Source organism: Lathyrus oleraceus, chromosome 7 (assembly GCF_024323335.1).
Source record: "Lathyrus oleraceus cultivar Zhongwan6 chromosome 7, CAAS_Psat_ZW6_1.0, whole genome shotgun sequence".
NCBI lineage: Eukaryota > Viridiplantae > Streptophyta > Magnoliopsida > Fabales > Fabaceae > Lathyrus > Lathyrus oleraceus.
The window spans coordinates 14,198,509-14,270,597 of NC_066585.1; positions in this window are offsets into that span (position 1 = coordinate 14,198,509).

The window sequence follows — 72,089 nt, forward strand, 5'->3', positions numbered from 1 at the left end:
GACCGTTTAAACACCCTTATCTCAAACTCTCGCTCTGTTGACTTAGGTTATATAATTAAATTCGAATGCTTAACTCTCGTCCTCACATTCAATCTTTAAAAATACTTTTTGGAAAAGATCGGAATTTAATTAACTCTAAAACTTGCTCTCGCCCTGATCTAGAATTAATGTCTAATTTACACTGTCCAGTTAAAACCTCAAACTCTCGCTCTATTGATTTTAACTTCTTTATGTCTTTTACTTTCGCAAAAACCTTTGTTATTAAACCTGTAAATTGAGACCGTAAAAAGAGTGATTTTAATTTTAAATTTAATTAAACCGACTTAGTTATGATCCCTTATTCCGCTTACTTTACATACCGATATCTATGCGAATTAGCCAGACATGCTAAACAAACTTAAATACTTATCATGCATAAACAGACTCATCCCAGGCAGATAATATAAATAAATAATAAAACAAAGCATTAAATAATCATTAAAGAACCTGAATAAGTTAAACAGTAGTCTTGAACACTCCACCACAAGCCGGTAGGATTTGTTCTTGGATTCTTCAATTAAACAACAAATTAAAACGAAGGAAATAAAAACTAGATTCTAACGTAAGGTTAGATCCGGTAAAAAGGTACACAATAGTTTCCGGTGTAGAAACTATTGTGCGAAAAGAATTAACTAAATGCTAAAAAGGAAAATAGAAATTGCAAGGGAAATAGTGTAGAACTCGTAAAAATAATAAAGAAACAATGCCTAAGCTGCTGGAAAAGAAAATATGCAAAAGCGAAAACGGCAAAGAAAAATGTGGAAAAGCGTGGAACCCTTTTAGGTTTGGCAAGTGGCTATTTATATTGGTGCCTTGAGTAACTGCTTCCGCTTCCAAAGGTCTTCAACGTGCAAAGTACTTAGGCGTGGACATCGGCTTCAACTCTCCCTCAACGTCTCTGAAGCGTTCCTTGCGCCAAAAATGCAGGGGACTGGTGTGACGTTCGTCACACCATGTGTGACGTTCGTCACAGGAGTGTGCAAGGCGTGACGCTCGTCACAGCCTCTGTGACGTCCGTCACAGGCACAACACCCGTGTTCTTGTACTTTGGGCTGGGCTTTGACATTTGGTTCATTTTCTCTCCTATTTGCACCTCCTTTTCTTCCATTTTTACTTGTGCTTCAAAATAAGCCACCTGAGACAAATAGGAAGAAAATACCGCATAATATCTAATAAAATGAAGTGAACTGAAATAAATAATGATAAAATTTAATTGAATTAAGTCCTAAAATATGATATAATTTCATGTTATCAAAGGGCATTCTTTGTGTTTTTTATAATCTTTTTATTGTAGTGGATTAAGTCCTTGTGTATAAGGCAAATCACCTTGGCGGGTGGACTAAATTATCTTTGAGTTTCAAGCGAACCAGGATAAAAATCTTTGTGTTTTTATCTCTTCATTATTTAACTTGTTAGTGGTGCTTTTTGCTTTTAAAACCCAATTCAAACCTCCCCCCATCCGTCCCCTTTCTTGTGTTTTTCACACCTTCAATATATATATATATATATATATATATATATATATATATATATATATAGAGAGAGAGAGAGAGAGAGAGAGAGAGAGAGTTGTATACAAGTAGCTACTGTAGCTGGGTATTCCTTACCATTGGAGATATTGACTAAATCCAAGGTAAATCATACAAGTCGAGTCGCCACCGCACTTCTATTTATCCAAAGGAATGGTTAGAAAGCGAACAAAAACCTAAAAGTTTTATCGAATCAAAAACTAGTAAAAATGTCAGAGATCTGGGTAAGGGGGTTGGTTATGCAATGGGAAGGTATTAGGCACCCAAAACATCCTAGGTACTCCTAGGGAGCCCTTTTCACATTTGTTGCAAAGGTTGTTGTTTTTTTTTCATGAAAATTTATTTGGGCAAACATGATTGAAGGGATGGGAAAAGTGTGTATGTTTATCTAATGTACTACTTACTAAAAGAAAGGTCAAAAGAAAATGACTCGCACGGATGTTGCATCCACTGCATACGTATATCATCTGAATCTGAGAATCAGAGTCTTCGTAGCTCGGCTACCTATGGGTTAAAGAGGAGGGTGCTCGCTAAGACATTGCGTCTTATGCCTACGTATCTCATCTGGGATGAAAATCAGAGCAAAACGTAGTTCGACCACCTACGGGGTAAGGGTTGTGTTTTGGGGTGAACGACGTTACTACGCAATCTACCGGATGCTCGACCTTTGGAGACGTACTCGCCTGTAGTAGAAGGAGATAACGTGTTCTTAGGAGAAGAAAAATCAATGAGTTTGGGTGTTTAGGGATGCTAATGCAAAAGGGCAGTCCTAGATGAAGGAACCACGCTACCTTAAATGACATGCCACGAGAGGCTATACGAAACCTAAGAAATCGGTAACATGCGGGAAAAGTAAAGGGATCGAGAGATCTACCGTACGGATAAAGATCCGAAGTAACATCAATTAGATAAATAAGAAACCCAAAGACTCTTCCAAGCTAAACACCATCAAAGAAAGTGAGTCAGTACAGGTAACCGGAATAAACCTCCAGGTGGTATCCCACAAATAAAGTGGAACACCAGGCAAGCCATCTCTGCAAGAGTCATATGAGTCCTCACAAAACAAAACTCAACAAACAGGTTAGAGAAACAAGATAGGGTAATCAAGAGTTGCCCCCAAATCAAAATGTAACCACATGAATCATGCCATTAAAATTCACAAAAAGCTCACAAAAAGCAACCAAGGGTAGGAGGCCTAAACCTCTTGTCAAACACATGCATCAAAAGGGTATCAAATTCACCCATAATACCTCATACATTCAGACCATTCAAATTAAAAGCATAAAGTAATGGGAATAAGGCAAACCTTATTGGAGAGACCGATGAAATTGAATGGCACGGTTGGGTTTGCAAAGCACTCTTAGGGTTTATATGAGAGGGAATTGGTTCTTTGCCGATGAGTTCCCTTCAGTCTCTGGAGGTTGCTCTGAACTCTGTTAGCTCTTCTCTCACTATCTTTTTCCTTGCCAGGGTAACAGGAATAGAATTTTGTTTCACTGAAACTCTGAATTTATAACCTGATTTTTGTGGATCTGTGGGCTCAAATGAGAAAGGCCCAAGTCCAAAAATTTTCTGTTATATTTTATTTATTTATTTATTTATTTCGTTTTTCGTTCTTTTTTTTTTCGTTTTTTAATCACGTGGGCTTCGCCTAGCGAGCATGACAGTTCAAGAAATTCCTCTGAGCGTAGGTGATTCTGGTGGCTTTTCTTGGGACTCGCTAAGCGACCGATTCTGCTCACCTAACGAGCATGACAGCTCATGAACAAACTTTTTCTCCTTCAAGATTAACGTTTTGACTGACGAATAGACCCCATTTGAACCTGTTGGAAGTATCTCAAGCCATTCCCTTGTGTTGACTGATCATCTAAATAGAACCCACAAAGTGTCTTGGATGATACTCAAGCTTCAAACAAAAGATGTTAGTGACACATTTTTGTGCTTTTGGTTAGTAAACAAAAGTAAGATAAAAAATGATGTATAATTCAAGCATGCTTGGTGATCTCAAACCACTCACAAGGAGTCCCACCCAAAGGCAGAGGGAACCAAGATGCTCATGATCCTTGAGGCTTTGCAAATGCAATGTTATGATGCCATGAGGGATCTTAGGGACAAAATTGGGGTCTTACAGATGCCCCTATTTAAGGTCATTCTAGCCGGAGAAGTGAAGGTTAAAATCTTCGTCTTGACGGGGTAGAATGGGCTTAAATAATAACAAAGAGACGAATTTTGGTCCCTAAGAGACCTCATGATGCAAATGTAGGTATGAAAAATGGTAGCACTTTGTGGAGATATGTGTCCACAAAAGCAAAGAAATCGGAAGCCACTGATAATCCATATGAGCAATTCACTCCATGGGACCAAGACCCTGGGGACTCTCCTGGGGATAGAAAAGGGATAAAAATGCGCGAGCATGTCATGACTCAAAGTGTGGGGAACAGAATTCCAAAGGGAAAAGATCCAATGGAAAGACTCGACCTGACTCGAAGATGCATGTATTGGGGAATGTGCCAATACAGCAAAAAACTATCCACAGCGGATACTTCGGATAAAATCCGGATGAAAACAATCCACTAAGGGACTTCGCTGGGGATGTCCACAAGGACACTCCTGGGGAAGCAGCGGGACGAGGTATTATCGGTTACTGGGTAATAAGCTCAAAGAGACATGTGATCTGAACGCCAGGTATGAGGGTGAGAGATACAACATGCTCAGGAAGAGATGAATATCCAAGACCGGTATAAGGGTGAGAGATATCAAAACTTCAAAACATCTGAGGAAAACCTAAAAGGTATACTTCAACTCCGGGATTCTGACTCCACAGGGGACAAAAAGTCATAATAGGGAGCAGAGTGGAAGGAACACCAGGGATACCGGTTACTGGGCATATAATAGGTGACCAACCAAGGCGTGAATTGGGGAATATTCCCAAAACACTCATCATCCAAAAGAGGGCTAAAAGCAAACTCGATTACAAGATGGATATTCGACTCCACAAAGGGGATACGAATCTTACTCAACTGGGGAAGAACAAAAGGCTTCAGACCCGATAGTGCATGAGATATACTATCTATTACCGTCAGAACATAGATAATATACTCGCATGGACGATTATCCACAACCGGTTACTGGGTTAATACAGGATAAATCGACCGAAAAGAAAAGGCATCGGGATACCGAAACTAGGTATATAATGATGACCAATTCAGGGGAGAAACAATCGTTACCAACAACAACAAGGTAGACGAGAGATGACCCGTTGGGGATAAATTGCGTAATCAAGGCAATTATCCAAGCAGATGAGGGGATATCATCACCGAATATTGGATGAAGATAACTGTCACCAATTAAAGATGAGCAAAAATAGTTACTCTGCAAAAAGGGAAGAAATAGGGTTTACAACTACTGGTATGAGGGTAGAGAAACACAGACTCCGTCGGGGATAATAATGACTAATTATTGAGCAATTATTCATTTACCACGGGGAAACAGGAAAAGAGTCTCAAGAGACCGATCTAGGATCAAACTAGATAGGCACACCAAATCAAGACTTGTCCCGGTGAGGATATAACTCGATGGGGAAAACCATCCCAGTATATGTGTTGGGAAGGAACAAAAACAATCAACATCCACGAGGATATAACCCGGTGGGGAATATGGAAGAAAGGATAGACGCTTTCTGCCTATGGAGCTGACTCTATATGGAGAGATCAGACACACACGTCTGCTTGGGGAAGTATATCACCAAATAGCAGGAGACAGCAAATAACGATATATGGAAAAGAATGCAACATGAATATCTGAATGTTATAATTATGCATGAATATGTGTGGTTTATGTATGATGTATGTTGACAGACATACATATTTAACACAACCAGGTCCAGGAATCAACCACCCGGTACTACATCTCAAGAGAGAAAGCCAAGTTCACCGGAGAGTATCCAATCTGCTGGGGATCAGAGATACCAGGAAGCACAGAACTCTGCAGGGGATGAATCATCAATCATTCCAGCTGGGGACGAGAGTTATCACAGACAAGGTCCACCATACCAACAACTCTACTGGGGAATCTATCCGAGGAGATAAAGGATTTATCAGGATCAACCACCAAATACCGCTCTTGCCCAAAGAGATCCAAGCGGCCGAGGAAGAAAGATTGCTACTCTGGTGAAGGGAAGAGAGGTGACTCTCAACAAGCAATCCACTTGGTAGGATAAACCACAAGGGGTTCCGGAGGGAGGAGATACAGTCATGCCAGGAATATGGACAAAAATCTTACCCTGTTGGGGATCGTACCACCCTTGGGAGAGCACTGAGGATCTCCTAAGTATCCTTTCGTCATTGTGAATGTTCACTTTGTTTAAAAACAAATTATAAAAAATTTGATCGTTTAAAACAATGATATTTTCTTAATCAAAACATGCAAAACATTTGTTGAATAGAAACAGATAAGAGTGCCAATAATTGGATAAAAGGCTCAAATTTATTTGATTGAATGGTAGTCTGCGAATGGCAAGACTCCATAGATCTTTACAAATTTGAAATTGGTGATATATATTGGAAAAGGGGCTACATTGAACATAATGACCATTTCTCCACCAATTCTGAATCCGATGTATTTGAAGCTTTGGCTGATAATGAGCAAGGATCTCTGACGGACGACAGTTGTAGAACAAAGTCTTGTCAGGATGCAGTTACTTGCCAAATCCCTAATTTTTGCCTAGATTGCCCCAGGATGAGGTACTCAATCTAGCGGGATACCTATATTCATTTTTCATGTCTCTAACTTTTGCCTGGACCGCCCTTTCGGGTTTTCAATCCACCGAGACGCTCATTTTTGCCTAAGCCGCCCTTTCGGGTTTTCAACTTAGCGAGCTATTCAGTTTTTTTATTTTTTTAGGCGAAGTATTTCTTGACTGCATCTGAATTCACAGGACGAGTTAAATCCTCCCCATCCATAGTTGTAAGTATCAAAGCACCGCCTGAAAAGGCTCTCTTAACAACATACAGACCCTCATAGTTTGGAGTCCACTTGCCCCTGGAATCGGGCACGAAAGACAAAACTTTCTTGAGCACAAGGTCACCTTCTCGGAACACACGAGGCTTGACCTTCTTATCAAAAGTTTTCTTCATCCTCTGCTGATATAACTGACTGTGGCACATGGTAGTCAATCTCTTTTCTTCTATCAAGTTCAGCTGGTCATAACGACTCTGAACCCATTCAGCATCAGTCAACTTGGCCTCCATCAAGACTCTCATTGATGGGATCTCCACCTCTACTGGGAGTACAGCCTCCATGCCATAAACAAGAGAGAAATGGGTTGCCCCTGTTGAAGTGCGGACAGATGTACGATAGCCATGCAAAGCGAATGGTAGCATCTCATGCCAATCTTTGTACGTAACAACCATCTTCTGGATGATTTTCTTGATATTCTTGTTAGCAGCTTCAACAGCCCCATTCATCTTGGGTCTGTACGGAGAAGAATTATGATGTGCAATCTTGAATTTACTACACAACTCTTTCATCATCTTGTTATTCAAGTTAGATCCATTATCAGTAATGATCTTATCTGGCACACTATATCGGCATATGAGTTGATTCTTGATAAACTTCACGACCACCTGCCTGGTCACATTTGCATACGACGCCGCTTCAACCCACTTGGTGAAGTAATCAATTGCTACGAGAATAAATCTGTGTCCATTGGACGCTTTCGGCTCTATCATGCCAATCATGTCAATTCCCCACATGGAGAAAGGCCATGGTGATGAGATCATATTCAAAAGTGTCGGGGGAATATGAATCTTATCAGCATAAATCTGACACTTGTGGCATTTCTTCACAAATTTGCAGTAGTCAGACTCCATTGTCAGCCAATAGTAGCCTGCTCTCAACATCTTTCTAGCCATGGCATGTCCATTGGAATGAGTACCAAATGAACCCTCATGGACCTCAGTCATCAACAGGTCTGCTTCGTGTCTATCCACGCATCTGAGCAGAACCATGTCAAAATTTCTTTTGTAAAGCACTTCTCCATTGAGGTAGAAACTGCCTGACAATCTCCTCAAAGTCTTCCTATCTTTTACAGATGCCCCAGGCGGGTAAATCTGGCTCTGAAGGAAACACTTGATATCATAATACCACGGCTTATCATCTTTTACTTCTTCTACTGCAAATACATGAGCTGGCCTGTCCAAGCGCATCACGGTGATATTGGGGACTTCATTCCACAATTTAACCACAATCATCAAAGCAAGTGTAGCAAGAGCATCTGCCATCCGATTCTCATCTCGAGAAATATGATGGAAGTCAACCTCAGTAAAGAACGTTGAAATCCTCCTCGCATAATCTCTGTATGGAATGAGGCCAGGCTGATTCGTTTCTCATTCACCCTTAATCTGATTAACAACGAGGGCCGAATCACCATATACATCAAGATGCTTGATCCTTAGATCAATACATTCCTCCAATCCCATAATACAGGCCTCATACTCAGCCATATTATTCGTGCATTTGAAAGTTAGCCTTGCTGTAAAAGGAATATGTGTGCCCTAAGGAGTAATAATCACGGCCCCAATACCATTTCCATACTGATTTACAGCGCCATCAAACACCATACTCCATCTGGAACCAGGCTCTGGCCCTTCATCAAGTGTAGGCTCATCGCAATCTTTCACTTTCAAATACAGAATTTCCTCATCCGGAAAGTCATACTGAACTGACTGATAATCTTCAATAGGTGATGGGAAAATAGCAAGTGTACTATTTTTCTCACTGTAGAAATAAAAGGGAAATTCCCCGTTTGTCGATCTCAAGGATTGCTTGACGACACAGAGTTTATAGATTGTTTCAATTAGACAAAAGCCTTTGGTTTTTGTGTTGTGATTAATTATACTACCAATTGCAGATAAATAAAACAAGTAAAAAGGTTGAGCGAGATACAAATGAGAGAAGATTGCTAGGGTTTGGTGAATGAAACTTCTTGCAATAGATATAATTTATGAAGGTTTAGACAATATTCCTGTCCAATTAAGTCCGGTCCTCCAGATTATCTATTCCTAATTCCTTAGTGAAAAGACCTTTGATTATGTAACCTAATTACTATGTCCATAAATAATTAAGTTCACACTCAAGCATTCAAATATCAAGAATTACCGGTCGGATAGAAAATCCCTAGTCCTAGGTTATTTTTACTATCCAAAGTTCTTATCCAGATCAATGAATAATCGCTGTCCAGCTTAAACTATTCATATTAATCATCATTCGTTGGTCCGACGAATAAAGCATAAAGAACAGTAATAAGAACAAATCAATGGAAAAGAAGAAATAATCAATGCATTCATAAACATCAAATCTGTCACATTCAGAATCAGGGTCACCCCCTAGCAATGGGGGTTTAGCTACTCATAATCGAAATAAAAACAAAGATTAACATTGTTGTCATTATAGAATTTCGTGAGGAATCAATCTTCAATCGTCGGAAAACTCTTGAACATATGAATCCTTTGATAATCGTAGAGTCTCCAGCTCTCAAAACGCGTCTCTTTTCTCTCCAAATCGTCCGACCCCCGGAAAATCGTGTTCTGCCCTCTTAATAGCTATTCAGTTGGATTTTTCCTGATTTTGTGCTCCATACGCGTACTGAGCTGTCCCATATGCGTACTGCACGTAAGACAGCCTCTGATACGCGTATTGCCCAGGCTGGTACGCGTATTGCCCAGTCTGGTACGCGTACTGCCCAGTCCCATACGCGTATCACCAGAGGCTTGCTATTTTGCTTGATTTTCCATCCCTCTGGTCATATGCGTATGCTACGCGTACTGGGGAGGTCCATACGCGTATCATGTAAGGCCATACGCGTATGGACAGCAGGTTCTCCAAAAATTGATTTTTTCTTCCGTTTTCTTGCTCGGGCTCAATTTCGCATCTGACGTTTGATTCCCTGAGCTTCCAAACTAGTTTTTTTTACCTGCTAACATACCAAAAAGTGTAAAATATCCTCAAGAAACTCATAAGTAACAACACACTTAATATTATAGAATTGAGCTTATATCCAACTAAAAATGCTTCAGTTTACACAGTTTACCTGACTTATTTACGGTTAAATAGTGGAATGTCTAGCATAAATGGTGACTGATCACAACCCCAAACTTAGCTTGTTGCTTGTCCTCAAGTAACATTTTATTACCATCAAAGATCATGTCACCCCAAACTTACTGTAAAACAGTTCTTACCACAATACTGCTGAAATCTTTCGCACTGGACCTCTTGATGTTTTTCAGGTTTTCTGATTCTTCCACATAACCAACGAGCTAGAAACTCTTTCCCTCAGAGATATGACTTTACCTGTCAGCTTATATCACACTCTCACCAAGTCTCTCTGGGTTAAAGTGTTATCACTCTCAAATCACAATATGCAATATCAAATCAGAAGTTTGAATAAATTCTCTCATCCTATCAACATGTACAATCACACACACTTTTTGAGGTCTTTTAGGGTTGTAACGGGGCTTTGGTTTAGGTAGGGTATGAAATTGGAACAAGGGTTTTTTTTTTCTTTTGGGTTGTAACGGAGTTTTGGTTTAGGTAGGCTATGAAATTTGAACAAAGGTTTTTGGGTTCAGAGTACATGAAATCATTCTCTCACTACGTTTCTTTTCTATTATTCCTGTAGGGTTATGCAATCCTCTTTTCCTTTTATATATAGTGAATGTAGCATCTTTCAAAAGCTGTTCTTTTATTGTTTTTCGCTTTTCTCTTTCTTTCTTTTCATGTTGTTGTTGTTTTTTTTTCTTTTTTTTTCTTTTTCTCTTTTTTTTTTCTTTTATACTACATTCACTTACTATTCACGTACTGCAAAGCTACCCCAAACTTAAAGGTTGTTATTCCAACAGCAACCCCAAACTTAGATAGAAACGTAGAGATGAAATCAATCCTCACATACTCTGAACAGGGTAGGATAGGTACAAGGTCATGGCTTTTAGAAAAAAAAACGGGTATATCAGAAATAAATGATTAACAGGCTCAACAGGGTAAAACAATGGATAATAATAATAATAATAAAGGGATGGCTAGAAAGGCTCTAGGTGATAAACAAAAACATGCCTCAGTGTGTGTATTCGTACAGCTAATAATAACAAAAGAACGTACGCAAACCAAGATTGATAAAGACATACCTGATATCTCTCATATGATGATAAGTGTTTGGCTTTTTATGATCTCACCAGGACGGGTTAAGCTGACTTGTTCTATCATACCTCTGAGTTCAAAGCTCATGCTTGTGGTTTTGATGTTAATCTTAACCAGTGCGTCCAATCATAAACAACAGTATCTACAGTCAGGGGACTGAAAGAGAGGACGCCCAAGTATTTGGTGTAAGTGATCAAGAAACCCAATAGCCAGACATAGTCACGTATCTAACGAAATAAACAGGAAAATGGAGATAAACCAAATCAAATTCATTAGATTAAGCCAACCTATAATAGGTGATTACATCCAAGCAAAAGAAAATAAAAACTGAATAAACCAAAAAGAAAAATACACAAAGAAATTTCAAACCTCCCTTGGGTTGCCTCCCAAGCAGCGCTTCGTTTAACGTCGCATGGCTCGACGGGACACCTCATACTCAGATGAGTTTAACAGTTTCAATTGGTCCCCCTTCACCGGGATCATATGGTTTCAACCTCTGACCATTAACCTTGAAGGTGTCGCCATTCTTCTCATTTAAAACACCAATACCACTTTTATGTTTCTTCAGTACCTTTTCATCTTCTAATTCTGGTGAAGCTCTCAGATCCTCCCACCTGCGTGGGTTGTATTTCCTCCAAGGGGTTTGTGTATCCAGCATAGCAAGCACTTCTTTTTCTTTTTCCTCATCCTTCTCTTCCATCTCTCTGACCGACAGACTAAGAACTCTTTCTAACGGTAATTCAGGAAACTTTCTTTGAATTGTGCTAGTTACAATTTGATCAATCACTTCCACAGAGTGGTTTGTACACATATTCTCTTTATGTTTCATAGTATCTCGGACATCAATTCTGAGCTCTTCATCATACACCTTTAGGGTCATGGTACCTTCCTTCATATCTATATTGCATCTCCCTGTTTCTAAGAAAGGTCTGCCCAGAATCAGAGGTATCTCTTCATCTTCTGGCATTTCCAAAATTACAAAATCAACAGGAAAAACAAATTTATCAACTTTGACCAGAACATCCTCAACTACCCCAAAAGGTCTCTTCACTGAGTGGTCAGCAAATTGAAGTGTCATTCTGGTATCTTGAACATTTCCAATTCCTAGCTTCATGTAAATAGACAAAGGCATAAGGCTAACACTAGCCCCCAAATCAATCAGCGCCCTTTTAAAGGACCTATCTCCAATGGTACACAGGATAGTCACAGAACCTCTATCTGGCTTCTTTACTGGAATCTTCATACCCTGCAAAATAGCACTACAAGTTTCAGTTAGTATAACAGGATCAGTGTCAGTGGTGCGCTTCTTGGAGATGATGTCTTTCATGAATTTCACATAGATAGGCATCTGCTCGAGTGCCTCAGAGAATGGAATATTGATTTCTAATTTCTTGAACAACTCCATGAATTTCTGAAATTTTTTCTCATCTTGCTTATTCTTTTTGTTTCTTTGTGGGAATGGAAGCTTAATGATGGGTTTTGGTTCAGGGAGCTTTTCTTGTACCCCCGGCGGTATTACAATTTCTTCCTCAGGTGGTGTCTTGTTTTCTAAGATTTCCAGGTCCACTTAAAGCAACTGATCTTCTTCTTCATCCTTCTTCTTACGCTCTTCAACATATCTTCCGCTTCTTGTTGTTACCGCACTCACATTATGGTGCTCCCTCGGATTTGTCACTGTTGCCCTAGGTAATGCGCCCGGTGTTTGAAAATTTGTTATCTGTTGTGCTATCTGACCCAATTGAATCTCCAGATTTTTAATGGATGCATTGGTTCTCTTCTGATTATTCCTGGTCTCCTCCTGAAATTGCATATTCTGAGTCGCCATCTTCTCTATAGCAATCTCCCAATCCGCTTTCTTCGGTATTTGTTGCTGATAAGGTTGTTGCTGCGGCTGATATTGTGGTTGGTAAGGTGGTTGTTGTTGTGGAGGTCCTTGATTCTGAATATTACCTTGCTGATCTTTCCAAGAGAAATTAGGATGATTTTTCCACCCCGGATTATATGTATTTGAGTAGGGATTATTTTGCCTCAGGTAATTTATAGCTTGCACTTGTTCTGCGGTCGCAACACAATGCATGGTAAAGTGTGGTCCACTACAAATCTCACAAATCATGGTCGGAACCGGTTGCACTTGAGCAACAGTCTGGGTACCTAAATTCATAGCTTTCAATCTTCTTTCAACCTCAGCAGCAACCTGGTCTTCCATTTTCACTACCTGATTTGCTAATTTCAAGTCAATTTTTCCCTCCGGCTGATTCACAGTACGGTCATATAATTCCAAATGCTCATTCGCTGCAATAACTTCGATGATCTTTTTGATACCGGTTGCTGTTGAAAAATTAGATGACCCACCAGCAGCTGTATCAATGAGTTGCTTAGTCTTCATCTTCAGCCCGTTTACAAAATTCTGCATTTGTTCAGTTTCATCTAGATTATGTGTAGGACATGCAACTAAACATCTCTTGAATCTTTTGTATGCATCTCCAAGTGTCTCTCCGTCTTTCTGTTTAAAATTCACAATGTCATACCTCTTACGGATATACACAGAAGCAGGAAAATACTCGTTCAAGAATGCTGTTTCCATTTGTTGCCAAGTAGTAATGCTTCCTGCGGGTAGGGAATAGAACCATTCCTCAGCGTCCTCAGATAACGTGAATGGGAACATGACCAATCTCTTTGCCTCTTCAGAATGCCCATCAATTTTTAATGATGTAGTCATAGTCAGAAACCTCTGCAAATGCTTGTTTGCATCCTCATTGATCTTTCCTGCAAAAGGTTTGCTTTCTAACTGACGGATAGTTGAGGGGTGTAACTGGAAGTGAGCAACATTAACAGGTTGGTTAACAATGGTCAACCGCACTGCTGGGTTATTCTGTCTGCCATAGTCACCTAAAAGTCTTTCCGCTGGGGGTGGGTCTGCAGCCATGTTTACAGTGTCTGCATGTGAATCTGTGTCTGACTCAGATTTTTCGGAGTGAACAGAGACTGGTGTGCCAGGTGTGACCGGTTCTTCGGTGTCAGAGTTTGCCAGTTTCTTTCTTTTAGCTTCTCTGAGCTTTGCACGCAATGTTCTCTCTGGTTCTGCGTCAAAATGAAAATCAGCTGAGGCCTTACCTCGCATACACAGATTAGAAAGAAATTAGTTATAATAACAATAAAAATAAAAATAAAATTAGCAGTAAATAAAATTTTGGATGCAGAGCAACAAAATTCTAATTGAAAATAAGTTAATAAACTCTATTATCTTTGGCAGTCCCCGGCAACGGCGCCAAAAACATGATGGGAAAATAGCAAGTGTACTATTTTTCTCACTGTAGAAATAAAAGGGAAATTCCCCGTTTGTCGATCTCAAGGACTGCTTGACGACACAGAGTTTATAGATTGTTTCAATTAGACAAAAGCCTTTGGTTTTTGTGTTGTGATTAATTATACTACCAATTGCAGATAAATAAAACAAGTAAAAAGGTTGAGCGAGATACAAATGAGAGAAGATTGCTAGGGTTTGGTGAATGAAACTTCTTGCAACAGATATAATTTATGAAGGTTTAGACAATATTCCTGTCCAATTAAGTCCGGTCCTCCAGATTATCTATTTCTAATTCCTTAGTGAAAAGACCTTTGATTATGTAACCTAATTACTATGTCCATAAATAATTAAGTTCACACTCAAGCATTCAAATATCAAGAATTACCGGTCGGATAGAAAATCCCTAGTCCTAGGTTATTTTTACTATCCAAAGTTCTTATCCAGATCAATGAATAATCGCTGTCCAGCTTAAACTATTCATATTAATCATCATTCGTTGGTCCGACGAATAAAGCATAAAGAACAGTAATAAGAACAAATCAATGGAAAAGAAGAAATAATCAATGCATTCATAAACATCAAATCTGTCACATTCAGAATCAGGGTCACCCCCTAGCAATGGGGGTTTAGCTACTCATAATCGAAATAAAAACAAAGATTAACATTGTTGTCATTACAGAATTTCGTGAGGAATCAATCTTCAATCGTCGGAAAACTCTTGAACATATGAATCCTTTGATAATCGTAGAGTCTCCAGCTCTCAAAACGCGTCTCTTTTCTCTCCAAACCGTCCAACCCCCGGAAAATCGTGTTCTGCCCTCTTAATAGCTATTCAGTTGGATTTTTCCTGATTTTGTGCTCCATACGCGTACTGAGCTGTCCCATATGCGTACTGCACGTAAGACAGCCTCTGATACGCGTATTGCCCAGGCTGGTACGCGTATTGCCCAATCTGGTACGCGTACTGCCCAGTCCCATACGTGTATCACCAGAGGCTTGCTATTTTGCTTGATTTTCCATCCCTCTGGTCATATGCGTATGCTACGCGTACTGGGAAGGTCCATACGCGTATCATGTAAGGCCATACGCGTATGGACAGCAGGTTCTCCAAAAATTGATTTTTTCTTCCGTTTTCTTGCTCGGGCTCAATTTCGCATCTGACGTTTGATTCCCTGAGCTTCCAAACTAGTTTTTTTTACCTGCTAACATACCAAAAAGTGTAAAATATCCTCAAGAAACTCATAAGTAACAACACACTTAATATTATAGAATTGAGCTTATATCCAACTAAAAATGCTTCAATTTACACAGTTTACCTGACTTATTTACGGTTAAATAGTGGAATGTCTAGCATAAATGGTGACTGATCAATAGGCTGATGTGCCAAATGGTCAGCCAAGATACTACCTTTAATAGCCTTCTGAACTCGATACTCAATATCATACTCAGATAACAACATCTGCCAACGGGCAATTCTCCCTGTTAAAGCAGGCTTCTCGAAGATGTACTTGATTGGACCCATTCTGGATATCAACCAAGTCGTATGATTTATCATATACTGGCGTAAGCGCTTAGCAGCCCAAGCCAAAGCACAACATGTCTTTTCAAGCATTGAGTATCGAGACTCACAATCAGTGAACTTCTTACTCAGGTAGTAAATAGCATACTCTTTCTTCCCTGATTCGTCTTGCTGACCAAGGACACAACCCATTGAGTCTTCAAGAACAGTCAGATACATAATCAATGGTCTTCCTTCCACGGGCGGAGACAGGATCAGAGGCTCAGACAGATACTCTTTAATACTATCAAATGCTTTTTGGCAATCCTCGGTCCAATCATGGGACTGATCTTTCCGGAGGAGCTTGAATATAGGCGCACATGTGGCAGTCATGTGGGATATGAATCTGGAGATATAATTCAAGCGGCCAAGCAAACCTCGGACTTGCTTCTCAGTTTTGGGCATAGGCATCTCTCGTATTGCTTTGACCTTTGCAGGATCAACCTCAATACCTCTTTCACTAACAATGAAGCCCAATAACTTGCCAGAACGGACTCCAAATGTACACTTGTTGGGATTCAGACGAAGCTTATATTTCCTCAAATGCTGGAAAAGCTTCAACAAATGCTCTACATGTTCAACTTCCGTTCTTGACTTAGCAATCATATCGTCAACATATACCTCAATCTCCTTGTGCATCATATCATGAAACAAGGTGGTCATAGCTCGTTGATACGTGGCTCCGGTGTTCTTCAAACCGAAGGGCATCACTCGATAACAGAATGTTCCCCAAGGTGTGATGAATGTTGTCTTCTCCATATCCTCGGGTGCCATCTTAATCTGATTATATCCGGAAAATCCGTCCATAAACGAGAAGACATTGAATTTAGCTGTATTGTCTACCAACATATCAATATGTGGTAGAGGGAAATCATCTTTCGGACTAGCTTTATTCAAGTCTCTATAGTCCACACACATCCGGACTTTTCCATCTTTCTTAGGCACGGGCACAATATTGGCCACCCATTAAGGATATATAGAAGTCACCAGGAACCCCGCATCAATTTGCTTCTGAACTTCCTCTTTGATCTTCACTGCCATATCAGGATGAGTTCTTCTGAGCTTCTGCTTTACAAGCACACACTCAGGTTTCAAAGGTAGGAAATGTTGCACAATATCAGTATCTAGACCTGGCATGTCTTCATACGACCAAGCAAAGACGTCGACATATTCTCGTAGCAACTTAATCAACCCCTTCTTAACAGATTCTTCCAGAAGTGCCCCAATCTTTACCTCTCGCACACAATCTTCAGACCCCAAGTTGATTGTTTCCAGATTCTCAAGTAGCCGGGTGATCTCATCAGGAATCTCTACAACATCATCTTCTTCTGCCTCAAATACAGGGAATTCAAAGTTGGGAGATGGTGTTGGGTCATTATGTTCAATGGGTCTAGAAATTAACCTGCATAATGATTTTGATATAAAAGAGATTTTAAAATTCAAGCAAGGCAAATCAATATGCAGATGAAAAGGTTGATTCTATTTTTAAGGTTTTATGTGATCACCAATTTCATGCAAAAGCAAAAAGGGAAAATAAATGGAAAAACAAACATTTAACATGAATTTATTGTATGAAAATATCATTGTATTTATGCGCCAACAATGTCATCACTCCTCCTTTTGGCATGGGAGAAGGGTTTTCAAACAAAGTAATTATTACGTTGACTTATGGATAACTGTTGGAATATCCACAGCGACCCAATTGTTGCAGACCCCTCCAGGGATGATGAAATTGCCAGAATCCTCTGTATCTTCTTCTAAAACGGCAGCAGCCTCCTCATCTAGACCAGTGTGGATGAAACCTCCACTCTTGAATAACCCTTGCTTGTTGAAAGTACCAGAAGAAAAACCTATGCCAGCCCGGGACTCGTTATCTTCTAACTCAATCATTTTTCCTAAACCAGTGGTTGCACCACGCTCAATGGCCAACTTTGCATCTTTGTAGGAAGCAAATGAAGGAGTTCTCTTCTCAATAGGCTCAGCAATAGATAAAGCTTGGAAAGGAGTTCCAACTTCAACCTCAGCATCTATATAAGAGAAGGAAGACAAATGGCTAACCAGGAGAGCCCTTTCTCCCCCTACCACCACCAGCTTCTTGTTTTTCACGAATTTCAATTTCTGGTGTAGGGTGGACGTCACGACGCCTGCCTCGTGAATCCATGGTCTTGAAATATTGGCTCTAGTGTAGTACCGGTGAGTCAACTTGTCTTCAAAATAAATGAAGGACACAGAGTTAGACCACAGGGCAAGGGACCGGAAACAAAACTTGCTTATGCATATGATGCATGCAATGCTTGTGCATATGATTTGTTTTTTATTTCAAAGGAACTTTAGAGTTTTATTTGCAAATTTTGGAAATATTAAGCATTTTATCACATATGGAAATATCTCATCAAATAATATCAGGGAAAAGAAGTGCAACATCGTCAATCATATACAAGAGAAAAGGAAAATAATCGTCTTATGGATCCATAGAAACAATCATCTAAAGCTCGGGACACAGGAAGATAAGATGCGCGAAGCCTCTTCACCTCCCTCTCGTAGGCTGCCTCCATATTGGCCTTCTCTTTGCCGAGTCGATCATACTTCCTCTTCCAGAACTTAGAAGCCTGAGGAAGTAGAGAAGTCCATACATCATCACGGTCATCAATAACCTGATGCTCAAGAAACTCAATCAACGCATCCTTCTCCTTAATCTCCTAAAGCAACTCTTCACGTTCACGGATCCAGGCACGTGAACGGTCTTCGTCTCTCAACTCCTCTACTCTTTGATTAGGGAGGGTTGAAGGCCCAACCATAATCATAGGTGTAGGTCTCGGATACTCGTAAGGCATGAGATACTCAGACGCCCTCTTCCTAACCCAAACAGTGTAAGGCTCCAAAGCGATGCAATTCTTAGGACCCAACTCTTTCCTTCCTTTCCTATGAATCTTGCGCCAAGCGCGGACCATACTAGCTTTCAAGCCTTGGGGATCTTTACCATCCTGAAAGAATACACCCTCTAACAGAATGTTATTGGGTTTATCCTTTAAGGGGAACCCAAGCTGCCGACGTGCCAAAACAGGATTGTAGTTAATCCCACCACATGTACCAAGAAGAGGTACATTGGAGAATTCGCCACAAGAGTCAATAATCCGCACACCATCATACACACGGTTATACCAAGAGATATCATCATTAGTGAGAGACATAAGTCTCGTGGACCACCGTAGACATTCCTTGTTCTCCTTGAAAGCGACTGTCTGCTGTAAGTGAGAAATAAACCACTTATACAACAGAGGCAAACAGCACACAATGGCACCACCACCCTTTGCATTCCTCATATGCAAAGAGAAATAAGTATCACCCAACAGAGTCGGAATGGGATTAAGAGTAGAGAAAATCCTAATAGCATTCACATCCACAAACTTGTCGATGTTGGGGAATAATACTAGCCCATAGATGAGAAGTACAAATATGGCCTCAAAGGCGTCCTCACTCATGGCCTTCCCATACATAGTAGCTTGAGCAATGAGGAACTCAGAAGGAAGACCTTGAATTCCATCTTTGGTAGTCATATGAGCACCAACCAGAGATTCATCTATGTGTAACATGTCAGCTATCTCTTGAGAAGTAGGAATACTCTCCAAGCCACTGAACGGCAACTGGTCTAGAATAGGTATACCCACAAGGTAAGCATACTCCTCAAGGGTAGGCAAAAGCTGGAAATCCGGAAACGTGAAGCAACGGTACAAGGGATCATAAAACTGCACCAATACACTCATTAATCCTTCGTCCACCTGAGTAGTCAGAAGAGGAAGAAGCTTCCCAAAACGAGCCTTGAAACCCAAAGGATCTAATACATAGGATGTCAGATTCCTTAACTCTTTCAAATCTGGTTGCCTGAAGCTGTACTTCTTCGTATTCCTTCTTTGTCTTTCCATGTCTGAAAATTTTGCAAATAAACCCCTTAAGTTCCTTGAAAATTTTCTTATTTATTGATGATATGGATGCAAATGGGTGCATGAATGCATGAATGCAACAATCACACTCAAGGATCAAGCAAAGCACACCAAACAAAGGTCATGGGATGGATCATGTTATCCTTAATATCAATCATCCATTTTGGTGGATTATGGTTTACACCTTATCAACACCCAAGTTCCATTGATATTAAGGATTCATGAACGGATCAACCATGAATCAAGGGTTTGTTGCAAGTCACGAGCATGGAGTTTAGGTTAAGAACCACCCAAAAGGGAGTGTACTAGGGTTTAAACCTGCCAAACATGTTCTACAAGAGGTTCCCATAGTCATCATCCCATCTTTCGGATATTATCGGAGAAACGACTACTCGTATTCCGAAAATATTCTCAAGAGAGACTCTTATGAGTGTAGTATCGCGTAACAATCGTATCAAATCTTACACTTGAACGACTTTCGCACTACATCCTAAGAATAGGCCAAGATGGGCTTGGTAAACTAAGGTCCTTGGCTTCTAAGGTCTATATTAGAAAGAGTAATGTCTAACCACAACTTACTTGTGTGACATTATTGATCCCAACATAACCTCCACCAAGTGAATGGACTTGCAAGTCAACTTGCTAAGGAATAACTCCACACAAGTCGACAAGACTATGCCATTCTCCTATCCTAAGTGCACTCGAGTTCGGGCATAGAACTCATCTCACAAAGATCACCAAGCACACGAGGAATTAATATTCAAACAATTCAATCATTACATACAATACAGTAATCCCAAATTGCACAAAAATATGTCACAAAAAAAATATACAATACAATACAACAAATATGAAAAGTAGGAAAAACCCACTAGGATGTTTCGTTCCCCAGCAGAGTCACCATTTTTCTGTAGCTGGGTATTCGTTACCATTGGAGATATTGACTAAATCCAAGGTAAATCATATAAGTCGAGTCGCCACCGCACTTCTATTTATCCAAAGGAATGGTTAGAAAGCGAACAAAAACCTAAAAGTTTTATCGAATCAAAAACTAGTAAAAATGTCAGAGATCTGGGTAAGGGGTTGGTTATGCAATGGGAAGGTATTAGGCACCCAAAACATCCTAGGTACTCCTAGGGAGCCCTTTTCACATTTGTTGCAAAGGTTGTTGTTTTTTTCGTGAAAATTTATTTGGGCAAACATGATTGAAGGGATGGGAAAAGTGTGTATGTTTATCTAATGTACTACTTACTAAAAGAAAGGTCAAAAGAAAATGACTCGCACGGATGTCGCATCCACTGCATACTTACCTCATCTGAATCTGAGAATCAGAGTCTTCGTAGCTCGGCTACCTATGGGTTAAAGAGGAGGGTGCTCGCTAAGACATCGCGTCTTATGCCTACGTATCTCATCTGGGATGAAAATCAGAGCAAAACGTAGTTCGACCACCTACGGGGTAATGGTTGTGTTTTGGGGTGAACGACGTTACTACGCAATCTACCGGATGCTCGACCTTTGGAAACGTACTCGCCTGTAGTAGAAGGAGATAACGTGTTCTTAGGAGAAGAAAAATTAATGAGTTTGGGTGTTTAGGGATGCTAATGCAAAAGGGAAGTCCTAGATGAAGGAACCGCGCTACCTTAAATGACATGCCACGAGAGGCTATACGAAACCTAAGAAATCGGTAACATGCGGGAAAAGTAAAGGGATCGAGAGATCTACCGTACGGATAAAGATCCGAAGTAACATCAATTAGATAAATAAGAAACCCAAAGACTCTTCCAAGCTAAACACCATCAAAGAAAGTGAGTCAGTACAGGTAATCGGAATAAACCTCCAGGTCGTATCCCACAAATAAAGTGGAACACCAGGCAAGCCATCTCTGCAAGAGTCATATGAGCCCTCACAAAACAAAACTCAACAAACAGGTTAGAGAAACAAGATAGGGTAATCAAGAGTTGCCCCCAAATCAAAATGTAACCACATGAATCATGCCATTAAAATTCACAAAAAGCTCACAAAAAGCAACCAAGGGTAGGAGGCCTAAACCTCTTGTCAAAAACATGCATCAAAAGGGTATCAAATTCACCCATAATACCTCATACATTCAGAGCATTCAAATTAAAAGCATAAAGTAATGGGAATAAGGCAAACCTGATTGGAGAGACCGATGAAATTGAATGACACGGTTGGGTTTGCAAAGCACTCTTAGGGTTTATATGAGAGGGAATTGGTTCTTTGCCGATGAGTTCCCTTCAGTCTCTGGAGGTTGCTCTGAACTCTGTTAGCTCTTCTCTCACTATCTTTTTCCTTGCCAGGGTAATAGGAATAGAATTTTGTTTCACTGAAACTCTGAATTTATAACCTGATTTTTGTGGATCTGTGGGCTAAAATGAGAGAGACCCAAGTCCAAAATTTTTCTGTTATATTTTATTTTTATTTTTTTTTTCGTTTTTCGTTCTTTTTTTTTTCGTTTTTTAAACACGTGGGCTTCGCCTAGCGAGCATGACAGTTCAAGAAATTCCTCTGAGCGTAGGTGATTCTGGTGGCTTTTCTTGGGACTCGCTAAGCGACCCATTCTGCTCGCCTAGCGAGCATGACAGCTCATGAACAAACTTTTGCTCCTTCAAGATTAACGTTTTGACTGACGAATAGACCCCATTTGAACCTGTTGGAAGTATCTCAAGCCATTCCCTTGTGTTGACTGATCATCTAAATAGAATCCACAAAGTGTCTTGGATGATACTCAAGCTTCAAACAAAAGATGTTAGTGACACATTTTTATGCTTTTGGTTAGTAAACAAAAGTAAGAGAAACAATGATGTATAATTCAAGCATGCTTGGTGATCTCAAACCACTCACAAGGAGTCCCACCCAAAGGCAGAGGGAACCAAGATGCTCATGATCCTTGAGGCTTTGCAAATGCAATGTTATGATGCCATGAGGGATCTTAGGGACAAAATTGGGGTCTTACAGCTACTAAATCACATTTCTTTCTTCTTATAGTTTTTTGTTATTCTTAAACACATGTGCTATGAAAGTACAAGAAACACAAGAAATGGGGATTTGAATTAGGTTTCAGATATGATAATTTTTTGCCAAACCAATCACAAACAAATGACACGAACACGAAAGATAAAAATACACATGATTTTTATACTGATTCACTATTAACAAAGTTAGGTCAGTCTATTTGTCAGAGTGATTTTGCCTTTTTACAAGGTCTTAATCCACTAATAAATCAGATTATAAACTCAAAGACCAACTGTCAATGACTTCTCATGGCTACTGATCAACTTAGTCCTTCAAGGAAAAAATCCAAAGACCAACTGCCAATGACTTCTCGAGGCTATAGACTAACCTTAGTCCCTCAAGGAATTTACATAAAGTTAAAATACAAAGATATGTGTTTTCTTTTTGTTGTTGTATGTCACTCGTTTATTGGTTTTTTTCACAATTCCTTTATCCTCTTTAAATAGATAATGAATAGTATCATTGGAAGATAGAATTGGAAACATCTTCAATTTCACAGTTGTAATAGTGGTATGAGGTTGACCCTTGAAACATGGAGTACCGTTGGTAGTACATTCTTTAATAATTCCAGTATATTTGTCCTTTAAGGAAACATTTGATTTTTCCGCTTGAATGTATGATTATCAGGAATATTCTGTCAACCATTATTTTGTAAATCATTGGCTTCGTATTAAAGATGATTTGAAGTTTGATTAGAGTTCAAAGCCTTAAAGATTAGACTTCATAGTCTAGCAAAAAATGAGTCTTGAATTTATCAGAGTAAGTCTAGGTTATTTTCTTCAGAAGCGTTGACTAGGTTATCCAGAGTTGATTACGAGTTTGGTACTTATTTGTATTTAAACCTTGGTTTAGAGTTTGATGATATCTCGAGTCCAGAATCAAATGATGTATAGAGTCTAGAGTCTGATGATGTCCATAGTCTAGAGTCTAATGATATCCAGAGTCTAGAGTCTCTCTATACAGAGTCCATAATCTGTTTTGTCCAGCTTTGTCCATCATTTGACACCGTTACATTTCTAAACCTCTAAATATTGAAACTCTCACTACAGAAAAAAAAATTCCCCAATCACAACCCCAAAATCACTCCAAATATCTCTATCTGGTTTCTCTGAATTCTTAGAGTTTCTCTCAATTCTTCACACAATCGCTCTCATGTTGAACCAATCATTCACACAAATCACTCTTAGATTCCTCCACCTTTTCTCTCAGTCTCGAATTCAAATCCACCAATCAATATCTGAATCTCTCGTCATCAAAACTCACAATCTCTTTGCACTCACGCATTTAACAAGAACAACAACTATGAAGCAAGCACAATCACAACATCACCTATAGGCTATTGAAGTGTAGAAGAAGAAAAGTGAAGAAGGAAGAAAGAAGAATCATAGATAGAGATATCAGAAGTACCTAAGTGAAATTCTGGTATAGTTAGAGTTCAGATGTTCTACACGAAGTCATGACATCTGATCCAACATTGTTACTAATACAACAAGACTGTTATAATAATTAAAATCCAGTACTCATATGCACTCAGTCACAGATGTCAAGACATCTGATAATATACCACCATGGAAATAAGAACATCCAGTTTTGTCCATCTAGTGCACACACACAGTAGAGATCAAACATAGCCCTTATGTTTATTGATCCTGCCCAGTTATCAGCATGATGTCTTAACATTGTTTTGAACATCACCAGTCACAACATTACAGATGGGTGAACTGTAACAGACTAACCAGTCTATCAGTAACAACAGTCAATAATGAATGTCATAACATTCTATTTTGCAATCAGACTGCAGGCTATGTGTCAAGTCTGTTATTCCCTTCATACACAGACTAGAAACAACCTGAGTTATAACAGACAATATACAGTGTGCAGAAGGTAAAAACACCAGCAATTGTTAACCCAGTTCGGTACAATATTACCTACTCTGGGGGCATACCAAGCCAGGAAGAAGATCCACTATTAGCAGTATTAATTCAGAGTTAAACTCCCCCGTTTACAACTCTTCACTTAATCCCTACCCAATGCAATCTATACCTAGGCACTCCTAGATAGAAACCTCCAGTTTCCATTCCTATCATTACAATTACAATGTAATGTTTAAACAACTTGAACATGCTTCACAGCTTTGTTCAAGAACATAATACCTCTTGCCTACAGGCCTTGAGTTACAAATAATCTCATGCTTTCAAGCACTGAGAAACACTTGGTAACCTTCCCACAGGTTGGGAGGTTTACCTCACACACACCCCTAATTTTTACATTGTTTGAGGCTTACAAAACCTAGGTTACAATCTACTATTTATAACCTAATCACCCAACTGGATTTGGGCCTTCAGAAATCGCAGCAAGCTTCTCCTTTGCTACTACAGAGCTGGCAGAATTCTTCTGCTACAATCAAGGTCTTCAATCTTTTATTTCCTAAAAGATCTCCATATTTGGAAACTGTATATTCACCAAATACTCACCAAATCTTCTGATTAAATCTTCAAGATCTTCACATAGGAGTTAGGATATTCACCAGATCTCCTAATTAATCACAAACCAAACCAGAATTAACTGATTCAGTTTGATACACATGTGAGATGTCACAGTCCCGATGTCGTGACATCTTACATGACATGTTGGTCCAGATGTTGAACTTCTTCAACCCAACATATTAAAACAACAGAGGTGATTACATTATTTGTTTTACAAAATTAATGTCAATCTTAAGGTACTAACAATCTCCCCCTTTGGCAAATTTTAGCTAAAACAAATAACCTAATATGGGTCTGCACTCCCTCTTTGTCATTGACAACCCCATTGCCACCACCACTGTTGGTGTACATGAGGAAGAAGATGTACAAGGATCAGCTCCACCACAACCCTTCCCCTCAACAGTAGGGCTTCCTGAAGAATATGTAATGCTGAGTACATAGCTAATGTAACTCAGATCATAAGACACAACTGTCTTCTTAACTCAGATCACAAGACACAAGTGATGAACCCAGTTAGTGATTTTTGTGTCTGAATCCATATTCTCCTTGCTACCAGATATTGCTTGCTTCTGGTGCATCCTCAGGACAATGTTTCTCTCCCCCTTTTTAGCTAAACATTTATATATAACACCTTCACAAAACCAGATCCAGGAGCAGTATGCCCAGATCTTAACAAACCCCATGGTTTAGAGGGAATGAAATGTCGCTCTTGTGAGAAGATGAGTGCTGATACATCCTTTAAATAGGCCAGACCATGCTTAGGAATTAACGGTGGGAGTAAATGCTTTGTCAAGATTCATAAATGTTTGCTGAGAAACAGTCAGAGAATCACCACCAATATCCCAGACAATCTTTGAATACCTTTTACAGCTCTTGACTGTTTCCAGAAACAACAGTTCCAAGACTATTCCATAAATGTTGTCAGACACGTTACAAGCTATGTCTTAACATTTGACACTGCTTTTGTCTGCATTCTCCATATATTTTCCCTGTCACCATTTCCTAAAACCACTTTCTCATCTCCAGTGGTAGCTTGACACCTAGCACCACACTTCCACATATCCTTATACAACTTCCAGCAGGTACAAAGGATATTTTATGTTGAGACATCACATATGACATCTTGTGAACACTCTGTCCTTTTTGTTCACAAGGCAAACTATCAGCAGTTAAACAACTTAACAGTAGTTTAATCAGCAGCAGAAGCAATATCAATTACTAGCTATGGCTACTAGTAATGCACACATGCACCAGGGTACTTCTCCTCCCCCTAAATCTGTGCAACAGCAACTAACAACTATTGTAGCTCCAACACCTGTACCAGCCAGAATGTCATACTGACATCTGCTTCCATATTTCCTTATGACTGTAAGTTTCAGAAGGAAATAACAATATTGTCCAAGGCAATATCATGACATCCGGTCAGACATTTTTCTGCTCACTCAGCCTTGACACATACCATATCATCCCACTAACTAACAGGGTTCCATACCTTGTTATCTGAGAACACATAGACCACAAGCTTAATGATTACTTGCAGTGCAAAGACAGAACTCCCCCTGTCATGAACAACCACCTCTCCTCTTGAAACATGGAGATTACAACTAAACATATCCAACACCCCAAAGTTGGACCTTTACAAACTTCCTGATTCAAGGAGAACCCAGACCACTTGATGAATGGAAAACATAAGACGCATCTTCATGTCTTCAAGAGCACACCCTTTGTTCAACCCTCTTGGCTGAACACATCCATACTCTGTGTCAATCTCTCTTCTAACCAGAACAGAAAACCACTTCACAACATAACACCATATGATAATCTTCAGATATCACTGAGTCATTGGCTTGATCCACACGAACCCAGACACAAATTGGGACATATACATTCTCATCCCATTACAAGATATCATCTTCCATAGATAGCTCAAAGCTCCTTCCACAAGCTCCAAGAGATGAATAGAAAAGACCTCCTTATGTCTTCAACTTACTACTTTTCTGCTCAAAGTAATTTGTCTCAGACCTTCCTCAAGAAAAATCAGCTGCCATAAGTTGATTGTCTTGAACCTTCGAACTCACTTCTGAGATAGACCAAATTCCACTGGTTGATTACCTCCTTCATGAATCCTCATATGAAAAAGTCAAATACCAATTTTTGACCTCTCCACGTTTATCAGACTTCTCCCAAAGATATTCTGACCTTCCGAGTGAGACTTGAACTTCAAGCTACATGTTAAACAAAACTTAGATTTTCTAAGACATGAACATGTAAAATCCTCTCCATCCAGCAACTCCAAAGAACTGCAACGAGAATGATCTTTTTGAAGTATCAAATCTACAACCCTGTAGACCCTTCTATCTTAAGTTGATGTGCCACTTCACCAACTAAGATTCTGATGTTGAACCAAATGTCATAACATTGTGTTTTGACATCTAGCTGTTGAATTCAGCTCCTTCTTCTGCCACTTGAAAGAACTTCCTCCCTTCACAGAACAAGAGTTCAATGTTCTCATAGACTTGATTGTGGAACCAAGTTTGAGTAAACATCCTCCATCCTGTAGGTTTGCAGTTAAGTCATCCAAGCTCATACCTTGATGAATCCCTGCTTCTTCTCCAAAGACATCAGACAATCTGATGCATGAGTCTTCAGAAGGACCAGTTAGAAACTATCCCTTCAGCTATACCAAGGATTCCACTTCCTAAAGCAAAGTTGTTTCCATGATGTCAAGAATGCTGCCACTTATTCTTAACTCCACATTGTGCATTAGCCAATGCACTTCCTTACCTAGATCAGAAGTAAACTGATCCAAGTAACCACCATCAGGACTATGATGTTTTCATCTTCTTGTACACACCAAGGCTGAACATGTTTCTTGCCAAGAAACCTTTTCAGAGATCATATGCTTTTGCTGCCACCAAAGTGATAGATCATAAACCAATGTACTATCCTTCCTGTGATTCTGCACAGGATCATGAAGATGAGATGTTCCAACATCTTTTAAAACCATCATTTATCTTGAGCTCCAAGGATAATCAATTAAATACTTGTACTTGGCACAAGTAGACATTGATCTTAAATCCTTTCCCAATATTCCTTTCAGATACTTCTACCATAAGAATACTTTGAAAATACTCTTCTAGTGTCAACATCTTCTGCTTGCAAGCACCTCAACAGTTTTGGAAATCTTTCCAGATTAAATTCACCCTTAGGAATGAGAGAGATGAATTCTTCCTTGCAAATGTGTCACACAACCATCAGAACCCATGTAACACAGGTCAACAGCCAACCAGACCCTAGGCTGACCGAATCGTGAGGAGGTTAACCAAAACTCCCCCTCAAATTAACAATCATGGAACCTCCACACTAATATCCATGCATTGTACACAAATGTCTCAACATGACATACATCACCCTTATTGGTGGCAACTAACTCTATGAGTTAAACCTATACATACTCTAATCACACCAATCAGACTCCACCTGACCATAAGTACTGGTGAAAGACAACAACACTCGTCAATAGTAGATATGCATTGCCAGAGCATACTACCTCAACCAATCTCTGAATCTTCATATTCTCCCTCCTTGAAAGAACTGCCACTTCTGAGCAAGGTGTTTGAATAACTCGATTCGAGGTCCCACTCCTCTTAAATGAGATATCAACCAGGTTACCCCATTATTGACTTCTAACATCCAGGGGACTTGTCTTCCAACACAACATAGTACTTCAGGGAACAACTATCCAAGACAGACAGCATGAGGTTGCACAATGTCATATTTCAACCTGCTCCACTTCTAGAGATCAAACTTCTAAAAGTGACCTTCTTGAGCATACTCATAGTTGTCCCTACCCTTGTCAACTTAGCACCCATAGATGTCTCCTCTTCCAGGTCAGGAGTAGGTTCCAAACACAAGTAACCCTTTGTTTGACACCTAAAAACATATGCTCTTCAACCAGTAGCTGCATACTTGTTGAACAACATGTTCTAACATCGCATAGAACATTAGTTCCACTTCCTTGGAACAAATCCTCCTTGAAAGTCTTCAGGGTCTTCATATACACTACCCATGAGAGTAAAAGAATCAGTGATCAGGTGATTCTTACCATCCTGAAGTGAGAACGTCATCATGAGTGGACTTGAGGAGACTCAAGTATCTTTGACATCTTCAGTGGATTATGATGAAATCTTGAGTACATCAGCCTTTCCTCCACGTGAGGGGAAACTACATCAGAGTTTGAGTTTTGCCAGGTATTATGCAGCGGAAATCATAATACAACTCAACCTATGACCACACACTTCACCAGATCAGCCTCCAAGAACATTCCGAGTTTGAATATGTTTCAATACTAGCACAACTGTTCCACATAAAGGCCAATTGCCAACCTCCAGAGATAGGTACACACAGTTCCTGTCATGAATAGTCCAACCACCTACTTCAAGGGACCATTCAGGGGAATCACAAAACCTTCCACAGGTTCCAACAACAGTACTGACATAACTCCTTGCAAGATACCAGAAAGTATCACCCCTGGATCTCATCCAGAAACAGAACAGGATGCCTGCTCTGATACTAATTAAATTTCTGGTATAGTCAGAGTTCAGATGTTCTACACGAAGTCATGACATCTGATCCAACATTGTTACTAATACAGCAAGACTGTTATAATAATTAAAATTCAGTACTCATATGCACTCAGTCACAGATGTCAAGACATCTGATAATATACCACCATGGAAATAAGAACATCCAGTTTTGTCCATCTAGTGCACACACACAGTAGAGATCAAACATAGCCCTTATGTTTATTGATCCTGCCCAGTTATCAGCATGATGTCTTAACATTGTTTTGAACATCACCTGTCACAATATTACAGATGGGTGAACTATAACAGACTAACCAGTCTATCAGTAACAACAGTTGTCATACCCCAAAATTTGCCCGTTAATCTTGCAAGACATTTTTCAAGGCACTCCAACTCATTTTTCAAGACATTGATCTTAAAGGAACAAAGACCCAGCACACAGGTGGCCAAATCCAGAAAATGACTTAAACTGGCTTGCTCGCTAGGCGAGCAAAATTCTTCGCCTAGCGAACTCTTCGCTGCACCACTCGCCTAGCGAAGTTTGCGAATACCAGAAATTTTGGGCTTCATTCTGAGCCCATTAGGTCACAAAAACTATTATAAATACCAAGACCTCATTCAGAAAAAGGGGGACAGACGGTGGACAGAGAGGGAACAAGCAAACCCTAACAGAGGCAACCGGAAAAACCCTGGAGGCTAACCAAGAGAATTCAGAACAACCCTGAAGGAAACCCTGAAGGAAACTCATCTGCACAAAGGTTACCTCCGCCCAACTCAATCCGACACCAACCCTAAGAGTGATCTGTCAATTCGACATTGCAATTCAATTGCAAACAGGTTTGCACTACCACTACCGCTTTATGCTCCCAATTTACATGTGGCATTATGATTGAATTTATAAATGTATCTTAGGTTTTGCATGTGGATTTAAGTATGCATGGATGTCTTGAATGTTTAACCATGTAATTTCTGTAATGGATGCCATAGGGTTTGGAGCTTGCTGAAATCGTACTGTTATTAAACTCAAAACCCGCAGCCGTTCGCTAGCACATCGCTAAGTGAACATGTAGCGAGTGTTCGCCAAGCCTTCGGCTAGGCGAGGCAGTAACGAACATGACAGTCGCTGATTTTTTTCCGTTCTGTTCTGTGCTTATCTGACATGTTCTATCATAGCTATGTATTATTTGCCTGACATTATTACTACTGCGATTCCTTTGTTCGGTGCAACTATGGATCGCACCCCATTTGGTGTTCTGACCTGTTTGCTGAATTTTATGAGGGCTCACATACTCCCGAAGAAGGTAGCTTGCTAGGTATTCCACTTTATTTGTGGGATACCCTTGTGGAGATTCATCCTAATTACCTAACTGATTACAAATGTTGCCTTTGAATATATGATCTTGGCCCTCTCTTTGTTGCCTTACGGTATTACGGTCATGTCCCGTGAATGTGGGGATACACTTAGCAAAGACCCTTCAATTAAATCATCATGTCCCTATAAGATAAATCATAGTCCCTCGGATGTTGCCTGCGAATATATGATTTTGTCCCTCGATGACCCTCCGTGGTAGCCTACAATTAAATGATGATCGTCCCTTCGAATGCTAAGGTATCCTTACAAATGTTGCCTTCAATGACCAATCGACGACCCTACGATGTCCCTTTACATCCAAAGGATAAGACTACTTACTTCTCAATAGTAAGGACAGTTTTACCTTCATAAGGATAGGAAATACCCATAAAGACCTTGGGTAGGTATAACTCTTAAATGCTGACTCACAACTTAAAATACTTTTCACACCTCACACTTTGCAAAACGTCTATTAGAAAATCACCACTTGGTATACATTCGTACTAGAATCATTGCCAAGTTATATTTTTCTAAACAGCTTTCAAAATTAAACGAGATAAATACTTTGTATACATTCGTACAAGAATCATTACAAAGTTAAACTCTCTTTTCAAAACATTTTCTAAACAGTTCTCAAACACTTTTTTCAGACAAGAAAAACATAAGTGATCAAGCAATTAAGAGCCCATGGATAACCATGGATACAAAGGGTGCTAACACCTTCCCTTTGTATAATGTACCTCCCGAACCCAAAATCTAATCAAGGTCTTTCCTGTTCTTTTCCGCCTTTCCTTATTGGATAAAAGAAAAGTCGGTGGCGACTCTTGCTATCCGCGACATTTGCTTTCCAAAGCAAAAACACACCAAGTCAGTTCACCGTATGACAGAACTGGTGACTCTGCTGGGGACTTAAAAAGAGAGGTTACCTTAAAAATAAAAATAAAAATAAAAAATAATAATAATAATAAGGTCATTTATGTTTTCGAATTGTTCCTTTGTCTGATTTACTTTTAAGGGATTGTTTGGGTATTCTATGCTTGAGTGAAAGATCCTACACCCGGATCTAGTGTACCTTAGGTAAGTAGCAGAAGATCATCGCGATTGTCCGGCGTATACTGGAATGGTTAAAGTGATGGCTACGATTAATGTGACACTTTAGATGTCCTGATGTTCCTCATGTTTACTTGAGGAAAAATTTGGCGTCTACGTGGTGTCATCAAAGCATTAACCAGACCTTTAGAACCCTAATTGACTCATCCTAGCCATTAGAAAGTAGTGAGATAACTGACTTCGGTTCCGACTGGGGTTGGTTGATACTCGATACTACACTCTTTGAGATTGGACTTTAAGGAAATTTTGGTGAACCGCTTGGTGTTGCACTGAAGTGGACTTAAGGAAAGGTCGATGATTTGAGATCCTTCTAGAACCCGGTTACTATTCTAGGACAGGTGGAACCAACCAAACTTCAGTGGGGAGGGTATTTACCTATGGAACTCATGCAAGCCATAAAACCTAGAAATGATTGCGGTGTGACTTGTTTGTGTTTGTTACTTACATAACATCATAACATCATAACATCATAACATCATGACATTGTACTAACTGTCGCATCCGCGAAAAACAACCGGCGGGAAAAAAACAAAGCAAACAGATCCGCCACCGTGCGTTATTTATCCCAAAGAGGGAAAGGAAACGCTCGAAGTAAACCTGGAAAAGACATGGTCTCGCGACCAAAGAGAGATGGGATCGGGAGTCGGTTATGCGAAGGGAAGGTATTAACACCCCTACGCATCTGTCGTACTCGACGGGATCCACGCTCAAAAGGATAGAAGAAAGGTTGCTAAACACTGCTCAAAAGAATGCACGCACACTGGAATAAAACACAGATGGAAAAAGAGGGAACGGGCTCGCTAGGATATCGCATCCTATGCCTACGTATCTCATCGGGAATGAGAATCAGAGCTACCATAGTTCGGCTAACACACGCCAAACAAAAAACCCACACAGGAAACCGACTACCAATCGCTGGACTTACGTCAGACTCCACACAAAACAAGAGGTTAACCGGACGCTGAGTCGTCAAAAGCAACAAAAAAGTTGAACAAACAAGTTAACAGGGAGTCTGGTACTCGAGCCTGCTAGCTGTCAAGCAAACACACACAAAAAAGGAAAAGGGTGCCCGGAGAGATCTCGCACGATCTCCTGCCTACGTACCTCATCTGGTATGAGGATCAGGGCGACGTAGTTCCCCTAAACAGGGGAGAAACTTCTAACCTAACCAGAGACTGGGAAATGACAAACTAGAAGGGAGTCTGACTCGAGCCTAATAGTTATCATGTAAATCCACCATGGTCCTAGGTTAAGGTTTCTATCTAACTTGCACAGGGAGCAAGCTATCCTAAACAGCACAGGCAAATACAAACACAAATAGCACACACTATATGCAATCAATTGGCTCAATCAAGGTTAGGCTGTGAGACACAAGCCAACTGGAATCGGGTGCAGTTAGCTCTTAACCCTAACATTGAGAGTTAGGGTGAAGCAGATGAAATAGGAAGTGAGGATAAGACCTCACAGCTCTTATCCCTGTCCTGGGAGAGCTTCAGACAAATGAAAGTGTGGGAGTTCAGAATGTAGGAACTCTTCTCCACAGATGACTGACACAACATAGATCTTGGGCTATTATCCACAATGCATCAACACCTGGTGTGAGCAAAGCGAATGACACATTGAATAGCAGGAGATGGATTACACATCTCTTTTATCTGCCAATTGCCTCATAAGAGGACTTTTCCTACTTGGCACAAAAGATAAACAAACACAAGCATTGCCTCTTAAGGAGGGCTTCAGACAGGTGCCTGCCCACATAACAGGACAGGTCTTCCAGACTACATGAAGTCAAAGGAGTTATACCTCAGTGGTTAAGCAACCAAGCAAAGCAAAGTTCACAATGAACTTAAAGCAACTTATGTACCTGTGGAAACATCAAGCAAATCAGTACAATGCTCAGACAATCAAACAACAGTCAATAAGCAACAAACAATCCCAATGTACAAAAATGTGTAAGCCAAAGGTCAAACTCAAATGAGTCAACATCAACCTACAAAACACACAAAGATTAGTAATCAAAGGCAAACATCAATGCTCAAGTGATGAAGCATCATTAACCATGGAACTTGGATGTTAAACCTGAAATCAAAGCTCAAACATAAGCCACAAACCACTAGGTCAAAGCCTAGGGTCAAAGATGAAGAAAAAACTCAAAATAGAAGCTGAAAATTAACATGAATCAACTTCAAACACATCTTGAAACAATCCAAAAGGTCTCACATCAATATCATTAACCAAAAGCATGTCATGACCAAATGAAGTTCAAGGCAAATTTAAAGCTCAAATGTGATCAACCAGAATGAAAAATCAATTAAATCAGAAATGATTCAAATAATTCCAAGAAAATTCATGCTCATTCACAACATTCATAACATGCATCACACAAAAAATCAGGACAATTGGAGATCATTTGGCATGGCAAACACATCACATAAGTTGAACATCAAAAGGTGTGACACAAATTGTCACACCAACTTAACATGATCATAAAACAGAAATGATAAATGGTAAAAATACCAAATCAACACCAAAATGTCAAGCAATGTGTCTAGTTTCATCATGCAAAATTTCAGAATCATTGGATAAGAATCAAGCATTTCACAAATGTATAAGCAAGGCAAGGTACAAAATGGATACATGCTCACATACCCTAGCACAAAATGAAATCCAGCCAAGCACAATTTTGGTTTTAATGATCAAAAAATAATAGACAAAAAAAGAAACACAATGCAAAAAACCTGGTAATTTTTGGATTGATTTTCAATTAGATATGATTTTTGCAAGATGAGGAAAAAATAAAAACACATATGAAGCCATGGCATGGAATATATGAGAAAAATGAATGAAGCATATGAATATATGGCACGGCTGGGAATCGAATTAGGTAACAATTCAAATATGCGCGCCTTGGACAAAACGACAGTGTTTGACCATACAAACCCTAAGCGCGCGCTGCATGGCTTTCAAACAATCCGCAGGTAATCACATGAACTCATGGCAAAATTCGCAGGAAAACATATGCGTTTCATGGCAAAATTCGTAGGAAATCTGGAAACGGTATGAACATGATGAACATGATGAACACGATGAAGATCTTCATCCAAAATTTTCCAGAAAAATTCAAATGCTCCAGAAATGAAAAATGAAAACAGCATTGTGTAGATCTTTCATCATACATCACAAATCCATAAACATTTCATCAAGAAACATCCAAACATGCATGGATCGAAGGAAATAAGATTCATCATCAAAAATTCAAACAGTCATATCTCATTCAAAACAACACCAATTTGCACGATTCGAAGCTCAACATGCTCAGCATAGTTAGATCTACAACATCAAGGCAAGAAAAAACAAAATTAAGAGAGTTGATTTGTAACCTCTTGAAGAACAGCAGCTGGAATTGGCTTGGTTCAAGGCTTAGAATGATCAAAAGCTGCTCTATAATACTTGTATGGATGATTGGAAGAGAGATTGAGGCTTAATTGTACACGAATCTACCAAAAATTGGAATCACCATTGTTGCTTCAAGCTTGGTGTATGATTCAATCTTGCACTGTTTTCTTCAATTCCACGTGCAAATCTCCTCAATAAAACTTCAAGAACAAGGATAAAGCAAGAGAAATGGCTTGGATGTGAAGAATTTTGAAGAAAATTTTGAGAGAAAAATTTGAGAGTTTGAGATATAGATCTGAAAATTTGGAAGCTAATCTGAAAAACAGTTAGGGTTTTGGTTTATATATGCAATGCTAATCACTCTTTTAATCATGCTTAAGCCAATGTTAATGAGATTAGCAAAAATGAGGTGTAAGTGCAATTTTGCTTTTCACCTTATGCATGGGGTGCATGCATGACAGTGCACGAAAATCCTTCCAATTTCACTTAAAATCACATTTTGGAACCAATGGTAATGGTGAAATATTCAAATGGTGCACAAAATTTGAATTTCATATTTTCCCTCCAAAAATCCAATGAATTAGCAAATGCTCATATGAATATAATTTGTGTAATGCAATGCATGGTTTGGATACTAGAGGTCAAAAGAAGAATGATGCAAAAAGAGCCATCCATTTTGGAGCTTTGGTTGAGAAGTTATGTCCATTTGAAGTTCCATACACACGTTGCCATGCTTTGATCATATCTCCTTAACCACACATGAGAAATTGATGATCTTGGACTTTTTGGAAATGGGATAGAAAGATCTACGACTTTCATGTTCAACAAAATTTCATTTGAAGCTTTCTTGATGATGTAATTTGAAGTTGAAGTTAGGCTAAAACCTTTCCATTTTTGGCAAATTCAAATTATAGGTCACTTTCTATTTTTGGAAAGTTTTGACCTGACTTTAAATTCTTCAATGTTGATGTTTGAAATGTCAAATGAGACTTGTTTGAACATGAATGAAGTATTTCTAGCCACTTCCCACCTCCAAATCCACAGTTGACTTTGTGTTGACTTTCAGTTGACTTGATCATGCACAGATGATTTTGAGCCTCAACCCCTTGATGAAATGGCACCACCATGAAACCCTAGCTTATACAAGCTCAATGAAATCATATGAAGATCTCCTTCTCAAGAAAGACCTCATCTCCTTGAAAAACCCTGACTGTTAGAATGCAACTGATTAGGGTTGACCAGACGTCAAAACCCTAATCCTAAGGAACATGATCAGGCACAAAGAACCTCTTGGTGATAATAAAACCATGATGATGGTAATATACTCCGGCAAATAAGATAACACTCATCCTCCTTGAGGAATCAATAAACCCTAATTGAAACACAAACCTCAGATGATTAGTGATCAATTTATGAGACCCTCAGGCTTGAATCTTTTAACCTCTCTATCTTCTGAGAAAGACCTAGGAGGATGACTTGCTTATTTCACATGATATGCAAAGTTATAATGCCTAATGTCCTAAAAATAAGATGCAATATGCTAAGCTAGTCCCAAGAGAGGAGGGCAAATTTTGAGGTGTTACAGCTGCCCCTATTCAATCCACTATGAACCTGTCGATATGAACAGCCTCGGCTTTCAGATGATCAGGGTGAAGAGTGATTGAATACCAAGAACAGACGAACAATTTGCACTCTGATGGGAAATAATTAACAATGCCTGTCAGAATCGGCGAAGAAGCAATCTCAAAAGAAGAATCCGTCTGGTACGGAGAAAGTCGGCCTGAATACCGAACAGAATGTTGACCTGTATACCAAAATAAATGGTAACACGGGGATAACCATGGCCTGAACGCCGCTCGTCAGTCTGAATACTGAGCATCGGAACATGAGAGTATTAATGCCGGTCTGATCACCGAGAGATTGGCCTGAATGCCCAACAATTGGCCTGAACGCCACTTCGGTCTGAATACCGGAAAGCTGGCCTGAGTGCCACAAGCTGCATCGATCTGAACTTCGGAAGCTTCTTCGATCTGAAAATCGGAAACTGGTCTGAATACCCACATCGTCCTGAACACCGGAAACCTGGCTTGAATGCCGCAAGCTGCATCGATCTGAACTTCAGAAGCTTCTTAGATCTGAAAATCAGAAACTGGTCTGAATACCCACCTCGGTCTGAACACCGGATAACTGGCCTGAGTGCCACAAGTTACATCGACCTGAGCGTCGGAAACTTCTTCGATCTGAACATCGGAAAACTGGCCTGAACGCCACTTCGGTCTGAATACCGGAAACCTCATGCCTGTCAGCATCGGCAGAGATAAGGAATAGCGATAACTGAAGCGGCACGCGTGCCAACGACCCAAGCTGGGGATAACAAGCCATGAGCCTGCTATCCTCTATTCAACCCTAGCAAACGAACAATTCGCTCAGCTGGGGATTATTCTCTTTTTACTTTTCTTTACTTTTTGGACCCCGAAACTCCTTGGATTATCATTTCCATCTCCGCCCGACAGAAATCCTTTCTCCAATATCGCACTACTGGGGAATACTGTTGATTCAAAATCATGATGCCAAACTCCTCAGAGTAACATCTTCACCATCTGGCGAAACCACCTCTCAAACGGTAACCACGGTTTGGGACTAGCTTATGCTTGCAATGCTGATGCGTGATGATGATTTTTATTAGCGTAATGCTCCATAATTATGGAAATGCTACGCAATTAGCTATGCAATATGCTATGCTTATCTAAATGATGAATGCATAAAAAGTATGCCCCTCAAGGGACTCTTCTAGGGAGCTCGAGGCACTCGGCTGAGGAACTCGACAACACTCCAATCTCCACCCTGCTGGGGAATAGCACTGCTGCTGGGAAATAGGCCACCCTCACTAGGGATAACCTCCTCTGCACCCGACCCGCCTGGGGATTTCGCTGGGGAAGAAACCACCACCGCACTCTGCGGGGAAAACAACAGTCTCTGACTTGCTGGGGGAAAAGCCAGCAACGGACACCTCCGCTGAGGAAAATAGCAACCTTCAAGCCTGGCTGCTGAGGAAACATCGATCTAAAACCTGATGGGGAAATAACCATCCCGACCCTGCTAGGGAAGACTCAGACCTTGAATCTGCTGGGGAGATAACAATTCTGCCTCTGCTTGGGGAAACAAAGAAATTCTGGCACAGAACACTCGTCGACTCGTCGAGCCCTGGTATTCAACATCCAAATCTAGTGTCAGCTTTCCACTTTTGAGAGCTCCCAGACTCGTCTGGACTTTTCTGATTCATCACCTTGTATTCCCGACTTCTCTGTACTCCACGGAGATCGAACTCCTTGGATTTATACAAACTTTCCAATCCTCCGACTTTGAAGAGTCTTCTTGATTAATATCCAGGATCGTCGTCATCCCTCGCCGTCTCTCCATCATTCCTCGGTCCCCGATTGGACTCCGTGGGGATCCTTTTGCCCAAAATTTCTCATCACAACCTACAAGTGAGTGAAAATATCTAACAGCACCTGCAAAAGAGATTGTTAGACAAAAACGTGCCCCAGGCGTGCCAAGATTTCAACACCTGGGTCACTCAACCTTTCAAATAAGATTTCAAGTTTTCAATCTTATAAACATGCATTGGAAGGGACCTGTGTGTCTTAAAATGCAAAGATTCTTTATCACAAACAATGGGATGTTTTTGCAATCAAAGCGGTAATGAAAACAAAAACAACATTATTTGACTGAATATGCATTTTATTGATTGAAAAGGTGTGGCTCATGAATGAGCAATACAAAGGAAGCAATTCCTGAAAAGAGGTAATTGCGCACAAAAGGAAAAAATCTATCCTAATGGCAATGCGAAACCGCGATCTCATCGAGTTCCAACTCAGTTACACCCCATATGTCCTCAGACTCTCCGCTCTTTCCGCCTTCTGAACAAGACGTTTCCGAACGATCCCTGTCGGGGATTATCCTGGTGCCTTAACCAAAGCGCAAACGATCATGCCAGACGCAGTTGTTCGTTTCAATCCCTCTTTTGCCTGGACCGCCCTTTCGGGTTTTCAGTCCACCGGGATACCCTTTTTTGCCCAAGCCGCCTTTTCAGGTTTTCGACTTGCCGGGTGTACAGTTTTTTCCTTTTATCCCTAATTTTTGCCCGAACCTTTTTCATCAGTTTTTTTTTTGGTTTGCCGGGATGCCCATTTTTGCCTGGAATATTTTGTTCTTTTCGTCCAGCGGGTCTCTTATACGAAGTATTTTTTAACTGCGTCCGCATTCACAAGGGATGGAAAATCTTCGCCATCCATGGTCGTTAACAACAAGGCTCTGCCAAAGAAAACCTTCTTGACCACGAATGGACCTTCATAATTGGGTGTCCATTTGCCCCTACGATCGTTTTGAGGAGGAAGGATCCTTTTCAATACCATATCGCCTACGTGATACACACGAGGTCGTACCTTCCGGTCAAAAGCACGCTTCATCCACTGCCGGTATAACTGCCCATGACAGATGGCCCCCGACCTCTTTTCCTCAATCAGGCTCAACTCTTCGTACCGAGTCCTTACCCATTCAGCCTCTTGCAATTTCACATCCATCAGGACTCTCAAAGAGGGAATTTGAACCTCAACCGGTAGCACGACTTCCATTCCATATACCAACGAGAAAGGTGTTGCCCTAGTAGATGTACGTACTGAAGTTCGATACCCATGCAATGCAAATGGCAACATCTCATGCCAATCCTTATAGGTCACAACCATCTTCTGCACAATCTTCTTAATATTCTTATTGGCTGCCTCGACCGCCCCATTCATCTTCGGACGATAAGGAGAAGAATTGTGATGGTCAATCTTGAATTCCCGGCACAGTTCTGCCATCATCTTGTTGTTCAAATTAGAACCATTATCAGTAATGATTCTTTCGGGAACCCCATATCTGCAAATGATGTCTCTCTTCAGGAATCTGGCAACGACCTGCTTCGTCATGTTTGCATAAGAGGCTGCTTCCACCCACTTGGTGAAGTAATCAATAGCCACTAATATGAACCGGTGCCCATTCAAAGTCGTAGGCTCAATCTTCCCAATCATATCAATGCCCCACATAGCAAACGGCCACGAAGACGACATCAAGCTCAACGGATTTGGAGGCACGTGCACCTTGTCAGCATAAATCTGGCATTTATGACACTTCCGCACGAAATTAAAACATTTGGCCTCCATTGTCATCCAATAATAACCATCCCTCAACAGCTTCTTCACCATTGCATTCCCACTGGCATGGGTACCGAACGACCCCTCGTGAACCTCTTTCATCAATTGTCTTGCTTCTTTGTCATCAACACATCTGAGCAAAACCCAATTGAAATTCCGCTTGTACAACACCCCATCCTTGTTCAGATAGAATACCATGGACAACCTCCTCAGAGTCTTTCGGTCCTTCTTGGATGCTCCCTCAGGATATTCTTGGGTTTCCAAATAGCGCTTGATATCGTAATACCACGACTTTTCATCATCAGGCGTTGTGTCAACAGCAAACACATAAGCTGGTCTATCCAGACGTCCCACCTCAACACTGGGGAACTGATTCCACCACTGTACCTTAATCAAGGAAGCCAGAGTAGCCAAAGCATCTGCCAAAGGATTCTCTTCTCTAGGCACATGATGCATTTCCACCTTGGTGAAAAACGTCAACAATCTCCTCGTATAGTCCCGGTATGGAATTAAATGAGATTGATGCGTATACCATTTCCCGTTAACCTGATTCATAACCAAAGCTGAATCTCCATATATGACAAGGTTCTTGATCCTCAAATCAATCGCCTCTTTAATCCCCAAGATACAAGCTTCGTATTCAGCCACGTTGTTGGTGCACTCAAATGTTAGCCGGGCAACAAAAGGAATGTGGGATCCTTTCGGCGTAACCAAAACAGCACCAACTCCGCTACCATTCACGTTAACGGCCCCATCAAACATCAGACTCCATTCGGATTCAGGGTCAGGCCCCTCCTCCGGGAGTGGTTCCTCGCAATCTTTCGATTTGAGAAACATGATGTCCTCATCAGGGAATTCAAACTTCATTGGTTGATAATCCTCAATGGGTTGCTGGGCGAGGTAATCAGACAATACACTCCCCTTGATTGCTTTCTGAGAGGTATATTGAATATCATATTCGGTCAAAATCATTTGCCACCTCGCAACCCGTCCGGTCAATGCTGGCTTCTCAAAAATGTACTTGATTGGATCCATCTTGGAAATCAATAAAGTGGTATGAACCAGCATATACTGCCTCAGTCGGCGAGCAGCCCAGACCAAAGCACAACAAGTTTTCTCGAGCAGTGAATATCTTGTTTCACAGTCGGTAAACTTTTTGCTAAGGTAGTATATGGCATGCTCTTTTCGACCAGACTCGTCATGCTGCCCCAGTACGCACCCCATAGACCCCTCGAGGACTGTCAAGTACAGAATTAACGGCCGTCCCTCCACAGGAGGCATCAGAATCGGAGGCTCCTGCAAATACTCTTTTATCTTTTCAAATGCCGCTTGGCAATCATTATTCCACCTGACCGTTTGATCTTTTCTTAATAACTTGAATATTGGTTCACACGTGGCTGTTAGATGAGATATGAACCGCGAAATGTAGTTCAATCTACCTAAGAAACCAAGAACTTCTTTCTCTGTTCTCGGTTCAGGAATTTCTTGTATTGCTTTTACTTTAGCAGGATCAACCTCGATTCCTCTTTCACTTACAATGAACCCTAGCAATTTACCGGACCGCACCCCGAAAGTGCACTTATTCGGATTCAACCTCAGTCTGAACTGTCTCAGCCGGTCAAATAACTTGGCCAGATCTACCAAGTGCCCCTCCTCTGTCTGGGACTTTGCTATCATGTCATCAACATAGCATTCGATTTCATGATGAATCATATCATGAAACAAAGTCACCATGGCTCTCTGATAAGTAGCACCGGCGTTCTTGAGACCAAATGGCATCACCTTATAACAAAAAGTGCCCCATGGGGTGATGAACGTTGTTTTCTCCATATCATCTGGCGACATTTTAATTTGATTATAGCCAGAAAAGCCATCCATGAAGGAAAACACCAAGAATTGAGCTGTATTGTCTACCAACACATCAATGTGAGGTAGTGGGAAATCATCCTTCGGGCTAGCTCTATTCAAATCCCGGTAGTCCATACACATTCTCACCTTCCCGTCTTTCTTCGGCACTGGCACAATGTTTGCGACCCAAGGCGGATAATTGGTGACAGCGAGGAAACCAACATCCAACTGCTTCTGAACCTCCTCTTTAATTTTCATGGCCATCTCAGGTCGGGTTCTGCGCAACTTCTGCTTCACTGGAGGACAATCTGCTCTCAACGGTAGCTTGTGCACAATGATATCGGTGTCCAACCCTGGCATATCCTGATAAGACCAGGCGAAGATATCAACATACTCTTTCAACAATGCTACCATTCCGCTCTTAACATTTGCCTCCAAAGCATCCCCAACTTTCACTTCCTTTCTGACCTCGTCGGTACCCAGATTCACAACCTCAACTTGCTCCTCGTGCGGCTGAATCACCTTCTCCTCTTGTTTCAACAACCTGGCTAACTCCTCCGGCAGTCCACAATCTTCTTCGCCTTCTTCTTCGGCATGATAGATCGGATTATCGAAGTTATATGAGGGTGTAACATGATTGTTATCAAGGAGATCCGGAGAAAGATCGCATCTGCATGAATTTTGATTCATGCATTGCTTTAGAACCGGAGCGAGACAAATTGAAAAAAAAAAAAGAAAAAAAAAAGAAAATAAACATTGCCATTTCTATTTTTGTTTTTAAACTGCAAAAATAAATGAAAAACAGGGAACACCGCTTTTAATGAAAAACATCCATTTATTAATGATGCAAATATTGCAAAATGAAACATGAGGTGGCCCTTACAATGAACCATTACGTTTCGGGCAAAACGTATGGTTTCCATGCAAATAAAATTGAAAACAGAAAATATTACTCTTCAAGTAGAGTGACGGTGATGATCTTTTCGGCCTTCCAGTTCTGGACTTCCATCCCTGGTACGCACGGCTTTATCCATTGATCAATCTCACAATCACTGTCGACTTCTTCACCCACCATACAGATGTGATCTGGATCCAGCATTCCAGCATTGGTGAACGTGAATGACGGACGACGTCCCTTGCTCTGTCCAGACGAGCCTCGGCCCGACTGATAACCCACTCCAAATCGGTCTTTCTTGGCGGCGATGTCCATCATCTTCCCCCAACCAGGAGCTTCTCCACTCTTCACCACCTCAGCAGCCTGTTTGTATGAAGAAATGGACGGCTTCTCCTCTTCTTTGGAAAAAAGAGCATTCTCCACCTTGACGGTTTCAAACGCTTGACTTGGCGTTTCCCATATCTCACCGTCCATTTCAACATACTTGAACGATGATAGGTGGCTGACGAAGATATCCTCCTCTCCGCAGCATGGATCCATGGGCGACCCAACAGGCAACTGTATGCCGGCTGAATATCCATGACATAAAATACCGACTTGAACACCTCGGGCCCGATCTTCACCGGGAGCTCCACTTCCCCGAACACAACCCTCTTTGAACCGTCGAAAGCTCTCACTATCAGGTCAGTGGGTGTCAAAATTAACCCTTCATAGTCCAGCTTCGCCAGGGCTTTCTTTGGCAACACATTTAAAGAGGAGCCGGTATCAACCAACACGTGCGAGAGCACGGCTCCTTTACATTCCATAGCAATGTGTAATGCCCTATTATGATTCCTCCCATCCACAGTTAGATCCAAATCAGTGAAACCCAGCCCATGACTGGCATTGACATTTGACACCACCGTCTCTAACTGATTGATTGTGATCTCTTGGGGAACATAGGCTCTCTTTAGTATCTTCAATAAAGCCTCCCTATGCCCCTCGGAGCTTAGCAACAACGACAAGATTGAGATCTTGGATGGAGTCTACTGCAAATGGTCAACAAGCTTATACTCTGACTTCTTGATGATTCTCAGAAATTCTTCAGCTTCATCATCAAGTTCTTTCTCCGACCCACCAGGCGCCGGTGTCACCACAGGAGTACCTTCATTTACCACTTGTTTCCCTCTTGCCCTGGCTAAAGCCTCGACCTTATCTTTCTTTTCTTTTTCTCCATCCCCACTCCTCAAGGCGTCTGGTGCAAACAACCTTCCACTGCGAGTGAAACCACTGGGTCCGACATTATCCACCTTTGAAACGGTGGTTTCACTTGCAGCCTGATCCTCCAACTTCTCCCCATTACAATAGACTTCTCCACCATAATGCCACGGCACGGCGTCATCTTTGTCATAAGGAATTGGCCCAGGTACCGTGATAGTAACTGGAGCCGCATCGGCCAGCGTTGACAAATCGACCGGATCGAAATAGATATTTATGGTGGAGACATCTTCTTTCCCCGCATCGATCTTCTCAAATCTGAGGCTTCCTTCATCCATCAGCCTCTGGACAGCCTCCCTCAACGACATACATCCATCAGGAACAACAGTGCACGTAGCACAACAATCATCACAGCCCGGAAAGACCCCATTCTTCAACAGTTGTCTTTTGACCTCAGCCAACGGAGTCTTCAACTGATCTACACTTATCAGCCCGACTCTGCCCTCTTCAGAGATTGCATTCACCCCCATTTGACCATGCGCAGGCATGGGATTAGCATTCACATTTGGAGATGGTGCAAAGTTGATTGCCTTAGAATCCACCAAGTCCTGGACCACATGCTTAAAAGCTTTACAGTTTTCCACGTTTTGTCCAGGGGCACTTGAGTGGAATTCGCACTTGGCGTTCTCATCAAAACTAGCCGGCCTCTGACCAGGTCTCAAAGGTGCCAACGTCCTCAGCTGGACCAACCCCAAGTCTTTCAGCTTCTTCAACAAGAATGAATAGGTCACGGGTGGTCTGTCGAATTGACGATCATTCATTCGTCCTCTTACCTGGTACCCGACCCTCTGCGGTCTCTGCTGAAATGGCTGACGTTGTTGTTGCGGTTGTGGCTGTTGCTGTTGTTGTGCCGACTGATTATCAGCAGGAATAGTTACCGCAGCAGCGTGCTGGTAGTAACGATCCCTACTCTGTCCTCTCTGAGCATACACGACACTTGTATCACCCTCCTTCTTCCTCTGACCATTTCCAAAGGGCTTCTTCGATCCAGATGACGAAGCGTTACCCTGTATCTTTCCCAACTTCAACCAACTCTCAATTCTTTCTCCGGCCACCACAATATCAGCAAAGTTAGTAACCGGGCATCCAACCATTCTCTCAGTAAAGGTCCCCTGAAGGGTACCCATAAACAGATCTGACATTTCTCGGTCTACCAACGGTGGTTGAACTCGGGCAGCTAGCTCCCTCAATCTCTGCGCATACTCTTTAAACCCCTCATTAGGCTTCTGAGACATACCATGCAATTGGGTACGGCTAGGAGCCATATCAGCGTTGAACTGGTACTGTTTAAAGAATGCATCACCAAGATCTTGCCAGCTCTTGATGTCAGACGACCTCAGCTTGGTGTACCATTCCAAAGACCCCCCAGACAGACTGTCCTGGAAGAAATACATCCATAGCTTCTGGTCCATTGTATAAGCAGAAATCTTACGGATGAAGGCCTGGAGATGGGTTTCCGAGCAAGAACTCCCATTGTATTTGTCAAATGCAGGCGCTTTGAACTTTTGTGGGATCACAATCCCCTCAACCAGCCCCATATTTGACATATTGACAACCCCTGGAGTAGCATAGCTTTCAAGAGCCTTGATTTTCTCCGCCAGCACCTGAATCTCCTTGTTTGGTGGTTGGACACCATACTTCCCAAACCGTTCATTTAACATGGAGAATTGATCTGCTTCTCTGTCTTCCTCTCTATTTTCCTCAGCCCCAAAGAAAGGAGGAAACAGGTTGTCCTTCAGGTTATTGCCCACCGGACCTGGTCTACCGCTTGTGGCAGCACCAAAACCCCCAGCATTATTAGTCACTACACCCACAATTGTTTTCTTTCTGAGATCTTCCCCATCTCTGGAACCACCAAGACCGTGATTGGAGACCCCCTCTAAATTGACACCACTATTGGCAGCCGAAGCCCGCTCAAGTTTCTCCACCTTATCAGCAAGTGCTTTTTGCCCCACGGCAAACCCTTGCATGACGTTGATCAATTCATTCATTTTCTCCTTCAGCTCGAGAAAATCTGCGTTGGGTAGATCCATCAGCCTTGGTGTGTTGCGTCTGGTAAAGTATCTGTGTGGACGGGTTGTGTGCAAGGGAATGACTTTACGCGCACGAGCAATGATTCCTGTAACAACCAAGCACGTTAGAAACTGACACCTGCAAAATAGAAGACAAGTTATTATGATTCATGCATGAATGCAATGTCTATCCATATGAGGAACACTCTGTCTTTCGATCCTGGCTTCATCGAGACAGATAATAATCTAGCAGCAATATTCTGACATTCATCGTCTGATTTTGTCATACAGATCAGAGATATATGATTTAGCAAAGATACCACCCAACCATGTGTGTGTTATGTGAGTGCATACAGGAAAGCAAATAAAGCTTTGAAGATCGATCCCTGAATGAAAATAACCATTGTATATCAAAAGTGAACCATATGTGCGAGAGTCATACATCAAGTCTGATACAAATCAAATTCAATTCTCCAGAATCAGAAAGAAAATACAAACGAGTGACTTCCGTCAACAGGCCTGACGGTAACCCAACACAAATGATAACAGAAGGCTACGCTGAAGAAGGTCCCACAGAAGGCTCGGCATCATCTACCATCTTGGTAAACTTCACAACAAACCTGAGTTCAGTATTCTCCTGCTGTAATCTTCCTATCTCCTTCTGGTGAATCTTCATCTGTCGGAAGTAATGATCCCTCTCAGCAAGATAATGATCTCTTTCAGCAATGATCTTCGCTTTCTCAGCTTCCCATTCTGTGGCAAGGACTTTAGCTCTGGCATCTCTCTGATCCCTCACAAGGATTTGTCTCCTCTTCTCATCTTTGATGACCTTTGAAGCTCTAGCCAACCTCTCCTTGGTGATGTCGTGTGTCGCAACCTGAAAAATGGAATGCGAAAAAAAACAACCGGCGAAGAAAGACAGGAGAGTCGCCACCGTGCGTTATTCATCCCAAAGGAGGGAAAGGAAACGCTCGAAGTAAACCTGAAAAAGGAAAGGACAAGACGGGGTCTCGCAACCAAATCTTGGGTTCGGGAGTCGGTTATGCGAAGGGAAGGTATTAGCACCCCTACACATCCGTAGTACTCTACGGGATCTACTTTTGTAGTTCTTGTCTAAAGGGTGTGAGTTTATCTTGTGCTGTTTACCAAAAAAAAAGGGTTAAATGAAAATGACTCGCGCGGATGTCGCATCCACTGCATACGTATCTCATCTGAATATGAGAATCAGAGTCTTCGTAGCTCGGCTACCTATGGGTTGGGGGGATGTGTGCTCGCTAAGACATCGCGTCTTATGCCTACGTATCTCATCTGGTCTGAGAATCAGAGCAAGCCGTAGTTCGGCTAACCATGGGGTTAAGGATTGGGTTTTGGACGAACGACGTCACTACGCAATCTACCGGATGCTCGACCTTCGGAGACTTACTCACCTGTAGTAGAAGGAGTGAACGTGTGTTTAGGAGAAGAAAAATCAATGAGTTTGTAGGGTTTGAGGGTTACTCAAGGGCAAAAAGGCAGTCCTTGATGAAGGAACCGCGCTACCTGCAGGGATACGAACACATACAAAACAAGCATGTATAAAGTAAATGGGCCAACAAGGGGCTCAGAAGTAAATAAACAAAAGAAAACAAATGCCTCCTATCGAGGTCTTCCAGCTAAGAAAGCGATAAAATGCGGAAAAGAGGTAAAAGTACCACACGGATGAAGATCCGAAGTAACAACAATTAAAGGAGTAAGAAACCCAGGGATCTCCCAAGCTAATGCCATCAAAGAAAGGTGAGTCAGTATAGGTAATCGGAATGAAACCTCCAGAGGGTATCCCACAAATAAAGTGGGAAACCACGCAAGTTATCCCTGCAAAAGTCATGTGCCTTCACAAAAACTCAACAAACAGGTTAAAGACAAAAAAAATAGGGCAATCAAGGGTTGCCACCAAATCAAAATGTAACCACATGAATCATGCTCTTTCAATTCACACAAAAAAAACTCACAAAAAGCAACCAAGGGTAGGAGGCCTAAACCTCTTGTTAAACATATGCATCAAAAGGGTATCAAATTCACCCATAATACCTCATACATTCAGAAAATTCAAATTGAAAGCATAGAGATGATGGATATAGGGCAAACCTAACTGGAGAGCTTGATTGAAATTGAGTTGCACCTGTGAGGCCCTTCAGGGTTTGGAGGCTGCTCTGAGTTCTCTGTCAGGTTTCTCTTCAGGTTTTGTCCAGGGTTTTGTTCCAAGGAAACCTCAGAGTATTTTGCTTCTCTCCCTTTTTCTCAAGTGAAGCCTTGGTATTTATAGACTGAATTTCATGGTTTTGTGGGCTCAAATGAGAGAGACCCAAGTCCAAATTTTTTTATTATATTTTTGTAGGTGTTTAATTGGCTGCATTATATGGTAAAACACTAATGTCTTGACTGATGTCATGACATGTATATGTGACTACATTGTAGTTACTGCAGGACTAGCTAACACAGGATTATTGAATGCTGTGACATTCATACCTGTCAACAGATACTAAGGAACAGAAGTTCTGTTAGAACTTAGTATTCATTTGCAGTCTGGTTATCAAGGAAGAACCAGACCTGGCATAAGGCCTACTGACTGAATGTCAAACTGGATGTTGTGACATTCATCATTGACAGCAGCTACTAGAGATTAGGCAGAGTGGTGTTCTGCTATACTTCAGCATAAAACTTAGTTTGTTCTTCAAGAGAATAACAGAACTAACTTAAGGCCAAATGTATAAATGTTAAGTTGGACACTTTGACATTTATTAATGTAAGCTGTTACTGTAGTATGGTCATTTTGATCATGTACAGGTCAGCAAATTGTACAGTCTGTTTTCTGGAAAAACAGACTCAGCATATGGACCTTGATGTCAAGCTGAATGTCGTGACGTTCGTGCCTGACAGCATATGCTAAATTGTAGGTTGTTCAGTTTTCTATTTCAGCTTTTTCTCAGGCTATTCTTTAGGGATTCAACAGCTGAGAGAAAATCCAGGAAATCAACAACCAAGCTACATTCAATGAACCTAACAAATAGCCTATTTGTTAGCAACCTAAATGTTGAATTTGAGGGAACTTGTGTGACCTAAAATTCAGGAAAATACAGGTGCAAAAGCCCAGGTGCTGCAATATAAAAAGGAAGGCATTCCTTCATTCAGTCTCGGGGATTTTGAAGCGTGAAGAGTCAGTGTGTCCATCATACTTCACTGTTGTATTTTGTGAGTCTTGTATTAGACGTATCTTGTAAGCCAAGCCATTATCAAGTAGATGATTGCTTTGGCATAGGGTGTTCATTGAGTTGTAAGTGTTGTGTCACTCAAAGCTTTTAAGCGTGAGTGCTGTGTATCTTGATTTAAGCTGTGAAGCATAATCAAGAGTTGTTCTTGAAGTGTGACTTCAAAGTGTCTTTAATATCACTGAGGTGATTGAGGGGGAGTGAGTAGGAACTCTGATCTTAGGTTAAGATTGAAATTGCATTGGGTAGGGATTAAGTGATAAGTTGTAAACGAGTGAGTTTAGCTTTGAATTGATACTACTAATAGTGGATTTCCTCCCTGGCTTGGTAGCCCCCAGATGTAGGTCATGTTGGACTGAACTGGGTGAACAATTACTTGTGTTATTTACTGCACTTACTGTTAAGTTCTGCATAATCCCTGTCTGTGCAGAATTGGATGTCATAACAACCAGTGTGACATCCAAAGTCTGATAACTAGAATTTCAGTTGGCATCAGAGCAGGCACCCTGCCTGTGAAGTTCTGGGTGAGATCTAGGGAAGTTACTTTCTAGTACCATGGACAAGGATTTAGGACACTCAAACAGACCACCCATGTTGGATGGATCTAATTATGATGACTGGAAGCCTCGCATGATAGCCTTCTTAAGGTCTCTAGACAGCAAAGTCTGGAGAGCTGTCAACAAGGGATGGGAACATCCAACGAGGACTGATGAAGATGGAGTCAGTGTGCAGATTCCCGAAGAAGATTGGGACAAGGAACAAGAGGCATTAGCTCTTGGAAACTCCAAAGCCTTGAATGCACTGTTCAATGGAATCACTAAGAACATCTTCAGGCTGGTGCACCATTGTGAACTAGCTAAGGAAGTTTGGGATACCCTCAAGGTAACTCATGAAGGTACTTCCAAGGTGAAGATGTCCAAACTTCAGATGTTGACAACCAAGTTTGAAAATCTGAGGATGAAAGAGGATGAGACTATTCATGACTTTCACATGAATATTCTTGAAATTGCAAACACCTCTGGTGGACTAGGTGAGAAAATGACTGAAGAGAAACTTGTAAGAAAGATTCTCAGGTCCTTTCCTAAGAGGTTTGCTATGAAGGTTACTGCCATAGAGGAGGCTCAGGACATCAGCAATATGAAGGTAGATGAGCTCATTGGTTCTCTCCAAACCTTTGAAATGGGCTTAGGTGAGTATGCTGAGAAGAAGAAAAGCATAGCCTTTATATCAAATGCTGAAGAGGAGTCAGAAGAAGGATATACAGGAGGTGATGAAAGTATATCAGAAGCCTTAGCCATGCTTGGGAGGCAATTCAACAAGTTCATGAAGAAGATTGATCAAAGAGGTAGACCTAATGTCAAGAACATCCCGTCTGACATTAAGAAAAGATCAACTTCTGAGGAGAAGTTCAACCATGGGAAGGGAATCCAGTGTCATGGCTGTGAAGGGTATGGACACGTCAGAGCTGAATGCCCTACTTACCTCAAATTGCAAAATAAGGGGCTAGTTATCACATGGTCTGAAGGAGATTCTGAAAGTGAATCTGAAGGAGAATCTGCCAAACATGTCACTGCACTAACCAGTGTGTGTGTCTCTGAAGATGACACAAGTGCAGATGAGCTGACATTTAATGAACTTGCTGCAGCATATAAGAAGCTGTGTACCACCAGTGCAGAAGTGCGTGCACAAGGAGAAAAGCAGAAGAAACTCATCAAGGAACTGGAAGATGAGAGACAGAAGCAACTGTCTGCCATAGAGGGGCTAAATGATGAGATAGCCCTTCTGACCTCCAAGCTGAACCAGATGACCAAATCCATCAGAATGATGAATAAGGGAACTGACACCTTGGAAGAAATTCTAAAGGTGGGACAGCAGTCTGGAACCAAATCTGGGCTAGGATTTGGAAAAAGAACTGAACACAAACGCCCAAAGGCTAGAGTTCAGAAGTTCAAACAGATGTCAAAGCCAATGTCTCAACATCAAGGAGCTAGGATGAATGATCATCAGAAGAGGAAATACCAGAATTGGAGGTGTCACCACTGTGGCAGGCTTGGTCATATAAAAGCCTTCTGCTACTGGATTCATGGCTTCCCTAACAGAGCCTCACCTGTCAGACCTAAGCATAAAACACGTAAGCGATGTGTTCCCATTAAGAAGCAACAATGGTATGCTAGGATAGCACACACTGCCCTAAGGGCTTCTTCCAGAGAAGACTGGTACTTTGACAGTGGATGCTCAAGACATATGACTGGTATGGAAAATCTACTGGTAGATATTCAACCTCACACCACCAGCTATGTGACTTTTGGTGATGGTGCCAAAGGAAAAATAAGAGGTGTGGGCAAACTGGACTGTTCTGGAGTGCCAAAACTGAACAATGTGCTGTTAGTAAGAGGACTAACTGCAAACCTCATCAGCATAAGTCAGCTGTGTGATCAAGGTTTTCATGTTCAGTTTACTAAGGAGCTGTGCATTGTGACAAATGGTGACAATCAGGAAGTTATGAGAGGAACCAGGTCCAAAGACAACTGCTACCTGTGGGAACCTGATCTCTCTAACTTTTCCACAACATGCTCCTCAGCCAAGGAAGAACAAGAGGTGAAGCTGTGGCATAGAAGACTTGGACATCTTCACTTACGGGGAATGAAGAAGATCATATCCAAGGAAGCAGTCAAAGGAATGCCAAAGCTTCTGATTGATGAAGGAAGAGTCTGTGGAGAATGCCAAATGGGCAAGCAAACCAAGATGTCACACCCAAAGCTGGGACATTCCACAACCTCCAGAGTTCTGGAGCTGCTGCACATGGACCTAATGGGACCTATGCAGGTTGAAAGTCTTGGTGGGAAGAAGTATGCCTACATGGTGGTTGATGACCATTCCAGATACACGTGGATAAGCTTCATCAGAGAGAAGTCAGATACATTTGATGTCTTCAAAGATCTGTGCATAAGACTTCAAAGGGAAAAGGACAGTTGTGTGGTCCGGATTAGAAGTGATCATGGTACTGAATTCAAGAATTCCAAGTTTGATGAGTTTTGCTCATCTGAAGGAATAAGCCATGAGTTCTCCTCCCCTATAACTCCTCAGCAGAATGGAATAGTTGAAAGAAAAAATAGAACTATTCAAGAATCTGCCAGAGCAATGATTCATGCAAAGAAGCTCCCTATGCACTTTTGGGCTGAAGCAATGAATACCGCGTGCTATGTTCACAACAGAGTCACCTTGAGAAAAGGAACCTCCTTCACTCTGTATGAAATATGGAAGGGCAGAAAACCCACTGTGAAGTACTTTCATATTTTTGGAAGTAAATGCTACATTCTCACAGATCGTGAACAGAGAAGGAAGCTAGATCCCAAAAGTGATGAAGGCGTATTTCTGGGATACTCCACTAACAGCAGAGCCTATAGAGTGTTCAACTACAGGACCAATGTCCTGATGGAGTCCATAAATGTCATTGTGGATGATAAAGAGGAAGGAACCGATGTCATGGAGGATGTTGAAACATTCCTTGACAGTCCAACTGACAGTCAAGTCAAGCCTGAAGAAGTACAGGAACCTTCTCCTGAATGTGAAGTAGAAGCACCCACCAAAGTGCCATCTATCAGAATTCAGAAAGACCACCCTAAGGATCTTATCATAGGGGATCCCACCAGTGGTGTAACTACCAGGTCAAGAGGAATAAACTCAAATTTCTGCTTTGTTTCCAAGGTTGAACCAAAGAATGTGAAAGAAGCCCTGACTGATGAATACTGGATCATTGCCATGCAAGAGGAACTCGAGCAGTTCACAAGGCATGAAGTATGGGAGCTGGTTCCAAGACCTGAAGGGTCCAACATCATTGGTACCAAGTGGATCTACAAAAACAAATCTGATGAGAAAGGAGTAATTACTAGAAATAAAGCAAGACTAGTAGCTCAAGGATACACTCAAGTTGAAGGAGTAGACTTTGATGAGACATTTGCTCCTGTGGCTAGACTTGAGTCCATCAGATTGCTGTTGGGGGTAGCATGCATCCTGAAGTTTAAGCTGTTCCAAATGGATGTGAAGAGTGCATTCTTGAATGGCTACCTGAATGAAGAAGTCTATGTGGAACAACCCAAAGGGTTCTGTGATCCTAACCAACCTGAGCATGTATACAAGTTGAAGAAAGCCTTGTATGGGTTGAAGCAAGCACCCAGAGCTTGGTATGAAAGGTTAACCGAATTTCTGACCTCAAATGGATACAGAAAGGGTGGCATAGATAAAACCTTGTTTGTGAAGGATGAAGAAGGCAAAATCATGATAGCTCAAATCTATGTTGATGATATAGTCTTTGGTGGAATGTCAGAACAAATGGTTAAAAAATTTGTTCACCAGATGCAGTCTGAGTTTGAAATGAGTCTAGTGGGAGAACTGACCTATTTCCTTGGAATGCAAGTAAACCAAATGGAGGACTCTATGTTTCTCTCCCAAAGCAAGTATGCCAAGAACATAGTTAAGAAGTTTGGTATGGATCATGCCAGGCACAAGAGGACTCCTGCTCCTACTCATCTGAAGTTAACCAAAGATGATGGAGGGCCTAGTGTTGATCAATGCCTGTACAGAAGCATGATAGGTAGTCTGCTGTATCTAACTGCAAGTAGACCTGACATTTCCTATGCAGTTGGATGGTGTGCCAGATACCAAGCAGAGCCCAAGGTGAGCCACTTGAATCAAGTCAAAAGGATTCTCAAGTACATCAATGGGACGTGTGACTATGGGATGCTGTATTCACATGGGTCTAAGCCTGTCCTATCTGGGTACTGTGATGCTGATTGGGCTGGAAGTGCTGATGACAGAAAAAGCACATCAGGTGGATGTTTCTTCTTAGGAGAAAACCTCATATCGTGGTTCAGCAAGAAGCAGAACTGTGTCTCTCTGTCCACTGCAGAGGCTGAATACATAGCTACTGGAAGCAGTTGCTCCCAACTGGTTTGGATGAAACAAATGCTCACTGAGTACAATGTCACTCAAAATGTTATGACATTGTTCTGTGATAATCTCAGTGCCATCAATATCTCCAAGAATCCCATCCAACATAGCAGGACCAAACATATTGACATTAGGCACCACTTCATCAGAGATCTGGTGGAAGACAAGGTGATCACTTTGGAACATGTAGCCACGGATCTTCAACTGGCTGACATATTTACAAAGGCTCTGGATGCTACTCAGTTTGAAAACTTAAGGAGCAAACTGGGAATATGTCTCTCTGAGACCTTATAGCAACCACTGATGTTTGGGATAAATTGTTTAATATCTCTGACTATTAAACAATTTGTACTAGGTTATGATTGGTCAACAGATCATAGCTATGCTGCTTGCAACAAGGGTGGATACAAGAGGGTAAGGAGACACCCTACAGAGAGAAGGCCACTGTACCTGCAGGAGTTCAAGGATGCTGTTCATGCAGGAGTGGTTCTGGATGTCAGAAACAAAATCATGGCATCTGATATGGTGGTACCTACTGTAAAGCAAAAGTGGGTGATCACTTGATCGAAGCTGTGAAGCAAGATCAAGTGGATGTTAACTTGGTTGAAACTGTGAAGTAAAACCAAGTCTGGAACTCTGTCATTGTGCTCTGACTATGTTGTTGACTTTGGCAACATTTGTGACAAAAAGGGGGAGTAATAACCACCAATACCCCTGACAAACAGAGTGGGTCTCTACAACAGACTCTCATGACAGATCTGAAGATTCCCCCCTGCAGCTGATGTTGAAGTTTAGGTGCAACTTCTAATATGTGTGTGCTGCTATGCGAAGTTTTTATTTAACTTCCATGTGTGTGAGTGTGCTGCCACTCTGAGTGTATTAGCTAGTAGTATTCCGCTACCATGAACTCTGTTATGGGGATCAAAGTGTTTTAGCCAAAAATTTGCCAAAGGGGGAGTTTGTAGGTGTTTAATTGGCTGCATTATATGGTAAAACACTAATGTCTTGACTGATGTCATGACATGTATATGTGACTACATTGTAGTTACTGCAGGACTAGCTAACACAGGATTATTGAATGCTGTGACATTCATACCTGTCAACAGATACTAAGGAACAGAAGTTCTGTTAGAACTTAGTATTCATTTGCAGTCTGGTTATCAAGGAAGAACCAGACCTGGCATAAGGCCTACTGACTGAATGTCAAACTGGATGTTGTGACATTCATCATTGACAGCAGCTACTGGAGATTAGGCAGAGTGGTGTTCTGCTATACTTCAGCATAAAACTTAGTTTGTTCTTCAAGAGAATAACAGAACTAACTTAAGGCCAAATGTATAAATGTTAAGTTGGACACTTTGACATTTATTAATGTAAGCTGTTACTGTAGTATGGTCATTTTGATCATGTACAGGTCAGCAAATTGTACAGTCTGTTTTCTGGAAAAACAGACTCAGCATATGGACCTTGATGTCAAGCTGAATGTCGTGACATTCGTGCCTGACAGCATATGCTAAATTGTAGGTTGTTCAGTTTTCTGTTTCAGCTTTTTCTCAGGCTATTCTTTAGGGATTCAACAGCTGAGAGAAAATCCAGGAAATCAACAACCAAGCTACATTCAATGAACCTAACAAATAGCCTATTTGTTAGCAACCTAAATGTTGAATTTGAGGGAACTTGTGTGACCTAAAATTCAGGAAAATACAGGTGCAAAAGCCCAGGTGCTGCAATATAAAAAGGAAGGCATTCCTTCATTCAGTCTCGGGGATTTTGAAGCGTGAAGAGTCAGTGTGTCCATCATACTTCACTGCTGTATTTTGTGAGTCTTGTATTAGACGTATCTTGTAAGCCAAGCCATTATCAAGTAGATGATTGCTTTGGCATAGGGTGTTCATTGAGTTGTAAGTGTTGTGTCACTCAAAGCTTTTAAGCGTGAGTGCTGTGTATCTTGATTTAAGCTGTGAAGCATAATCAAGAGTTGTTTTTGAAGTGTGACTTCAAAGTGTCTTTAATATCACTGAGGTGATTGAGGGGGAGTGAGTAGGAACTCTGATCTTAGGTTAAGATTGAAATTGCATTGGGTATGGATTAAGTGATAAGTTGTAAACGGGTGAGTTTAGCTTTGAATTGATACTACTAATAGTGGATTTCCTCCATGGCTTGGTAGCCCCCAGATGTAGGTCATGTTGGACTGAACTGGGTGAACAATTACTTGTGTTATTTACTGCACTTACTGTTAAGTTCTGCATAATCCCTGTCTGTGCAGAATTGGATGTCATAACAACCAGTGTGACATCCAAAGTCTGATAACTAGAATTTCAATTTTATTTATTTTTTTATTATTATTATTATTATTTTTTTTTCTTGTTTTTTTTTCGTTTTTTTTTTTCTTCGGATCTAATTCTGATTGACATGATGAAATGCAATATGAAATGCTAAATGAATGCATGAATGAGGAGGGCAAATTTTGGGGTGTTACAGCTGCCCTTATTCAATCATCAGCTAAACCGAGTAGGATGAAAGCGAACAGCTTATCAGACAAACGGGGTGAGCTGTGATTGAATACCAAAGATAGACCGAAAATTTACGCTCCGAGAACACCACAAAAACGCGGAAATACACCGTGCTGTTTATTTTTCTTCCGATCCTCCGGCTTAATCTGGAGTTTCGATCCTCTGGCTGAACCTATACTCAATTTAGTCCTCTGGTTGGATATTAATTTTGATCCTCGGGCTGGATACGATTTTGATCTTCTGGCTAGATCTTCTTCGATCTTCTGGCTAGATCTCCTCCGTTTCGATTCTCTGGCTGAATCTATTTCCTTTGATTCTCTGGCTGAATCTACTTCGATCTTCTGGCTAGATCTGAATTGTTTCGATTCTCTGGCTGAATCTATTTCCGGTCATCGGGCTAGACCTGACTCCGATCTTCTAGCTAGATCTTTTTCGATCTTCTGGCTAGATCTCCTTTGTTTCGATTCTCTGGCTGAATCTATTTCCTTTGATTCTCTGGCTGAATCTACTTCGATCTTCTGGCTAGATCTGAATTGTTTCGATTCTCTGGCTGAATCTATTTCGATCTTCTGGCTAGATCTGGATTGTTTTGATGATAAATTCCCATCATTAGGATCCCGCATCTGAGGCATGCGCTGGTTGACCCTCTTTTGAAATCTACACCCAACCTTCATATTAGATATGCAGCTTCGAGCATATTCCACTTTTGGGCTTCGTACATATTCTCCGGGCTAGAACATGTTGTAACGACTCCTCAATTGGGCTTGTTGGGGAAATAAAGCTTGTAGGCGACTTCACTGGGGAATCTTCAAATTGAGCCTTAGGCTGGCTTACTGGAACACGATTCTCAGGCTGAATCTTCGAAATGACCCTCAGGCTGGATCACTGGAACACGATTCTCAGGCTGAATCTTTGAAATGACCCTCAGGCTGGATCACTGGAACACGACTCTCAGGCTGAATCTTCGAAATGACCCTCAGGCTGGATCACTGGAACACGATTCTCAGGCTGAATCTTCGAAATGGACCCTCAGGCTGGATCACTGGCTTGATCCTCTGGCTGGATCTCATGACCTTGGTTGTAAAGTAATTCTTCAGTCTGCTTGGAAGAACCTGTTTATCAGCTTATGTGTATGCTTGATATGATATGCATGCAAATGCAAATGTTATGCATGGTGTAAAAAGAAATCTGCTTGGGGAAGCAAACTCCGGTAGGGAACAGATCGCTGTATCAATCCTTGAATGCTCTGTGGGGAATGATCCGTCTACCGGGACCAATGAGCCACCAAAAATAAATTGGCTGCTTGAAAAGTTGACCTTGCGGGGGGAGTATCAACTATGGAAACTTTGTTCGGCGAGGCTCTGTGAGGAGAGTCTGTGGGGAAAACACTTCCTGGGGAAATGTCGTAGGAAACGACCTTTGCTGGGGATATGAACTTGCTAATCGTCCTCAAGCTGGGGATTAGAACAAATCTGTTAGAAATAATCTGCTGGGGATGAGATGAACACTGGGAACACCACCCTCTTGTCCGTTGGGTATGCAACCACTCCGCTGTTGCTAGGAAGATACAGTCTGACATTGTCAACTCCGCTGGGGATATATAGTCTGGATACTGTCAACTCTACTGGGGATAGACAGTCTGGATACTGTCAACTCTGTTGGGGAACATGCTCTGCTGAGGAGAGACTTTGTCAACCGCTTGGGGATGCGGATTCATGACTTGGCATCCGGTTCCTGTGACCTGCAACCAAAAATACACGTATGCCTCGGGGGAATTACTCGGTTTGAATTCACCGTTCGGGATTAAGCACATTCAAAGAAATTTTAAATGTTTTCCTGTGCAAATCATCTGCAAAAGCCACCATTATGTTCATATGCAATATGTTTTATCAAAAATTCAGACATTTTTGCAAACAAACTGATAAATGAAAAATAAAGAGGCTCTTTAACTGAATTATTCGACTCTTACTGGGGAGAAAATTTGTGCCAGGAATAGGCGAGGGTATCAGGAAGCTGATCCCTGAAAAGAGGTGATCGCTATAAAAAGAGAACTATCCTAATGGCAATGGGGATACGGGGTCCCACCGAGTTTCGACTCTGCTATGGCTCGTATGTCCTCAAGACGCTATGCGCATCTTGCTTTCTGAAGTGGATGATTAGTCGATCTTTAACCTTCGAAGATTGCCGGATTGAATGAAACGGTGATATAACACTGATGAACTCAAATCACAGTCATTCGCTTATTCCCTAACTTTTGCCTGGATCGCCCCCTTTTCGGGTTTTCAATCCACCGGGATACCCATTTTTGCCTGAGCCGCCCTTTTGGGTTTTCGACTCACCGGGTGTACTCTTTTTTTATATCCCTAATTTTTGCCCGAACCTCTTTATTCCTTTTTTTTTGGTTCGTCGGGATGCCCCTTTTTTGCCTGGACTATTCTTTTTATCGTCCAGCGGGTCTATTTTATGCGAAGTATTTTTTTAACTGCGTCTGAGTTGATAGGGGACGGGAAGTCTTCGCCATCCATGGTTGTTAGCATCAGAGCTCCGCCAGAGAAAACTCTTTTAACCACGTATGGACCCTCGTTGTTCGGTGTCCATTTGCCCCTGTGATCTGTGTTGGGAGGAAGAAATATTTTGAGTACCAATTCACCGACTTGATACCCCCGAGGGCGCACTTTCTGACCAAATGCTTTCTTCATTCGTCTCTGATCGAGATACGTCAATTCTGGGTACGTAGTTCCAGCATAGCACCATTTCCCGTTGGTTTGATTGATGACCAAAGCTGAATCCCCGTATACATCCAGGGTTTTAATCTGTATATTGACGGCTTCCTCAAGTCTTAGGATACAAGCTTCGTATTCGGCTTCATTGTTGGTGCAGGGAAAAGTTATTCTGGCACCAAATGGCATATGAACCCCCTTCCGGTGTGATCAACACCATACCAACTTCGCAACCATTGACGTGGACCGCCCCATCAAACATCATAACCCATTTGGATTCAGGGTCAGGCCCCTCCTCCGGGAGTGGTTCCTCTCAATCTTTCGATTTGAGAAACATGATGTCCTCATCAGGAAAGTCAAACCTCATAGGTTGGTAATCATCAATCGGTTGCTCTGCAAGATAGTCTGACAAGACACTTCCCTTGATGGCTTTTTGTGAAGTGTATTGGATGTCATACTCTGTCAGTATCATTTGTCACCTAGTAACCTTTCCGGCAAGTGACGGCTTTTCAAAAATATACTAGACTGGATCCATTTTTGATATCAATAGAGTCGTGTGAGTCAACATATACTGTCTTAGTCGGCGAGCAGCCCATGCCAAAGCGCGGCAAGTTTTCTCGAGCAATGAGTATCTTTGTTCACAGTCGGTAAACTTTTGCTAAGGTAGTATATTGCATGCTCTTTTCGACCTGACTCGTCATGCTGACCGAGCACACAACCCATTGACCTTTCTAACACAGTCAAGTACATGATCAACGGTCTTTCCTCTCGGCCTGTAGACTTGCCCCGATCTTGATCTCTTTCTTGTCGTCTGCGGTACCGATGTTGACGGTCTCAATCAACTCCTGATAAGGTGTAATAGCTCGGTCCTCCTGTTTCAACAATCTGGCTAACCCTTCAGGCAATTCACAATCTTCCTTAGCCCCTTCTTCGGCTTGATAGATAGGATTGTCGAAGTCATACTTGGCCATAGCAGTGTCGTTAGCAGTGAGATCCGAGTGGTCGGCTCTGCATGATGGAGGATCATGCTTTACCTTAGAATGAGAGATTTTTTTTTTGAAAGAAAGGAAAAATGAAAAAAGAAACATTGCCATTTTTTTTGTAAAAGTAAAAAAACTGAAAGAAAGAGAACACAAAATTGTTTGCAAAAGCCGTCCTTTATTGATGATAAAAATAATTGTGAAATGTAACTAAATGGATGACCCTACAAATGAGCCGTTACACCTTGGGCAAAGTGTAAGACTTTATTATGCATGTAAAGGAAAACAATAAAATCACTCTTTCAGTAGAGTAACCCGGACGGTTTTTTCAGACGACCAATTGTCGAGCTTTTCTCCCGGGACACACGGGCGAATCCAGCTATCTAAGTCACAGTCGCTGTCAGCCTTGTCTTCATCTGCAGCATTGACGATGTGGGGGGAAACCAAACCCCCGCTGGAGAGAGTACCGGTTTCATTCTTCTGAGATCCCGGAGCATACCCCAATCCAAACTTGTCTTCTTTGATGACTGGCTCCACAAATTTGCCCCAGCCTTGGGCAATACCAGCTTTAACCACTTCGACAGCTTGCTTGTATGAAGAGATAGAAGTCCCGACCTTCTCAAACTCAGGTGAAAAGACAGCTTCGGGCGCGACCTCATTGATGTTTGTAGTTTCGAAGCCCTGACACAGCATCTCATGCATCTCTCCGTCCATCTCTACATACTTAAATGTAGACAGGTGGCTAACAAAAATATCCTCTTCACCACATACAGTGACGATCTAACCTTCTAGTTCATATTTGAGCTTCTGGTAGAGGTTAGAAGTAACAGCACCGACAACATGAATCCAAGGCCGACCTAGCAGACAGCTATAGGAAGGCTGGATATCCATCACATAAAAGGTACTCTTGAATACCTGCGGTCCAATCTTAACTGGCAACTCAACTTTGCCAAAGACAGCTCTCTTAGAGCCATCAAAAGCCCTCACAACTAAGTTACTTGGCCTCAGGATGATGCCATCGCAATCCAACTTCGTTAAGGCTTTCTTTGGGAGAACATTCAGAGAAGAGCCTGTATCAACCAAAACATGGGAAAGCACCACCCCTTTGCACTCCATTGTGATATGCAAGGCTTTATTGTGATTCCTGCCCTCAGATGTCAGGTCATTATCGGTGAAACCTAGCCCCCGGCTAGCGTTTACATTGGAAACTACCGACTCCAGCTGGTTAACAGTTATCTCCGGTGGAACATAGGCCATATTCAGTACTTTCAACAAGGCTGCTCTGTACGCCTCAGAGCACAGCAATAGTGAGAGAATGGAGATCTTTGAGGGTGTCTGATTTAGCTGGTCGACTACCTTGTAGTCACTTTTCTTGATAATCCTCATAAACTCATCCACTTCCTTCTCGAATGCGGTCTTAGGAGGATCTTCCTCAGTAGTAACCTCTTCGGTGGATACCCGTTTCCCCTTAGCCTTGGCAGCTGCCTCGGCTTCAGTATTCGCGCGTAATGTTGATGGTGCAAATAGGCGTCCACTGCGAGTGAAGCCACCAACCCCTCCAACATTGTCTACAGCGGAGCTACCAATGTCAATGTCTTCTTCGTTAACTTTCTGCCCCTGGCAGTAGATATCAACCCCATAGTGCCACGGGATAGCACTGTCTTTCTCATACGGAACAGGTCCTGGTACCGTGATGGTGATTGGACCAACCAAAGTCGATTGAGGGCTGTCAGAGTAAATTGCGACTGGTGTTGAACTTTCGATGTTCACCGCTGCTGGTTCTATACTTTCTGGGAAATATATTGTTGTCGGAGCGAGTCTCTCGGGAACATATATTCCTTCAGGAGTGAAATAAAACATCATCGTCGATACATCATTCTTCACCGGACGGGCCTGATCGAACTGAAGAGAACCTTCATCTATCACCTGCTGAATACCCCTTCTCAAACTGTCACATCCGTTTTCGGCAGTTTGACAATTTCTGCATTCTTCCCCACAGCCCGGGAAAATCTGTCCTTTAACCACCGATAGCGAAGTCTTCACCTTAGTCACATCAGAAACCAAATTCAAAGTTTCCCCACTATCAACAGCATTAATCCTCTGCCCGCCGTGAGCCGGCATCGGGTTCTGGATAACATTAGGCACCGGAGCAAAATTGATAGCCTGGGCATCTCTCAAATCTTGTACCTTTAACTAGAGAGCCTTGCAATTATCTGTAGTATGGCCAGGTGCGTTGGAGTGAAAAGCACATCTGGCGTTGACATCATAACCTCTAGGCAAATTATTGGGATCGATTGGTGGGGCCAGAGTTCTCAATGTAACCAGATTCATGTCAATCAGCTTGGGAAGTAATACTGAATAAGGCATTGGGATTGGCTCGATGACCCGGTCCGTATGCCTTGGACGTTGTTGATAGTGTCTCTGCTGACCCGGATTACCTCCTTGTTGTTGATTGTTGTACCTGGGTTGTTGTTGCGGATGATATTGCGGTTGAGGAACAGGTGTTGGAATAGTGACTGCGGCCACTTGATCTTGATAATAATTAGGGCGTCCTTTACTCCTGCCTCTGCCGGCATACACAACGCTTGCCTCGCCTTCTTTTCTTCGCTGACCGTTACCAGCAAACGGTCTCTTGGGACCTGATGAGTTGGAAGCACTATTGTCTTGAATTCGGCCCATCTTCAACAGACTCTCGATTCTTTCTCCAGCAATTACTATCTCTGCAAAGCTGATTGACGGGCAAGCAGCCAATCTCTCAATATAATTGCCTTGAAGAGTGTTCATGAACATGTCCGCCATCTCCCTTTCAGACATAGGGGGTTGGACGGACACAGCAATCTGTCTCCAACGCTGAGCATACTCTCTGAAGGTTTCCTTGGCAGTCTGAGACATACCTTGCAACAAGGTCCGATTTGGAGCCATGTCCAAGTTGTATTGATATTGCTTGACAAAAGCCTCTGCCAAGTCTTTCCAGCTCTTGATGGTAGTACGAGACAAATGAGAATACCATTCACGAGAAGCTCCAGTTAGACTGTCTTCAAAATAGTACATCCACAGCTTTTCATCTTCCGTGTGAGCTCCCAACCTTCCCAGATAAGATTGGAGATGAGTGCGTGGGCAAGAAGCCCCATTGTATTTCTCAAAAGTAGGGGGTTTGAACTTGTGAGGAATCCTTACTCCCTGAACCAGACCAAGATTTGTGACATCAAAGCCTAAGGAATTTTGAGACTCCAAATATTTGAGCTTCTCAACAAGCTCATCCATACGGCGAGTGGTCTCGAGGGCCTCGTCGTGCAAAGAAAATTGATCATACTGATAATCTTCAGTAACGGGGTGCCCGTTAATCCGAATTCCTTGATTCACATTATACCTTCCGCCAATACCATTTCCAACATTCCCTGTGTTGCCAACATTACCCAGGTTTCCATCAGCATTTGCGTTACCCGCGTTACCAGTGTTTACAGGGTTATCAGTGTTCCCAGGGTTACTAGGGTTTCCCTCAGCATTTGGTATCTCCACCTCCGGATCGGGTCTCGGTTGCTCAACCAATTCCCTCAGCTTTTCTTGACCTGCTGCCATACCAGTCATCAATGTCATGAACTGATCCATCCTTTCACGCATATCAGCCAACTCTTTTTGTACTTGGTCCATCGCTAGTCGTGGACGGTTTTCCTTTGTCGGGTATCTGTGAACTCGCTTGGGACCAATAACTGCCTGATACAGGGAACAAACATTAGACACTGCGGTGACACCTGCAAAACAGACAAGGGTTAATATGCATGGTATGCGATGCACTGCTTGTTCAGTTTTAAGGCACCCCCGTTTTGAAAGGGAATACCCTGCAAATGAATAAGCATGAGATGTTGGATGCAAATATGCAGATGATGTTATGCAATGCAAAGGCATGTCAATCAGAATTGATGGATCCGCTTGAACATCTGTCAGGTTGCACTGCCTGGAGAGAAATTCACTGAGGAATATAATACAAGACCAAAACTCTGCTCCAGAAAACCGGGTTGGTTGGAGGTTAAGGTTTCCTGAATTTAGCCCACCCCTCACTGGTAGGTTCTAAGAACAAAAGTTCGTCAGCTTCAGCCCTTCAGTCGCGAATAATACGTTTACCACTAAAGGTTTGGCATTATTACGGGATAAAAGACCTCCACTGACTCCCCTCAACAGGACATCCTAAAGCAAGTTCCCAGTCTCGGGGTCCTCGGATTGATCAGCGAGAATGCGCCCACCAGAGCTAACATAATCACGTCTCGGAGGAGAGGCCTCGACTGAGTTCTCGGGAAATGGTCACCAGAGTCGACGATTTCTAAAGGAACATCATGTTGTTACGGAACATCCGTAGGACATAATATATCCAAAAGAAACCTCGTCTGGGTGTGGTTCTTCACGAACGACTTAACGTAGCAACATGTCACGCAAGCCTCATGATCATCCACTCTAAAACTTGTGTGTACACTCAAGCCTTGGTAATGGGCTTATCTCTCATAGAACATCCCATCCCAATAAACAAACAAACAGATCCAACAGATATAGCAGGTGAATGTAAGCAGGTAAGTAAATAAAGGTACAAAAGCATGAACACCCAATAAACAAGAAATCACACAAGCTAGGAGGGACTCTCTTAGGGAAGATGGACCAGCAAGAGGTCAACTTCTTAGTGTCCCCAGTGGAGTCGCCAGCTGTCGCAACCTGAAAAAAGGAATGCGAAAAAAAACAACCGGCGAAGAAAGACAGGAGAGTCGCCACCGTGCGTTATTCATCCCAAAGGAGGGAAAGGAAACGCTCGAAGTAAACCTGAAAAAGGAAAGGACAAGACGGGGTCTCGCAACCAAATCTTGGGTTCGGGAGTCGGTTATGCGAAGGGAAGGTATTAGCACCCCTACGCATCCGTAGTACTCTACGGGATCCACTTTTGTAGTTCTTGTCTAAAGGGTGTGAGTTTATCTTGTGCTGTTTACCAAAAAAAAAAGGGGTTAAATGAAAATGACTCGCGCGGATGTCGCATCCACTGCATACGTATCTCATCTGAATATGAGAATCAGAGTCTTCGTAGCTCGGCTACCTATGGGTTGGGGGGATGTGTGCTCGCTAAGACATCGCGTCTTATGCCTACGTATCTCATCTGGCCTGAGAATCAGAGCAAGCCGTAGTTCGGCTAACCATGGGGTTATGGATTGGGTTTTGGACGAACGACGTCACTACGCAATCTACCGGATGCTCGGCCTTTGGAGACTTACTCACCTCACTACGCCAAAAACTGGAATAGACAGCGCCCCTTAGAGGGCGCTTTATTACAAAAGCGCACTCTAAAGTGAAGAGAAAAAATAAGGAGCATACTACTGGAATAGACAGCGCACTTTAGAGGGCGCTTTTGTAACAAAGCGCCCTCTAAAGTGAAGCGAAAAAATAATGAGGAAATGGAGGGACACCAATAGAGGACGCTTTATTGAAAACTCCCTCTAAAGGTAACCTTAGAGGGCGCTTTTAAAAAAGCGCTCTCTATGTCCATGTACATTTCCAGTTTAGAAGGCGCTTATGGAAAGCCTTAGAGAGCGCTTTTAGAAGCGCCCTCTTAGACCCCCTTTAGAGGGCGCTTTTGTAACAAAGCGCCCTCTAAAGTGAAGCCAAATAAAAAATAATGAGGAAATGGATGGACACCAATAGAGGGCGCTTTCATGAAAGCGCCCTCTAAGGTTACCCTTAGAGGGCGCTTTTAAAAAAGCGCTCTCTAAGCCCATGTACATTTCCAGTTTAGAAGGCGCTTTTGGAAAGCTTTAGAGAGCGCTTTCAGAAGCGCCCTCTTAGGCCCCCTTTAGAGGGCGCTTTTTTTACAAAAGTGCCCTCTAAGGTCCCCTTTAGTAAACATTAAAATTATAACATATACTGCATGTCTCTTTATTTTCCCTCTCTACAAGCTATTTCGTTTACGTAACTGGGTTTTCTCTCTACTACGATTACTCTCTACTGCGATTACTCTCGTCCTCTGTTCGTTCTCCCTCCCTCACCGTCGTCGTCGCCGTCGCCTTTTTCTGCTGCTGCGTTCACGTTCACTGAGTTATCTGCGTCCACCGTCACTGTTCACTTTCTTCTCCATCGTTACCGTCACCTTGAAGGTATTTCTCTTCTCCATCGTTACCGTTCACTTTCTTCATGTGTTTGATTAGGGCATTTTCTAAACTTAGTTTTACATTTTGTGCATTATGTTGATTAATGTTGTTTAGGGCAAACTGAGTTTTTTTATTTCTGATTGAAAACTGATATCATTTGAAGTGTGTTTGAGCTTGTGCTTGGAAGTTTGATGATTATGGATGCAAGTTTGTTCATGTTCCAAACACCATAAGTTTGCATTGGTCTTTTGTATGCAGTAGGTGTGTGTGAGTTTGTATTCAATAATGATAAAAAAAAAAGAGTTTAGATTGTTGTAACATGAGAGAAATGGAAGGTATATGAATGTGTTTTTTGTGTAGCTTCACGAATATGGTCATTGTCTTACTTGGGTCTTATTGAATCATTTCTATATTACAGATAAAATGGCTAACCAAGACGATACCCATGACGCGAATGGATCACGTAACAATGTTGAAAAAGAAATCAAACGAGGATTAACTGTTATGAAGTCAATCATTCGTGGAAGAGACAAGGGTGTAAAATTTGAAGTACATTGGAGTGCTGAAGACCAACTAATTGAGCCTAACGGTTCAATGTTGGCAAGTTACATTGGTTTCCTTGTTCGACAACATATTCCGATTACATGTGATAATTGGAGAAGTCCGGAATTGAAGGTTGGCAAAGAAAAAATATGGTCCGAGATACAGGTACTTACCATATATTGTTATATGTTTTTTTTGTTGACTATTTGTTGACCATATATTGTTATAATATTACTTATAATAACACACTCCATGTGTATGTTTTTTAGAGATCCTTTCACATCGATGAAAATCGGCAAAAATATTGTATTCAATTGGCCGGAAAAAGACTCCGAGGATTTCGATCCTTTTTGTCCAACAAATTTCTCAAGGATGAGGAAGGAAAATTTGTTGAAGCAGAACGGCCAATGAAGTATGCCGAGATTATTTCAGCCGATGAATGGGATAACTTTGTCGCCAAACGAAGAAACGAAAAATTCCATGTAATGTCTATTAATTATGGTATTATACAATTGTTAAAATACTTGGTTCTAATATGCCTTAAACTTTTTTATCCAGGAAGTAAGCGACAAAAATCGGAAAAGGGCATCAAAACCCGCGTATCCGTACAAAAAAGGGCGTACGGGATATGCACGGTTACAACAAAGAATTGTGAGTATATTCAAATGCTATGAGCTTATACATTGTCACAATATGTTATAATTGATGATCTTATAATCTAATTCAATGTGTAGCTAGCCGAGGAGAAAAGTGACGCAACATCTCTTCCGGAGCACGTATTATGGAAGGCTGCTCGGGTTGGGAAGGATGGGGCTGTCGTTGAAGCGGTCCAAAATGTTTATGACGAATGTGTAAGTATATGTAACATTATTTCTTTAATTATATCGAAAATTTTGTTAGACATATAATTCATTTTTAATCTCCTCTAATAATATTTCAGGAGACTTTATCCCAAACCTTACCTTCAACCGAGGTCCAGGATTGCAGGAGCGTACTTAGTCGAGTACTAAATGTTCCTGAGTATTCCGGTCGTGTGAGGGGTAAGGGTTTTGGTGTGACTCCGTCGTCATTTTATAAAAAACCAAAAACAAAAAATCCTACCAACAAAGAGGTGATGGAGACCTTGGCGGAGTTAAGGGCACAAGCTCCAACTGCAAAACGAGAATGCAAGGTATAGAGAGGAAAGGTGCGCTTCCGAGGCAAAAGATACTAGTGACCGAGCTAGTATCAATTGTCAACCGAAATTTCCCGAGGTAATTATATATGTTATTATGAAATTAAAATAGCACTTTTTTACTTGACACATATACATGTTAACAATAACATTTATTATTGGTTTAGGGCATTTCACCTTGTCAGCTGTATCTATCGTCACCAACTTATCGCATAGTTGGCAAGGGAAAAGGGCACAATACTTCAGGTGAATTACTTCACCATAATCCCCTCCCGGTGGGATATATGAAAGTTTCGATTGACCTTGTATTAGATACGGACGCCCTTCTACCATTACCTGACGTTGTTTCAGAGACAACGTTGATGCGAGATGCAGTCGGATCCTTTGTTGGTTGGCCGTCAGATCTAATTTTCCCCGATGCCGAGGTATATATGTTCTAAATGATTATGAATATTTAGTATTCACATTTCAATTCAGCTACAATTATGATATTTAATCAATCCTTATTACATGGTAATGTTAGACTCCTACAAGACCCACACATAAAGCTGGTAAAGGGATTTCAAGACGCATCGAGTCGGTTGCATCTCAAAAAGAGGTACAAATATATATACCCATTTAATTATATACGCAACGATTCTGTTGCATCACAAAAAGTCATGATTTATTTTATATGAATTTTTAGGTTCCCGGTCGAAAGTTGAAAAGCGCTGGTAAGGATATTCCAACGACGTCCGGGACAAAATCTCAAATTATGATGCGTCTTGAGAAAATGGTGGAAGAGTCCGATATTATGCACGGGGCCATTCGTAGTATAGATTTTGATGAAGGTGTTTTCGGAATTGCTCATTTCGAAATAATTGCAAAGGAGGACATGCAACAACTTTTTGAACACGACGAATTGGGCATCGTTGTCATTCATACATACATATGGTACTCCGATCAATCTATAATTTACTTAGTTGAACAATTTATTTACACATTTCAATGAGTAGTCTAATGTTTATTATGTTTCTATTTAAGGTATATGTATGTAACATTGATGCGGGGAACTGAATTGTGTAACCGTTTCAATTTTATTGCTGCTTCCCGTATCAACGCAACGTTAATAACGAAAAAATCCAACATCCGTAAAGAATGATCTAGTCGATAGATTCATGGCGGCCGGCGATAATACTACACCCAGTTTGTATTTTTTAATGTTTAATTCTGGCAACGGGTTAGATTTTCTTTCTAATAATTTCATTCTAATCTATGTATATCTTTTACGTAGAAAATTTTCATTCATCTAAATTTTTGTTTTATTTTACAGTGGTCACTGGGTGTTGGTTGCTATGGATCTTTCGAGACTCATAATGTATTATCTGGATTCGTTATCGGGTGATTGGAGTAAATATCCGAGTATGAAGAAGACGGTTGACGCGTAAGTGAAATTCCCCTAAATATTCGTGTGTATTTGTATATTTAATTATGTCTGTCATATTGATCTCAATATACGTTTTTATTTTGTTAGGGCAATACTAAAATTTAGATCGAAAAAGAATTATCGTAATAGGAAGGACATTACCTGGGTCAGAGTTGAGGTATATATTAAGTATCTTATTTTTGCTTAATTATAATAGTGTTTATTTTTTGCTTATAATAGTGTTTGTAAGAAATTAACTATATATATATATTGTTTGTTTTTCTGTGTAGTGTCCTCAGCAAAACAATTCGGTCGATTGCGGATTTTTTGTATTGAGATTTATGAGAGATATCATTGCGTTGAATCGTATAGACATCCCAAAAATGGTATGGAATAATAACTTAGGGTTTATTTTAATATTATCAGATATTTCATCTAATTTGTTACTAAATCTTGAATATGTTTTATTCTCTTAATTGTAGTACTTTGACGAATACAAATCTTACTCAAGAGCTCATTTGGATGAAATGAAGGATGAATTGTGTCAATTCATTATTGATCAAAGAATCATATAGCTAGGTTGTATATTGTTGTACATATATGTATGGAATGTTGTTGTTGTATGTTGTTGTTGTATATTGTTGTTGTACTAGTTTTACTAAATCATGAATATGTTGTTGTATATTGTTGATCAAAGAATCATATATTAATGTTGTATATATGGAGGATTAATGTTGTATATAAATGGATTCATGTTGTATATATCAATGGATTAATGGTGTATAACATTGGATTAAAGGATGAAATCAATATGAATTTTACACTTTTGGAGCATGCGAACAGGTTCCCAATTAAATACCCACTGCTTTTCAAACAAATTTTTTTAAAATAACTAACACTTTAGAGGGCGCTTTCTGCAGGAAGCGCCCTCTAAACACTTTACATTGACAACTTTAGAGGGCGCTTTATCCAGAAAGCGCCCTCTAAGGTGGCTTTACATTGACAACTTTAGAGGGCGCTTTATCCTGAAAGCGCCCTCTAAGGTGGCTCTCTAAGGTGGATTTACATGACAACTTTAGAGGGCGCTTTATCCAGAAAGCGCCCTCTAAGGTGGCTCTCTAAGGTGGCTTTACATGACAACTTTAGAGGGCGCTTTATCCAGAAAGCGCCCTCTAAGGTGGCCCTTTATGGGCCACTCCAGAGGGCTCTTTTTTATGAAAGCGCACTAGAATGTGACCCTTAAAGGGCCACTTTAGACAGCGCTTTCTCCAGGAAAACAAAGCGCTGTCTTTACCTATGCCAGCGCCACTTTAGAGGGCGCTTAAGAGCGCTGTTATAGGCCAAAATAAGCGCCCTCTTTTCCCTTATTTGGCGTAGTGCCTGTAGTAGAAGGAGTGAACGTGTGTTTAGGAGAAGAAAAATCAATGAGTTTGTAGGGTTTGAGGGTTACTCAAGGGCAAAAAGGCAGTCCTTGATGAAGGAACCGCGCTACCTGCAGGGATACGAACACATACAAAACAAACATGTATAAAGTAAATGTGCCAACAAGGGGCTCAGAAGTAAATAAACAAAAGAAAACAAATGCCTCCTATCGAGGTCTTCCAGCTAAGAAAGCGATAAAATGCGGAAAAGAGGTCAAAGTACCACACGGATGAAGATCCGAAGTAACAACAATTAAAGGAGTAAGAAACCCAGGGATCTCCCA